The following is a 72,089-nucleotide window of genomic DNA, read 5'->3' as shown; positions in this document are numbered from 1 at the left end:
TACTGAAGGTATTTGATTCTAAAAATTTACAGATAGTTTCTAAACACATCGATCAACATTAAAGAATTTTTCCAAAATTTTTGGACACCGGTAATCCCCTAAAAACGTTGCTCAATTTGATCTAGCGTTTTCTAGGTTTCTGGTTTGGTTCTTTTTTTTCTTTGACTCTTAGTGCTTTAGGTTCTTCTATTTTCCCTTTTTATTTTTCGTTTACATTATCTAACACATTATCCTCCTTGTGTTAGTAGGACTAAAGATTTTTCATACTTCTTCCATCTTTGCATTCTCGTTCTCTTGGAGTCTAACCATTGTTTCGCCTTAGAGCTTTTTGGTTTTCTTACTGCCTTTGCTAGTAATCAAACTCCGATATGAACTGTGGAAGAATACTTGGTAAAGTGAGTTTTAAAGAATATAAGATCAGCTTACTTTCCTCTCGCTGTGTTACTTTCTTGGAGTGACTTGTGAGGTTTCTTGGTTTGTTGAATTTTCTTTCTTTTATTTTTATTTTTATTTTACTTTAAAATTTTCTTTTGATTGTTATTATTTCAGGATGGGCAACAATAACAACATGACACTTACGGCTATCTTAGCCACACTTGCACGACTCACGACTCAATTTGAAATATTTGATGAACTTAACAATTCCGTGAGAGAACGACAAGAGCCATAATTGGATCTACCAAACTAGAATCCAAGACTAAAAATTGTTAAACCTTTGGTACCCAGACAAACATAACCATATTTCCAAGCACACAAACTCTTTACAAAACCAAAGTTAATAATCCCGTCTTTCAAAAGACCGGACAAGAACATCGATTGGTAAGGAAAAATTGATCTCATTTTCGCATACCATGACTACCCCCAAGCTAAATAAGTTCCCCTCATCACCATGGAATTCAAAGGATATGCTCACACTTGGTGGATGTAAACAAGGAAAAAGATCGAGGACTTCCAAATTCAAGTAATCACTTCTTGGGCCGACCTCAAACAAAGCATGAGGAACTGATTCTTACCGACACATTATACACGAGAAGTTAAACTACAACTATACGAACTTCGACAAGGTAGAAGTTCAGTTGAAGACTACTACAAGGAGATACAGTCCTTACTCAATATGGCTAACATAATTGAAAAAGAAGAGGACATCGTGTTAAGATTCGTTATCGGCTTGAACTCAAACATCAATGATTTTCTTAACTTCCATGGGTACAAAAACCTTGAAGATACCCTAAAGAATGCAATAATAATCGAAGAAAAAATCCAAATGAGATTATGATTCAGTGAACATTACCAAGGTACTTCATCCTCTTACCAAGGTAATCCTTCAAATCCTTCCTCATCTTCTACTGCATCTTCTCAAAAAAACCGATAGATGAAAAACCGGACAAGGAGAAACAACGACCAATAAAGAATGACACACTTTCAACCTCTAAAGATCAAATGAGAATTTGTGATGAGGTAGGGAAAGTAAAAAAAAGTTGAGGAAGAGGCAACAAAAAAGAGCTCATTAGTTACAAAAGCCAAAAGAATAATGATCCATGAGAGGTGAGTGAACCTAATTGTGAAAAGAAAAGAGTGACTCAAATTCTATGTGTGACCACACAAAAATTGAGAGAGAACCTTCTTTATAAACAACCTTGCATCCTTGTTCGCTTTAGGGAACCAATTGTTTCAATTTCTAACATTAACAATGATTTGCCTAATGTGTTTTCCTCTCTTTTATAGGATTTTTGAGAAGTGTTAGGTGATCCACCTGACGGATTACCACCAAAAAGAGGAAAACAACATCAAACCAATATAATTCAAGGTTTCATTATACCTTGTCAAACATACAATCTCAAAGAAACCAAAGAGTTAGATTTATTATAAAAAAAGGTTACATCCAGGAAAGCCTTAGTCGTGACGCCATCTTAATGACGAAACATGTTTAAACAACTCCACATGCTTTATAGTTCGTGCACATGACATCCATGTAAATGATGAAAAAGTAAAAGCAACACGAGACTAGCCCATACCATCTTCCATCACCTGACGGGTTACCACCTGAAAGCCCAAATTACTATGCTATATCAATGAAGAGTCACGATTTGCGAGAGTCCAAAGGTAAGTATTTTATTACTCATTTTAATGATATTGTAACATACTTCTTCTCCTTTTTGAAATGTAAGACTCTTAAAGTTGTCATCCATACTAACACAACTCCTTTAAGTGCATAAAAGATCGAGGTAAGAAAAACTCAGTAGAAGATGCATTACCACAAAAATTCTACAGTCCACAAATCTCCTCCTTATAATTATTAATTCATGAACCACACTTAGGAGACTTAAGGGATTACTTTCACAAACCAGTTGACATGGTTTTTCAGCACTCATTCTCACCACACATGAGTCAAACCATGGAGAGAATATCTGAAGCAATCATAAAGAAAGCCAACAGTAGTTGACACCATGTTTAATTTCAACCTAAACATCAGATTACAAGACTTGTATGCAATAGAGGATTTCAAGACTATAAGAAATCAATTCCTACAAAGAAGAAACCTCGACTAAAATGCATAAAGAAACATCACATTGATCCTGGCAAATGTTTAAAAATTTTTCCTTTCAAAACATCTAATTCTCTTTCTCTTGGATTTTCAGATTCAAGGACGAATCCTTTTGAGGAGTGGGGGAATGATACAAGCACCAGCATCCATAATGATAATAAATGCTTCTTTGGACTAATTTTTATACTCGGACCTATTAGAATAACAAAGTCTCGAAGATTCAAATCATATCTATTTGGTAAGCATAATATGAATGAATCATTAAATGATTCTAATGTTGCTCCCTTTAATGTTTCAAATTTGAGGTTGAATATTTTTGTAGAAAGGGAGGATGATACATGCATCACAAGGCTCACATCAAAGGAAGAAGTAATAACTCTTCTGAACGATCCACTCGTCCTAGCCTTGGAAAAGAAGACCAGAATAACAGAAGACTTGAGACGAATTTTTGAACGGGATCCTGATCCTATTTGGTCAATATGTCTTCTGAGATACAACCTTCTATCTCTTATCTTTCCAAAGGTTCTTGAGTTACATAAATATGATGTTGGGAACTCAAGATATGGTCATTTTAGTGAAGACAGTGCATGTAGAAAATCCTATACGAGATTAATACAGGGTATTGTAAATATTACGAATTTTCAATATTTTATTTTATTATTTGTAATATAATTTAACATAGGATGATGCGTTATCTTTTAGGATTAGATTTATTATTTTATTAGGAATTAAGTTTAAGTTAAAATAATGTTTTTAGTTTATTATTATTTTATTAGGAATTAGAGTTAAGACATGTTTAGTTTGTTATTATTTTATTCATTAGTTATTTAGGACCTTTAGAACTCATCCCCTATATAAATAAGGCTTCATTCAACTTTTTAGGGCATATTTCTTTGATTAATAATACAGTGAGAGTTTGTTTTTGCAAGTGTTGATTGCCTTGTGCCTTTGAAGCTTCTTCTCATGGAGTTCTTTCAAGTTCTTGTGAGGGAGATTAATCTTCACACTTCAATTTGCCTTTTCATCATGACTAGGATGGTTAGTTAGAGCCATATTATCAGGTTTGCCATTTTATTACGGCTAAGAGGGTTCGATTGGACGCTTAGAGCCATATTATTGAGTTTGCCTTTTCATTACGACTAGGAGGGTTCGATAGGATACTTATCCATTTATCTTCCACAAATCCATCCTCATTGTCATCATATTTACTGTTCATCTTCATAAGGGAGCCACCTTCTACTATTCATCCCTATTTGTTCTTCATCGAGTCTAGAGCTTTCTAGGTTTGATTCCTCAACAAGAGCAATGTTCATTAATCTACCACTGTTTCCCTATCATACTTCATTCCACCCGGTGAGATGGATGATTGGAGTGATGGAGAGAAGAAGAAGTTTCAACTCAATACCAAAGCTATGCACATCCTCTTTTTTGCATTAGGCCTGGATGAATATGAAAGAGTCTCATCTTGTTCAAATTCCAAGGAGATATGGGACAAGCTCCAAGTCACTCATGAAGGAATCGATGAAGTGAGGGAAACCAAGATTAGTCTTCTCAACCATAGCTATGAGAATTTCAAGATGAAACCGGATGAAGACATCAAAACTATGACATATAGATTTTTCGTGATTGTCAACGGTCTCAAGTGATTTAGAGAAGTAATCCCTAATGAGAAGCTTATAAGGAGGATGATCTACTCTCTTCCAAAGACTTGTCAATCAAAGAAGAAGGACATCATTGAGGCTAAGAATCTAAAATATCTCACTCTTGATGAGCTTATTGGTTCTCTTCTCACTCATGAGTTGATGGTAAAGGAAGATGAAAAAGATGAAGAGAAGCAAAACAAGAAGAAAAAGGAGGTGGGCATTGCCTTCAAATCCTATAATGAGAGCAATCAATATTCAAATGAAGAGGTGTATGAAGACGATGATGAAGAATAAGAGATGGTCAAGCTATTCAAAAGATTCAAGAGATTCATGACTTCCAATGAAGTGAGCAAGAATCGAGCAAAAAGAAGAGTCCCCCGGTGTGCTACAATTGTCAAAGAATGGGGCATGTCAAGTATGAATGTCCTCTCCTAAAGAAAAATTCATTTGTGGCATCTTGGAGTGATGAAAATGACTCCAATGATGAATATGAAGTAACCAACTTATGCCTCATGGCCATCGGAGAAGATTCAATGGTAAATTCTAACTCAAATGAATTAGATTCTTGCTCTTTTGATGAGTTACAAGTTGCTTATAATGAGTTGTATTTGGAATTTAAGACCATGAATTCCAAATATAAGAAATTAATTTCAAAACTTAAAGTTGAAAATGATTTGGTTTTAAAAACAAAAGTTGATTTTGAAAAACAAAATGAAATTTTTAAAAATGATTTAGAGCTTTCAAAAGTCAAAATCAATGATTTAGAAAAAGAAAATATTGATTTGAAAGTTAATCTTGAGAGCTTAACAAAAGAAAAAGAATTAATTTCTAAAAACAACTCATTATGTCTAAAAATGGCAAAATCCTTACATTGCCATTTTCATGGTCATTTGGAACATACTTATCCTTTGAAGAAAGAAAAATATTTTAAAATCAAACAAGTATGGGTTCTTAAGGGAACAAGGGGATTTGAAACTAACGTCCAATGATCCAAAGCAATTTGGATTCCAAAAACTACTTAAATGTCTCTTGTAGGAGTGTGGGAGCAATGGCGATGAAAGTGACGATACTCAAATGCTCTACCACACTTGAAAAAGGAATGGGTAACCTCTAAGCTTAAAAGCTCTTTGATTTTGCATAATTGGTTGCTCATTTAGTTTATACATGAATGAGTTTTAAACTTAAATGATTTCATGTTGTTTTCTATCTCATGTATGTTAAAAAGGAACTGTGATGGACATTCTAAATCTTTAATGAATTTTTAATAATTTTTAGTTCATCATAATGAATTTTGGTCAAAATTGGTTTTAAATGCAAATTATATCTCTCTAACAATTGATATCAAATTTTCAAATGCTTTGATTTTACAAACTTTTATTTTTTACCTAAATTTAAATGTTTATGCATATGATTTAAAATCCAAATGATATCTCTCTAACAATTGATATCAAAATTTTCAAATGCATAACATTTTTGGAAAGTTTTATGCACATGTACTTAATTTCAACAATTGGTATTGCATAAAGTATTTTAGACTTGGATATATTGAATTTCATGTGCTACTAACATGTTTGTTATTCTTTGTTGAAATTTAATTTTGTTTAAGTGTCAAATTTTTAAAGTTAATTTTTTGTTTGGAATGCTATTTTTGAGGGGGAGCTTTGATTTTTCAAATGATATTTTATGTCAAATTAACCTCTTACTCTCAATTGTTATATTTGAACTTTAAAGTTGAATTATTTTTTATATAACAAAAAGGGAGAGAAGTATGGGTTTGAAAAAATCAATTTCTTAATGAAAAAAGGGGAGCTGAACATTTTCCAACAATTGATATCTTTTTCATTAAATACGTTATTAAGGGGGAATTTTGTCAAAAACAATTTTTCAAATGTTTTGTTATATCAAAATGAGGGAGATTGTTGAACTATATTTTGATATAACAAATTAAGGCAAAATGTTTTTTGGACTTGAATTGAATTTATTCAAAGTTTTCAAAAATAATTCAAAGCTCATTTAACTTGGAATTGAGCACAAAATACTTTTCTGAACAAGAAGTATCGATATTGTTCTTATAGTATCGATACCTCATGAACAGTACCGATATTGTTCATAGCGTACCGATATCAAAGGTAAGGGAAGTATCGATACTACCAGCATTGCTCAAATTACATAATGCAAAAATAGTACCAATACCCACAGGGGTAGCGATACTACTTCACATAGTAGTATCGATATCATAGGTTTAGTATCGATACCGTCAGGCCCAACAGCTAGTAACAGCTAGTTTTATTTAAAAATAACAAAAGTAGACCCTCTGTATTGGGTAATTTATTTTATAGAGAAAATATCCCCAACGGCTCTAAATCACTCCCAACGACTAGAAATAGCCACAAACTCATTCCAACATATAAATACAAGTTCAAGACACTTTAAGAAGGGTTAGAACGCCTATCCAAGCATTCAAACACAAGAGAAGAGTTTTTCATTCCTATTTTACTTTCTCTTGTAAATATTTTTGTTCTTGTGAGCTAAATTCTTGTAAACACCCTACCTTTTAGAGATTTTATTTGTTTATATCTTTTTCCTTGTAAAGGGGTTTTTGGTTTTAGCTGAGCTTGTTAAAAGCTAGGGAGTCTTGTAAAGGTTATCTCTTTGTCTTTGAAAAAGAAAGAACAAATTAGTGGATTTGTTAATTTGTTGGAAAATCCTTAGTGATGAGCTAAGGTAGTAGAGGTAGACTTAGTTGAGAAGTCGAACCACTATGAATCGTTGTGTCAATTTTTCTATCTTTTATTCTCCTTACTCCCTAAATAATTTTTGCCAACCCTTGTGCAATTTTCGGTTGTCAAATTTGAGCTTCATAAATTCCAACGAAAAACATTTTTTTAAAAACTAATTCCAATAAAAAAAAACTTTAAAACTGTCAATAAATAGTGGTTACTATCGTTTTACAAATGCATGCAACTTTAGAGGCTTAATCCAAGAAAAAAAATTGAAAACCAATGAAAAAATGGAACAAGTTTCAACATGTTTGTTCCAATTGTTCCAGAAGGCCTAAAAACTTGAAATGTTTTAGAATTTAAAAAAATGAAACTTTTTGTCTGGTTTATACATGGATGGTCACAGTACCTGAAGTCGATGAGTTTCGATTTGATCTGTTTTAATTGGATCATATTTTTTTTTTTAAAAATTGAGTTTAGGTTGAGTCCGATTTTTTAGAAAATATAGTCAGGTCAGGTCATATTTGAATTTAGGGTGAAAAATACTCGATTCAACCCGAATAATAATATAAATTTACCTTATATATTTAAAAATAATTACAATAAGAATCCTCTATATTTTAATTTTCTCAATTAGATCTCAATTTTGTTGAATATAAATAATATTTTTTTATAAATATATTTATTTCGGATTAGATCGGATTGAGTTGGATTTTATATAAAAGTTAGGTTAAATTCGGATTAGGTGAAGTCATCCCTAAACTCAAATCAAATCAAATTACGAATGAAATATATATATTTTTAGGTCGGATTGAGTTGATTGAAAATCTAATCCGACCCAAGCTCATCCTTAATTTTATACATTAGTAAGATATTTTAATTATTTAAACTATTAAAATTAATTTGATATATTGATTTTTATAGATAATTATAGAAATAAATAGAACATATACTTTAAAAATTCATTATATGTTTCATAAAATTACAAAGAAGATAATAACAAGCTTATTTAACATCAAAAAATATAAAATATAAGTCATTAAATTTTATTTTAGGTTAAACGAATTGTGGATGTATAAGTTAGAAAAAGTTTTAATTAAAATTTATAACTTATAAAAATATTTTCAAGCTTATAGTTTTAAAAAATATTTTTATAATTTTAAAATGAAAAATTCTAGATTTTCATATATTGTTAAAAATAAATTTTCTAATTTTTAAAAATATTAAAATTACTAAAAATAAAATTATAATTATAATTAGGAGATAAAATAATATATTATATATTAATTTTATGTGTCACATAACGTTCTTATAAATAACCGACAATACAATGTTCATATTATAAAAAATCATAAATTTAATGTTTATTTATTCTATAAATTTAAAAAAATAATATATATTTAAACATATATTATCTTATAATTATTAATATTAATTAAAAAATAAAAATAAAAGCTAATGACTAAAATGCCAATTTCAGTATACGTTAACGATTATCGTGTACTACACCCTAAACAATTCAACATTCCCACAGTTTTTTCTTTCCTTTTCCGTGCAATTAAAATATTCTTTCTTTTACCTTGAAAAAACCAACTATCTCCTTTATTTCACATGCGACCCATTAGTTTTCATCAATTCTAACGAGCATTTTAATCAATCATCAACCCTTTTGTTTCTTTTTGTGCGATTAAAATCACATCTTGATATTCAGGATTTTCATCTTTTTTCCCCTTTTGATTTCCAAAGATAGGCTCTCCTTTCCTTTGTTTCTTAGTTTTGGGAAGATCTATCTGGTGGGAGGTATAGATGGGGAGGTTATTTGTTGTGAATCTTGAAGGGAAAGTTTATAGCTGCAAGCACTGCAAGATACATCTTGCACTTGTTGATGATATTGTTTCCAAGGTTGTTCTTTTATCTATCACTTCATAAAATATGAATCCTTCGATCCTTCTCTGTTATTCTTGCGAAATCTTCATCTAGGTATTGTTAATTTGATTGATTTTACTGAGTTTATATATGATGTTTTTTATTATGATTTGGGTATATCTAATGTTCAATCAATTTATAATTTCATAGGGTTTATTATTAGGTGTAGTGTTTTAATTCAATAATTTCATAGGGTTGATGAGACCACATGATTGCTTAGATCGAAAAATTAGGAACTTGCATAATCAATATTTAATTCAATTTATAATCTTCTTTAGGACAATTATGATGTTAAGCATGCACACATGCATTTATATTATATGTTTTTGTGTGTGTGTATTGTATTTGATAGGACTTGTTTAGGAGATAAAACCTGGTACTGGGAATGAATTGAAATCTTTTATATTGGGATATGATTTGCAATAATAGTCTTGAAGCCAGATTAACACAAAATAAACACAAATCTCAATCTGGAAGTTGTTGGATCATCTGTTTGAGTTATTTCTCATTGTTCGTCCCTGATCGAGGGCAATATCCTACTAAAGATGCAGAGTTTCCGAGTATATTAGCAAGATGCTTAGAGTTTGGATATTCGTTTCTGTGGTAATTGGCACTTTGTACCAATAGTTGAGTCTGAAACCAATAGCCATTGCTACTTTAACGAAGCTGGTGAACCGTCTTAAGCAGTTAAGTCAATCACTTGAATGTTAAAATGTTTATACTTGATTTAAGACTTAAGAGCAGTTTAGTGGATGAAAATTACAGTAATGGAGACTGCTTTAACTGCTAAACTTCTGATTGATTTACCTTTGGTTTTAAAATGACAATCAGACAATTGTTTTTTTCATTTGTATATTGGTGTAGTTCGCTGTTATCTAGTTTTTCCATTTTTTCTTTCACCTTGTTTTTAACAATTTTCATAGTGTCCAAAAGAAAAAAAAAACGGTTCTGGGTTCTCTTAGAAGCTTAGATTCTAACTATGTGTTTTGCCTGTGTTCTTCTATCCAGTCCTTCCAGAGCAGGCATGGGAAAGCATATCTCTTCAGTAAGGTGTAAGTTTTCTCGATTTTAGGCACCCAATCGTAATGTATTAATACCAAATCTGTCAACAGTGACACTGAACAGGACCGACGACTCTTTAACATAAGCGCTCATAATGTCTTGTGTAATGCTTAAGAAAAATTCTTCTTCTCAAATTCATTTTCGATTCTAACAGTTTGTTTAGTTCACTTAGAGCAATATAATAGCCTTCAATTGCCCAATAGCCTCTTATGTTTGTAATTTAGCCTCTTGAATACAAGACAGGGATTGCAGGTATCTGCTTAAGAGTAGACTATGGTACTCAAGGATGGATTTCAGATTTCTCTGAAATCCAACTTACATCTTCTTTTGATAAATGAGATTTGATGTTATTCGCAATTTTCATTTTGATAGATAAAATTTTCATTATTTCATAGGGTGAATGTTTCTGCTGGGGAGAAGGAAGATAGAATGATGATGACAGGGTTGCACACAGTAGTGGACATCTTCTGCATTGGGTGTGGATCAATTGTGGGGTGGAAATATGTAAGCCTTACTTTGCTTTACTGTTACGTATTTGAGGTTCAACGGTTTAATGCATCTTTGCCCGTTCCCATTAGTTACATGGTTAGTTTCTTTCAGGAGTTTGCCCATGAGAAGGGCCAGAAGTACAAGGAAGGAAAATCCGTGCTTGAACGGTGAGTAAAGTAATCGAAAACATAGGGAGAACTTTAGATTATGGTTTATGTGGGACGCATTTTCGGGCTTGGTTATTGGATAGTAACTTCCAAATACATGAAAACTTATATGATAAATTAATAAACAGTAATTACACCTGATCCCAGTAATTTAGTTCTTAACAAAGATTTTCGGCATCATGGTATTGAGCAGGTTTAAGGTGTCTGGTCCTGATGGAAGCCACTATTGGGTTAGCCATGAAACACATGGTGGAAGTGATGCAGATGATGTTTGATTAAACCGTCGAATTCCAATTGTACATTCTTTAAACCCCATAAATCTCTCATTCAACTCTTCTGAATTCTTATAAAAAAAACCGGAGCTTTTCTTATTTAAACACATTCCGCGCTGTTAAATAACATATTATTGGAAAGATTGAATCTTGATTCTGATTTAGTTAATGTCACAACATGACTTTATATTATGTTTCGATTTTCAATATTGAAGATTCAGATGTTGATTTTGATGACTTGTATCCGTTGTTACCCAGAATGCTATAACTTGCTTTTTTTGGGGCTTAAAATAACTTGCATTTTTATAGGGTAAACTACACGTTTAGTATTTAAGATGTTACTTTTTTTCTGTTTTTGTACCTGAACTTTATTTATTTTTAAAATCATACCTAACATATAATTTAGGTTTCAATTTGGTATCTTGTTGTTAAAAACTTAACAGCACCAATGACGTATAATTTACATTACAAGACACATGGAATATCGAAAAAGGGAAAATAATTTCATATCATTGCCGCTAAATTTTCAATGGCGGGTACTAAATTGAAATCTAAACTAAATGTTAGATATGATCTTGAAAAAAATAAAGTTAAGGTACTAAAATAGAATAAATGTGACAGTTTAGGTATTATGTGTGTAATTTACCCTTTTTATATAGACATTATTACTTGACCAATCAACTGACTAAACCGGTTCGAGTATTATAGAAGTTTATTACGGGTATTATAGAAGTTTATTATGAGAGTAATTCCTCTAATCTTGTTTGTTGCATTCAAATATTATCAACATATAGTTAGTAACTTGCATTGTTTGTAGTGCTAATAATATTTACACAAGTGATTCAAGCTCTCATTTAGGCAAATTAGGATTATTATTTTGGGATAAATGGTCGAGACATTTTGGGGGTTGGAGTCATTTTCACGTTTGAGTTGCAGGGGTTTTAACTTTTTGGTTGTTCACATTTTGTGGTCTATTTGGGAAATCGTAGATCCAAGTCAAAATTGAATAATGTTTTGATATAATCGATGGTTGCATTTGAGTTTGGGTCAAAATTATCATCCGCCCATGAAATTGTTATAAAAATGGCGGTGGCGGTTTGCTTTAAACAATCAGAGTTGTGTTGGTTTATTAAAAGTCGAATCTAATGCTATATTTTAATTCATTCCATCATTATATATTTAGTATCTAAATTATTATTTTAATGTTATTTTGGTATATATTTTTTAAAGGGAAAATTATGCATTTAGTACTTACATTATTAGTTTTGGTCCATTTTAGAACCTAAAGTTTAGTTTTTGTTTATTTTAGTATTTGTTTTATTTTAGTACACATGTTTAAAATTTAATGTTAAGTTTTGATTTTTTTTAAAGTTTAGGTACTAAAAAGGATTAGGATTGATACTTTAGGTACTATATGCGTTAAGTTTTTAACGGTTGTGTATTAAAATGAAACAAAAATTAAATGTTAAGTATGGTTTTGAAAATATTAAGACATAAAATGAATTAAAACTGATAGTTTATTTACTTTTTTAAAATCATATCAACATTTTGTTTAAGTTTTATATTAATATCCATCATTAAAAAACTTAATGGTGGTGTGGACGAATCACTATAAGATAATATCAAATTATCATTAAAAAACAAAAATGTAATGTTAATAGTTTTATTAATTTTTTAACGAGATTCTAAACTAAATGTTAAATATGAGTTTGATATATATATATATATATATATATATATATATATGATTTTGAAGAAAAAAAAACTAAAACGGACCAAATGAAATAGTTTAAATGTTAATGTATAGTTTTCCCCTTTTTATGTTATAGCTTAAAAATCGAATCTCCAAAATTAAATAAAATATATTTAATTATTATATAAATTTAAGGTTTGAATTGATTAAATCGAATCAAATTTGATATATATATATATATATATATATATATATATATATATAAATGATTGATTCAAATTAAATTTAAATATTTAAATAGAGATATATTTACTTAAATCCTAAGCATTCGTATCCAAAATGAAGGTACCGATGCACCACAAACTTGAATAAGAAGGAAGGCCTAAGAATGGAGATGGTGAAGAAAGCAAAAAAAATAATGGACCGGGGGGGGGGGGCATGAATGCAGAAAAAGCTGAAATAAAGAGGAAAATATATTTTAAAAGAGATGGTGATTGTTTCATGGATAAATTACATATTTAGTATCTAAACAATTAGTTTTCTTTTGTTTTAGTATCTAAACTTTATTTTTTTAAAATCATACCTAACATTTAATTTAGTTTTCATTTTGGTATCCTACCTTTAAAAACTTAATGGTGATGTTAACGTGTCACCATAAAATAATGCTATATCATCATTGATAAAATAAAGAAATGTCACGTAGATAGTTATATTAAAATTTTAATGATGAGATACCAAATTGAAACCTAAATTGAATAGTAGATGTTTTAAAAAGATAAAATTTGGACAAAACAAAACCGAGTTTAGATACGTTTACTTTTAGGGTAAACTATGCATTTAGTACATAAATTTTTAGTTTTGATCCATTTTGGTATCTAAATTTTCAATTTTTTTTAAAACCACGCCTAACATTTAGTTTTTATTTTAGTACCCACCATTAAAAACTTAACGTGTTTTGTAACGCCCCAATTTATGGGTTAGTAGTTTCGGGTAAACCCAAGTGAGTTTTATGTGGGCCAAGAAACCATTCAAAATGTTGTGTTAAGATTTGGTTTATTTTAGTTGGGTTTGAGCCCATTAAGGCATAAAATGGGGGGTTCTTGAATTGGGCTTGAAATGTAGAGGACTAGAAGAGCAAATAACTCCTACATTTATCCAAAGGTTGATTTCCAATTAAGATTGGTGATGTCAACGAGCAGGGAACTCTAATTCCCCTTTTTCTTCATATTTGTCTTCTTCCTCTCCACATTCAAACTCTATCTCTCCTTATATTGAGAGAAGAAAATGTGAGAGCTTTGTGAGTTTCATCTATTGTCCAAAAAGTCCAAGGTAAGAATTGAAATCCTCACCTTCTAAGCTTTCGTCCGAGTTTTTCTTTTCCAGCTATAGCTATGGAAAACCATAAATGGGGTTTAAGATGGGTTTTGGGTTTTATGGTTCTTTAGTGTTCCCAATATATTTCTAGAGATTAAGAATCATGTTTCTAATCTTCTTAAGACCTTATATGAGCTAGTAACTCATTTAATTTCTTATGATTAGTGAAAGAAGTGGGGAAAAGCTCCAAAGGCAAAGGCAAAGGGAAGTCTGTTATTGGGTGAGTCCAAGGTGTCAAGTTACAACTTAGGATTAAGGTAACACACTTATGACTCTTTTATACCATGTGTAAGTCATTTCTTGTTTTCTCTTTCTTGTATGAGTCCATTGGCCATGTTGCGCAAAATTTGTATTATCATGGGTTTAGATGTTTTTAAGGTATATGAAGCATGTTATATGACATGTTATGATCCCCTACAACTCTATAAGCTTTACATAATGTTTAATAACCTTAAAGGGGTAAATAGTTGGGTTAGGGTTTTGTTTTCATGGGAAACTAAGGTTTTTTGGGATCGAGTATCGGTACTAGATGAATAAAACCGATATTGTTCTTCATCTAGTTTAAAATAAAGGTGTTTTGAGCTAAAAGTATCGATACCCATACATATGGTATCGCTACTACCCCATAAGTATCGATACTTTGGGCTTAGTATCGATACTAATATAGTCATTCATAATCTAGTAGTCATTTTTAGTATCGATAATAGGAGATATTTTCCAAAGCATCAAACCTATTTTTGGTATCAATACTCAAGGTAGTATCGATACTGAATGGCTTGTATCAATATCATTATCATCGGTTGGTTAAGAAACCTAGCTAAATGTCAAATGGTTTGGGAATGGGTTAAGTGTCATCGGGGCCTCTCTAATAAGAGTAAAAGTGGAAAAAACTAATGAACTCTGATAATTATATTGAGGACGACATAAACTAAGATGACATAACACTTTTCTTTGTGTGACGTTCGGGAAACGATAAGGGAAATCATACTACTTTAGATGTACGACGATCGTCTTGTGTGGTTAGTCATTCAGATTTGTTAAGTCAGTGTTTATGCACTTTAAATGCTAGTTGGAAGTAGGCTCCGATGCTAAGTGACCATGGAGGCATCCCAAATACTTTGAGGAGTAGACTAATAAAGCGTATACTCCGATGTTATGTGCCACCAAAGGCGTTTGGGCCTTTCTAGATGAAGATTTCGATACTGTGTAATCTAGTTCTTATCTAGGGTACCTTAAGTAGGATAGAAAGGTGTGAGTCCTAAGACGTTATGCGACCCTCTGACTACACCATGATTCCTACTTTTTTATGTGTTAGATTGATTACATGTTCATGCTTATACTTGTTTGCATGCCCATGTGATGAATGCATATAGTTTATTAGAGTTATTTGTGTGGCACTGAGCTTGTGAGCTCAGTGTTCAGAATGTGTTTTCGTTCGCAGGTTCTTAGGAGGACAGATCCAGGAGCCAGTGCCAAACTTGATTTTCAGCTTGGATTGTTCTTATTAGCATATGTCTCAAATACTTAGTAGTTGGAATGTACTTCACATAGACCTTATTTATATTTGAGTCAAAAACTCTATTTGTTATGATTTTGTATTTGATTGTTTTAGTGATGGAGCTCATATTTTGTAAACATTATATTTAAATGTCCAAACACATGTTTATTTTATAGATTTGAATTAAATCATGTTAAATGTCATTTTAAAAAAGAATTTTTTGGGTTAGCCACTTCGGTGATCCCGTGTAACGTTCGAAACCATCGATCCTCAGGTCGAACCAAATTAAGATGTTATATTTAGTGGTATTAAAATGTCAGGTTTCGTCTTTCATAGGACCCGCGAGTTAAAGTAAATAAATATCAGTGAGTACAAGCCTCTAAAGTGTCAAGAGTACTTGAAAATCTGGAATAGCGATGCTAACCTTCATTCTTTCGAATTTCAAAATAATGGTCAATGATACTATTTTTCTTAACGAAAAGAGGGACAAGAGTTGAGCATCATTAGTAGACGATCTAGGCGATAAGTTTATGCTGAACTCAGTGGAGTTCAAAGTTTCAGCCGATGCGGGGGTCAATGGGGCGACATTCTTCCGCGATTTGACCTAGGCCCTAAGGAACATAGTGTGTGCCATTCTGAGAGCCTCCCAACCAATCGTACCTCCACAAGAGGCAACAATCGAGAGGCTCCATCGATACAAGATGACATACTTTTATGGTTACAGGGAGGATGACCCAACAACTACAGACTAGTGGTTGAGAGTGCTAGACCTAACACACCCTTTTATAGTCAAGTTACCCTAATCATATTAGGGTTTTATTATTTCAAATTAATTAAATCTATATTTAATTAATTAGAATTTAATAATCCTCTTATATCCAAGTTACCCTAATCATATTAGGGATTTTATTATTTCACATTAATTAAATCTATATTTAATTAATTGAAATTAAATATTCAGGATTATTAAAACATATATTTAATTAACTCTAGATATATATTTTAGTAACGTACAACAATTGTACATCTTTGCTCGTTTCAATCCTAGGGTGTGACCTTGTAGGTTCTTGTAACGTTAGCAGTAATTATTAGAACAATTATAATATTACATACAATGAGTGACATCGAGCAATATATCATTGTCACCTAAGTTACAAGAAAATATGATTCGACATATCATCCTGGTGATTACTCTTTTATGTATTACATCCTTATGTCTTTTATATCTAGAATAGACACAAGTCTTGGAATAGTCACACTTGTATAGCCCATCTATTGTTTCTGGATATCTAGAGTAGACTTTAATTAACGAATAGTTTATGATATCTCATATCAACTTATTCGAGCATGGCCATGCGTTTCTAGTCTTACTCAATCAAGTGTCCTATGATATATTTCTTATTATGTAGGAAGGACAAATCATATCTTAATCATACACACCCACTATATATATTGAGATATATTCAATAACAGTCTTTATAGAGCAACCAGTTACAAAGCTTGTTTAGCTGCATCAAAACATACAACAAGATATGTTGAGATAATATTGATCTCAAGTCTGAGGATCATACATATAGTCATCACCATGAGTAATGTTATGATTATCACATAATAATCCAAAACATATGCTCATGGTCGGTCAATCCAATACATTGTTCTCTAACAATATAATCATGTATCAATTATGACATCTCTATGTCAATAACAACTCATTGTCATCAATCAATAACATGTTAGTCTTAAGCGTATTATTATTGTCCATGCCCATAATAATACTTGACTAGGGATCTTTTAATAATAACAATTATGTCATTATATGGACTTTATTATCTTTCAGTTTATATTAAACACATATATATAAATGAAGATAATAGCGGTAATGCCTTTATTCAATAAAATCGGTAAATAAAAGTATTATTACAATCATCATATGATTGGTCTTTGGGCATACTCTAACAGAGAGAGACCTTGTGTACCCTTTGATAGCTTCATCTCAATCTTGAGGTAAACATAAAGTACATCACTGTTCTGCTAAAGGGTGATGCAATCAATTGGTGAGAGACCATGGAGTTAACCTTGAAGCCTAAACATCCCACCTGGGAGTACTTTCTATCTGAGTTTTGGCAGAAGTATATTGGTGAGGCCCATGTGTTAGAGTATGCCCAAAGACAAGACCAATCATATGATGACTGTATTGACACATTTTATTTATTGGTTTGATTGAATAAAGGCATTGCCACTATTATTTTCAGTTATATATCTGTGTCTAACATAAACTAAAAGATAACAAAGTCCATATAATAATATGATTATTATTAAATATCCTTAGTCAAATATTATTATGGGTATCGACAATAATAATATGTTTAAGGCTAACGTGTTATTGATTGATGATAATGAATTGTCATAACATAGAGATATCAGAATCGATGCATGAATATGTTGTTAAAAAACGACATATTGGATTAACCCACTATGAGCATATGTCTTGGATTATTATGTGATGGTCACAACATTTCTCATGGTGATGACTATATTTATGATCCTCAAACTTGAGATCATTACTATCTCAACATATATTGTTATATATTTTGTTACAGTTAAACATACTCCGTAATTGGTTGTACAATGAAGACTGATATTGAACATATCTCTATATATGTAGTAGGATGTGAATGATCAAGAAAATATTTTTCCTTCCTACATAATAGGAAATATATCACAAGACACTTGATTGAGTGAGACTAGAAATGCATGGCCATGCTCGAATAAGTTGATATGAGATATCATAAATTATTTGCTAATTATAGTCTACTCTAGATATCAAGAAATAATATATAGGTCATATAAGTGTGACTATTCCAAGACTTGTGCCTATTCTAGATATAAAGGACAAAATGATGTAATACATAAAAGAGTCAGTCACGAAGATGATATGTCGAATCGTGATTTCTTGTAACTTAGGTGACAATGATATACTGCTAGATGTCACTCATTATTTGTAATATTAGAATGATTCTAATAATGACTACTAATGTCACAAGAACCTAAAGGGTCACACCCTAAGGTTGAAATGAGCAAATATTAAATTGTACAATACAATTAGAGTTAATATATGTATATTTCATATGCATATAATTTAATTGTCCCGAATAAAATAAGTGGACATTGAAAGAATGTAATTCTGATTATAATTTTTTAATGAACATTTAATTCAGAATAATTAAAGAAAATTTGATTTCAAAATAATTAAATAAAATTTTATTTAATTCAGAATTTTGAAACCCTAAAGGTTAGGGTAACTCATATATAAAAGATAAGCAAGAGTCTAGTAGTCGTTCTTCTTGATCTTTTTAGCTTATTTTCTCAAAACCATTTTTTAGAAAAAGTGAAAAATATTTGCTCTCAATTAGGTGAACCAAGTAGAGGTCAAGATGTTTTCGTGGAGGCTTGCAATTCAAATCGTTCGTGATCACTATTACCGTTACTACAATCTTGTTATTTTTCAAGGAACCCAATGTAAGTAATTGTATCCATTTCCTCCTGTTTTTAGCTTTATTGTACATGGATCATTGGTGAGACCGTCGGGTTTATTTTCACTGCACCATGGGGTGTACCGACGGTGATGATGATGCAATTCGCTCAGCTGACCCAAAGAGGCAGATTGATGATCGAGTATGATATGGACTTTATTCACTTTAGTCAATATATGCCGAAGGTAGTAGCTACTGAGAATTTGAGGTATCGAATGTTCAGGGAGGCCCTCTATCTGGATATCCACACTCAGTTGGTAGTTAATCCCCTGAGAGTTTTCACTAAGCTCACCCGCCAAGCTAAAGTATTTGAGAGGGTTCAAACGATGAGAGCCAGGGTGATGAACAGTTTTGTAGAGTAGAGTTGGAAGGTATCCGAGCCAACTAAGTCTTATCAAGCTTTGACCAAGAGAGCCAGAGGTTCTAAGGGGTCTTGGATATCCCCTATTACAGACACCAGAGGTTAGGCCATACCTTTGACTGTAAGGGCAGGTTAGAGTTTAGGAGGAGACCGTTGGCTTTAGGTTTTAGTGGTGAGCACCAGTGGAACAATGAGGAGCGTGAGCCACCCTAGATGCGAGCACTATGGTAATAGGTATCCAAGAGAGTGCCACTAGATGAAGAATGCTTGTTATGGATGTAACTCAGTCGGCCACTTCATCCAAGATTATCCTACGGTTTAGAGTGAGGTTCCGACATCGACTCAAAGGTTGACATCATTTGTTCAAAGAGTTTGGGGACCTTCGAGAGGTGGTGGTTCAATTTTTGGCCTACATAGTGAGGGTAATAGTAGGTCTGTTGTCAGGTCTGCATCAAGAGTGGCTTCAAGGTAGTATGTTGTGAGAGTGCATGAGGAGTGTGACCACTAGATCTTGGTATACTCATTTATATATCTATAGTGATATTTATCATGAGAGATGTATACTTACTGAGAACCTAGAGATATGAGTTCGAGTCTCCAGCCTATTAGGATTAGATGTCTTCGTAGACAAGATCCACCGTCGTTGTACTCTAGAGGTTTAAGGTGAAAAGTTCTTAGTTGATTTGATGGAGCTACCCTTTAGAGAGTTTGATGTAATTTTGGGCATGGATTGGCTTATTAAGCACGATGCGAGGCTGAGGTATATAACGAGACAATTCAAGCTAAGAAAGGTTGATGAGAGCAAAGTGGTAATGTCTGATAAAAATATTGAGTGTACGTCCCATATCATTTCCTCATTGACTGTTTGAAGGTTGTTGGATCAAGGTTGTAAGGTATTCTTAGCACACGTAGTTGACTCAAATGTTCAAGGCCCAATGTTGGGATATATCTGATCCGTATGTGATTTTCTGGATGTGTTTCTAGAAGAATTACCAAGGTTGCCACTGGACTGGGAATTGAAATTCAAAATAGAAGTTTTTCCAAGATTAGTGCCAGTGCCCATTGCTCATTACCGCATGGCACTAACAGAATTGAGAGAGCTTAAAGTTCAACTTTAAGAACTCCTAGAAAAAGGTTTCATCTGATCGAGCATCTCTTCTTGGGGTGAGTCATTCTTATTTGTGAAGAAAAATGATGGATCGATCAAGTTGTGCATTAATTATCGAGAGTTAAACAAGCTAACTATGAAGAACTGATATCCCCTTCCAATGATCGACGACCTTTTTGACCATCTCAGAAGAGCCTGTGTGTTTTGAAAATTTGATTTAAGGTCTGAGTATTATTAACTGAAGGTCAAGGATGTCGATGTAGCAAATACAACCTTCAGGACCCATTATGGGCACTATGAATTCCTAGTAATGTCATTTGGGCCCACCAATACCCTGAAAAAATTCATGGACCTAATGAATCATATTTTTCCATTCGTAAATTAACTAGTTTGTAGTAGTGTTTATTGAATACATTCTTGTGTATTTCCGGAATGAGTCGTTAGTTATTTATTTCTTTCAGTTTTCATCCATAGATATGAAAGAGAAACAAAATCGTTTTTCTGCTGAAGATTTCGTGGTTGTTTTCTCATTCGAGTCTCTGATCCCTTTGTGCTTGAGTCTTTTTTTAGACTTTTGCTTCAAACTCTAGTTCTGCTTTTAGATTTCTTCTTCTTCTTCACTCAGATCCTTCATTTCTTCCATAAAAAACAAATACCCAAAACTTATTTTTCTTGTAAAAATGAGTCGCCGCTTAGCAGATCAGCTTTTATTCTCCTGTTTCTCATTCTCAGAAATTTCAGATGTTTTTGTTCTTTCTCTGTTCCAATACGGAAGCAGAGTTTGATTCATCCAAAAACAGGTTCTTCACGGATCTCTTCCTGGGTTTGAGTCTCACCTAAATCGTGTTCTTCACCTGTTGAAAACATTTTTGATATTTCGATATAACAAATTAAGTTAAATGAATTTTAAGATTTCACAAATGATTTTACAAATTTATATTCGATTCAATTAACCGAATATCAAATTATTACTCCAAGTTTCTCAAGATCAATTTTAATCCTTACTAAATGTGTAAAATTGTGATTTGTACTTAAACTATTTTTAAAACAATTTTCACAAAGTATTTTGAACCAAAATCAAAGCCTAAATTCAATTATTTGAGGTGATGCACCGATGCATCAACCATGCATCGATGCATTAGTGAATTAATTGAAACATCGAATGCATTCCATGCACCGATGCATTCTCCATGCATCGATGCACTCTGAATATTTTCAAAACATCGAATGCATTTGATGTATCGATGCACAAGCCATGCATCGATGCACTCAGGCTATTTTCAAACATCGAATGCATTTCATGAATCGATGCACACTTGGTGCACCGATGCATCAAGTGTTCCAGCGGTCAAAATATTTGAATTTTACACGAATGCACCGATGCATCCTTGATCATGCATCGATGCATGAGACGCTCCACCTAGAAAAATTAATTATTTTCACACTTAAACGTCTCTATTGACTCCACTAATTATCACCAATTTTCAGAATTGATTCAAGGAGTATTTAAACAAGTTCTGGAGCCATTGATCAACAATAAGAAACATCAAGCAACTAGAATCAAGAGAGAATCAAAGAGAAAGCATCAAACCTCAAGTTTGAGCATTTCAAGCCTATTTTTCATCCAATATTCATTATCTTTCAAGAACACTTTTGTACTCAATTGTATTTATCTTTAAGTGTTCTTTTCTTTGTTCTAGAATTGTGCAAACATCTTACCTTGTGAGGTTTTCATGTAAGTTTACAAATTTGTAATCTTCTCTTTGGGAAAAATAGTGTTCTCAAGAGTTGGGGTATACTCTTGAGGGATTTTGTAAGGTTATCTCTTTGGCCTCAAAAGAAAGAACAAATTAGTGAATTTGTTGGAAAATCCTTAGTGTGGATAGCTAAGGTAGTGGACGTAGACTTTGTTTGAGAAAGTCAAACCACTGTAAATCACTGTGCAATTACTTTCAATTTTCTGCAAAAGCTTCCACGAAATTTTTAATTGCCAATTCACCCCCTCTTGGCCGATTCCGTCGATCGATTAACTCAACAATTGGTATCAGAGCCTCACTCATTTGAAGGTTTAATCGCCTCTTGAGTCGATTCGGGAAGAGTTACATCGATTACAAAGTCATCAATGGCCTCCACTTCAAATTACGACTCCGGTCTCGATTCGATGCCCGTCAACAAGCCTCCTTTCTTCAATGGGGCTAATTATGCCTATTGGAAGAATAGAATGATGTACTTCATTCAAGCAAGTGACATGGGAGCATGGAATGCCGTAGAAGAAGGATACATCAAGCCTCTCACTCATCCAAGGTTGTGGAGTGAAGGAGATACAAGAATGTTCCAGCTCAATTCCAAAGCCATCCATATTATTTTTTGTGCTCTTGGACCAGATGAATACGGAAGAGTTTCATCATGTACAACCGCCAAAGAAATATGGGACAAGCTTCAAGTCACACATGAAGGTACCGATGAGGTAAAGAAATAAAAAATTAGTATTCTAACGCATAGCTATGAAAATTTCAGGATGAAACCAAATGAAGACATCAAAGCTATGACGGATAGATTTTCAACGATTGTCAATGGTCTCAAATCATATGGAGAGATCATCTCAAATGAAAAGCTTGTGAGGAAGTTAGTCTACTCCCTCCCAAAATCATGGCAATCAAAGAAGACGGTAATCATTGAGTCTAAGGACCTATCATCCTTAACTCTTAAAGAACTTATCGGTTCACTCCTCACTCATGAGATGATGCTTGAAGATGAGGTGGACCTTGATAAAGTTGAAGAGACACCAAAGGAGAAGGAGAAGAAGAAAAACATTGGAGTTGCTCTCAAATCCACAAAAGATGAGAGTGATTCTAATAATGATGATGATGACGAGGAAATGGCATTGTTTGCCAAACGGTTCAGAAAAATGATGAGACCTTACCGAGGAACAAAAATTCAAACGAAACGAAGGCCTCAAAAATGAACCAAAAGAGAAGGACCCAATCATTTGCTATGAATGCAAAAAGCCGGGGCATGTCAAATATGATTGCCCACAATTAAAGAAAAATGGTCAATCAAAGAATAAGCACAAGGCTCATGTGGCTACATGGAGCGATGAAGAAAGTTTCGATGAAGAGGAACAAGAAGTAGCAAACTTGTGCTTGATGGCATTCGGGGAAGATTCTAAGGTAACCTCTAACTCATCCGATTTTGATGATTTATCTTATGATGAGTTATTAGAGGACTCTAATGGGTTGGCTTCGGATTATGAGAAATTATTTTTAAAATATAAAAATGATGTTTCAAAATTGAAAAATAAAAACAAACTCATATCCAAAACCAACAACGATCTTGAAAGTAAAATCAAAGACTTGCAAATCAAACTAGAAGAGTTTGAAAAGAAAAATTTAGATTTGCAAAATTTACTTTCAAAGATTAATGATGATCATCAAAAGAAAATTGATGATCTTAAAACTTCTTTTGATAAAGTTGGAACAAAACATTTTGACAAAGGTGGAAATTCAAAATCCAACTTTGTTAGAAAAAGTTTTAGAAACTACAATCATAGAGGTCCCCAAAGAACCTCTAATGGAAAAATCGTTAGAAGTATGTGGGTTCCTAAAGAACTCATTACTACTAAAGATAAAAATATCCTACACAAATGGATACCTAAGGGGACTAGGATTTTGGAAACTAATGAATATGGACCCAAAAGAATTTGGGTACCAAAAATCAAAAGTTAATCTATGTTTGTAGGGAAAGGAGCATTGCTACAAGGCACGGGAAACAAATTTAAATTCATGGTGCCTTGATAGTGGATGCTCAAGACATATGACCGGAGACAAAAGCCGGTTCATTGAGCTTAACGCCAAAAATGGAGGAGAAGTGACTTTTGGAGACAATTCAAAAGGTCACATTGAAGGTATTGGTACAATAGGTAATACCTCTTCCATACAAATTAAGAATGTTTTATATGTGAATGGATTAAAGCATAATCTATTGAGTATTAGTCAATTATGCGATAAAGGATTCAATGTCTTATTTGAAATTAATGGTTGTAAAGTCATTGACATTGCATCTAATCGGATTATGCTTATTGGTCATAGAATAGGAAACATTTACATGGTGCATTTAGATTCTATTGATATGACTAATTTATGCCTAGTTGCTAAGGATGAGCATAATAGTTGGTTATGGCATAGGAGACTAGGTCATGCTAGTATGAGTGTTTTGCAACGGTTAATTCAAAGAGACTTAGTAAGAGGGTTGCCTAAGCTTAAATTTGATAATGATAAAATCTGTGATGCATGTGCTAAAGGAAAACAAAAGCGAGTTTCTTTTAAATCTATTAATGATGTATCAACTAGTAGAGTATTACAATTGATCCATTTAGATCTTTTTGGGCCAACTAGAACTACTAGCTTGGGAGGAAAACAATATGCATTTGTCTTGGTAGATGACTTTTCTAGATATACTTGGGTTCTATTCTTAAGTACAAAAGATGAAGCATTAGAAAATTTCATCACATTTTCAAAAATAATCCAAAATGAAAAAGGTTACTCTATCACTAGTGTTAGAAGTGATCATGGAACTGAATTTGAAAATCTTGGATTTATTGAGTTTTGTAATTCTAATGGTATTAGCCATAATTTTTCAACACCTAGAACCCCTCAACAAAATGGAGTTGTTGAGAGGAAAAATCGAACTTTAGAAGAAATGGCTAGAACCATGCTTTGTGAAAATAATTTGCCAAAATATTTTTTGGCGGAAGCCACAAATACCGCTTGTTATGTTGTAAATCGAGTAATGATTAGGCCAATTTTAAAGAAAACTCCATATGAAATTCTCAAAAATAAAAAGCCTAACATTAGTTATTTTCATCCTTTTGGATGTAAATGTTTTGTTTTAAACAACGGTAAAGAAAACCTTGGCAAATTTGATGCTAAAAGTGATGAACGAATTTTTCTGGGTTATTCCTTAAATTCTAAAGCCTATCGTGTATTTAATAAAAGAACTTTAGTTGTAGAAGAGTCTATACATGTTGTTTTCGATGAAAATCCCCTTCCGAGGAAGGATTCTTGTGTGAATGATGATGTAGGTGTTATAAATACAAATGACGTTAGACATGAAGTTGGAGAACCATCATCAAAAGAAGAAACGAAAAATGAGGAAACTCATGATCCTCTTGAGAATCCAACCATTGAAGAAAGGGAAGTATCTTATCCAAGAGAGTACAACTATGTCAAGGATGGTGAAATTATAGGTGATCCATCAAAAGGGGTAACAACTCGATCTTCTTTTAGAAATATTTGTAATTATGTTGCATTTATCTCATGCATAGAGCCTAAGAATATTAAAGAAGCATTAAATGATGAACATTGGATTATGGCTATGCAAGAAGAGTTAAATCAATTTGAGAGAAGTAAAGTATGGACATTAGTTGAAAGGCCTAGTAATAAATCTACTGTAGGTACTAGATGGGTATTTAGGAATAAGCTTGATGAGAGTGGTAATATAGTGAGAAACAAGGCTAGACTTGTTGCTCAAGGGTATACTCAAGAAGATGGCATAGACTATGATGAAACATACGCTCCCGTAGCTAGGATGGAAGCAATTAGAATACTATTAGCATTTGCATGTTTTCATGAATTTAAATTATATCAAATGGATGTTAAAAGTGCATTTTTAAATGGTTTTATAAAAGAAGAAGTGTATGTGGAACAACCTCCAGGTTTTGAAGATTCAAAATTTCCAGATCATGTTCTTAAATTGACAAAAGCTCTTTATGGTTTAAAACAAGCTCCTAGAGCTTGGTATGAAAGATTGTCAAATTTTTTAATTGAAAAAGGTTTTTCAAAAGGAAAGGTCGACACTACATTGTTTTTAAAGCATAAAGGTAAAGATTTATTAGTAGTTCAAATTTATGTTGATGATATAATATTTGGTTCTACTAATGATGTTCTTTGCCAAGAATTTTCTAAGCTAATGCAAAGTGAGTTTGAGATGAGCATGATGGGGGAGCTCTCATTTTTCTTGGGATTCCAAATCAAGCAAAGAAAAGATGGCATCTTCATTAATCAAGCTAAGTACGTCAAAGATATGCTCAAGAAGTTTGGACTGGAAAATGGAAAACCTCAAGACACTCCAATGAGCTCTTCAACAAATCTTGACTTAGATGAAGGAGGTAAATGTGTAGATATTAAATTATATAGATCCATGATTGGCTCATTGCTCTATCTAACCGTAAGTAGACCGGATATTATGTTTAGTGTTTGCTTATGTGCTAGATTTCAATCATGTCCTAAGGAATCACATTTACTAGCTGTTAAGAGAATCTTTAGATACCTTAAGGACACTCTTAGTTTAGGACTTTGGTATCCTAGAGACTCTAGCTTTAGCTTGCATGCCTTTTCTGATGCGGATTATGGAGGATGCAAATTAGATAGGAAAAGCACCTCCGGTACTTGTCAATTCCTTGGAAATATGCTGATTTCTTGGTTTTCAAAGAAGCAAAATTGTGTTGCATTATCTACCACTGAAGCGGAATACATTTCAGCCGGTAGTTGTTGTGCACAAGTTTTATGGATGAAACAACAACTTTTTGATTATGGAATTGAAGTAGGTACCATTCCTATCAAGTGTGACAATACTAGTGCTATTTGTCTCACTAAAAATCCCATCCAACACTCTAGAACTAAGCACATTGAAATAAGACATCACTTCATTAGAGACCATGTCACTAAGGAAGATGTAGTTCTAGAATATGTTGATACTTTGCATCAATTAGCGGATATCTTTACAAAACCCTTAGACAAGGAAAGGTTTTGGACACTTAGAAGAGAATTAGGTTTAACTGACCTATCTTCACTTAGTGTTTAAAATAATTTAGCACTTTTAATAAATACTGAAAAATGCTTATAATAATAATTTTTGATTGCATTCTTGCTATTAGTTAGGGGGAGTTTATGATTCTTAATGAAAATTAATTTTATGTTCAAATAAAGTTTGAAGATTAATTTGATTGATTGAACATAATTAATTTTTTGATATATGAGTTGCCATTACCATTAGAGCCAAATTATTTAGCATTTTAAGTGTTTAAAACGGATTTTTGACATTTTTGTGCTTCATGCACCGATGCATTTAACAATGCATCGATGCATCCTTGAATATGCATCGATACATAAGACCATGCACCGATGCATCCGTCGGGTTTTAGGTTTTAAAGGCTTCATCTTCTTTATTTTTCAAAACCTAAACTCTAAACTTCTCACGGCCGTTCGTCCCCCTCTCACCCTAAATCTCCATTTTTATCAAAACCTTCGGGAAATCATCAGATTCTTTAAGATTTTTTATCCTACAAACCTGCTACAATCATTAAATTGCTCAAAACATCTCCACATTCCCCTCAATCCGAATTTTTCAAGGTAATTTTTCAAAAACTCTATTTTATTAATTTTTGAACTTAGGACTCGTTTAGATTAGTTCTAGTTTGAAATAATTATCGGGCATTGGTTATATGATGATTCTAAACTAGTTTCTACAACGAATTTCATCAAAAACACATAATTTTTCAAAATTAAAATTTCGAATTAAAAAAAATTAAAATTAAGTGATAGTTTTAATTTAATTGTGTTGTTTTCATGAAAACTATACATATTATGATATTATTTTAAAATAGTTTTCAAAACTTTGCCCATTAGGATTATGTTAGAGAACCTTGAATTATTGAGGACTCATTTGAGTTTTGGGATTGATTTTTGTGCATACATGTGTTTTTAAATTGCAGGTGATATTTCTTTTCCGATTTCCCTAACCATGTCTAATCCCAAATGCCCTAGGTCATCCTCGAGTCGATCTCACCAAAACCGTCCTCCCGCTCCTAGACCTCAAAATCCATCCAATATTCCTTCATCCCTCATTAGTACTTGTTTTAACATGCCTGAAAACTGTAGGGATGAATTGTACTCTAGGTACATGAACTCCTTCCAATCCTATCGTATTAGAGAAGAGCGTATTCCTTCTCTACAAGCTATGATAAAACTTGAATTTGAATACCTCTCAATTCTTCGCCGATGGAAGTTTGATAAACTCTTTTCTCTTCAACCCATCGTCTTTCACCAACTTGTCCGCATCTTTTATTCCAATGCGGTTTGTATTCAGAACACAACTCAGTGCGGTACTATAGCGATTAGATCCTATCTTTTAGGATAATATATCACTATTACTTCTGAATCTATCGCATCTCATTTTGGTTTAGATGACGAGGGTTTATTTAATGAGAAGGAAGATGTGGAATATCCATATCTCCCTAATGCTAGTGTCAGTACCTTTAGGTCTCACCACGATCGATTTCTTCACTTAATGATCTCTTGGCGGTTTAGACCATCCGCAGGTCGGTACTCCACACTACGTACTACAGACTTATGGTGGATGCACTGTATAAAGAACAAAAAGAAAATCAATTTTCCACATATTGTCTTTAGCGCGCTTGTCGATATCATAAACATCATTCCCTCAAAGCATGTAGAAACCCTACCTTATGGTTGTCTACTAAGAAATTTGTTTATCAAACTCGACCTAGATGTCTCCCTTGACAATCCTATCCTGCTCCAAAACCCAATCAATATCACATCCTTAAAGAAATTGGATTGGAAATTGGATGAGAACACCAGACTATGGTCTTTTCGACCCGGTAAGCAAACCCCGGGAGCTAGTTCTTCACGAGCTGCTCCTAGTTCTTCTCGTACTTTAACTCGAAAGTCGATGACTGAGTTATGGGATTTGCTAGCACGTTTAAGTTTGACTAGGTATAGACGTTTACTAGCGGAGTTGAGAGTAGAGTCTGAATTGGTGAGCATAGTAAAAAGAATGTATACTTTAGACGACAAGTTGAAAGATCAGATAGAGTGAGTTTACCAAGGTTTGGTACCCGGTTATGAGTTGAAAGATGGGGATGTGTTGTACTTTTGAGGTAATTTGTACATCCTACCAGGTCAACATTTGCATAGAAAGATTTTGCATAAAGCATATTCTAGTCCGCTTACCATTCACCCTAGAAGTAATAAGATGTACCAAGAAATTCGATAATTATTTTGGTGGCTAGGTATGAAAAGTGTTTGAGTTCGTCTCCAAATGTTTGGCTTACCACAAGTTAGGTAGAACATCATGTTCCCTCAAGCTTACTTCAACATATCTAGATTCCGTACTGGAAGTGGGATAGGATGACCATGGATTTCGTGATGGTTTTACCGTTAGTGCGATAGAAGAATGATGATATTAGGGTTATAGTGGATAGACTATCCAAGACTGCTTACTTCCTTCCAATTATAATGGACTTCACTTTAGAAATGGTGGCTTATCTTTATATACGAGAGATAATGAGGTTGCATGAGGTACCAATGTTAATCATTTCCGATCAAGGCCCACATTTTATCTCAATATGTTGTAAAACACTTCATGAAGCCTTAGGAACCCAATTGTATTTTAGTACCGCTTTCCACCCGCATACCGATGGTCAGTTCGAAAGAGTAATTCAGATCCTTGAGGACATTTTAAGGTGTTGCATCTTGGATTTCGAGGGTAGTTGGGAAGATCACCTTCCATTGGTAGAGTTCACCTATAATAATAGTTATCAATCTACCATCCAAATGGCTTCATAAGAAGCCTGGTATGTGTAGACTCCTTTATGTTAGACAGAGCTTAGTGAGAATAAGTTGGTTGACCCAACCTTGATCAGGGAGGTGGAAGAAAAATTTAAGTAGATTCAAATGAGACTTAAGGAGACCTTTGACAAACAAAGATCATGCGCATACTTAAAGTGTAGAGATATAGAGTTTTAAGTGGGCGACAAGGTATTCCTCAAGGTATCACCTAGGAAAAAATACTCCGGTTTGGACAAAAAGGGAAGTTAACTCATGTTTCATTGAACCTTATGAGATTCTGGAGAGGGTTAAAACCATGGCCTATTGGCTAGCCTAAAACACATCCATAATGTGTTTCACGTGTCGATGCTTAGGAGGTATTGTTCTGACCCATCCCACATTATTTCGTTAGAGCATATAGAGGTGAGCCAAGATTTGACCTATGAAAAAGAACCGATAATGAGCTTAGATCAAAAGGTAAATGAGATGAGAAGCAAATGAATCTCGTTTGTGAAGGTTTGGTGGAGGAACTATGGTGTGGTAGAGGCAACTTAGGAAACCGAGAAAAATATGTAACTTCAATGTTTGCATCTTTTCTATTCAGGTAAATTTTAAGGACAAAATTTCTTTTAAGAGGGGATAGTTGTAACGTCCTAATTTTTGGGTTAGTAGTTTTTGGAAAACACATGTGAGTTTTATGTGGGCCAAGAAACCATATAAAGTGTTGAGTTAAGATTTAGTTTATTTTAGTTGGGCTTGAGCTTATTAAGGCATAAAAGGGGGTCTTCTTAAATTGGGCTTGAAAGATGGAGGACGAGAAGAGAAAATAACCCATAAACTTTTCCAAAGGTTGATTTCCAATTAATATTGGTGATATCAACGGGTAGGGAACTCTCATCCTCTATTTTTTCCTCTTTGTTTTCTTCTTCTCCTCATTCAAACTCTATCTGTCCTTCTTGGAATCTTGAGAGAAGAAAATGCGAGAACTGTGTGAGTTTCATTCATTGTCCAAGAAGTTCAAGGTAAGAATTGAAATCCTCACATTCTAAGCTTTAATGTAAGTGTTTCTTTTCAAGCTTTAGCCATAGAAAACCATATGTGGGGTTTAAGATGAGTTTTGGGTTTTAGGGTTATTTAGTATTCCCATTCCATTTCTAGATATTAAGAGTCATGTTTCTAATCTTTTTAAGCCATTATATGTGTTAGTAACTCATTTCATTGCTTATTACTGGTGAAATAAGTGGGGGGAAACTCCAAAGACTAAGGCATGAGGAAACTTGTTATTGGGTGAGTCCAAGGTGACAAGTTACAACTTAGTATTAAGGTTACGCACATATGACTCTTTTATACCATGTGTAAGTCATTTCTTATGTTTGATTTTTTGTATGAGTCAATTGATCATGTTGTACAAAATTTGTATGATCATGGTTTTAGATTTTTTAAGGTATATAAAGCATGTTAAATGACATGTTATAATCCCCTACAACTCCTATAAGCTTTACATAATGTTTAATAACCTTAGAAGGGTAAATAGTTGGGTTGAGGGTTGTGTTTTCATGGAAAATAGAGGTTTTCTAGGATCGAGTATCTATAATGAATGAACATTACCGATTCTATTCTTTGTGTAGCTTTAAACAAAGGTGTTTTGAGATGAGGGCATCAATACATGTGCATGTGATATCGATACTGCCCCACGAGTATTGATACTCTGGGCTTAGTATCGATACTGATATAATTATTCAGATTCCTATAGCCATTTTTTGTATTGGTACTCATGGGAGTATTGATACTATAGGTAAGGTATTTACACCCTAGTAGGAGTATCGATACTTCTAGTAGGAGTATCGATTCTAGGGGATTTTTTTAAAAACTTCGAACTCATTTTTGGTATCTATACTCAGGGTTGTATCGATACTGAATGGTCAGTATTGGTACAATCGTCATTGGTTGGATAACAAAAACCTTGTTGAATGTTAAATGGTTCATGAAGGGGCTTAAGTGTTGTTGAGACCTCTCTAATACGACTAAAAATGTAAAAAAAACTAATAAACTCTAATAATTATATTGAGGACGACATAAACTAAGATGACATAACACTTGCCTTTGTGTGACTTTCGGGAAATGATAAGGACACCCATACTACTTTAGATGTACGACGATCGTCTTGTGTGGTTAGTAATCCTAATGTGTTGAGTCAATGCTTATGCACTTTAAATGCTAGTTGGACATAGGATCCGATGCTAAGTGACCCTGGAGGTGTCCCAAGTACTTTGAGAAGTAGACTAGTGTGGCGTAGGCTCCGATGTTATATTACCCCAAAGTCATCCTATGTACTATACAATGTGGGTCTTTCTAGATGAAAATTCTAATGTTGTGTGACCCAGTTCTTATCTAGGATACCTTAAGTAGGATACAGGTATGTGAGTCTCGAGATGCTATGCGACCCTATGACTACACCATGATTCCTACTTTTTTCGTGTATTGGATTGATTGCATGTTCATGCTTATACTTATCCGAATGCCCATGCGATGAATGCATATAGTATGTTAGAGTTATTTGTGTGACACTGAGCTTGTGAGCTCAATGTTCATAGTGTGTTTTCGTTCGTAAGTTCTTAGAATGACTTTTTGCTTGGATCGAGGAGCCATCACCAAACTTGGCTTTTTGCTTGGATTATTCTGATTAGAGTACATCTAAGATACTTAGTAGTTAGCTTGTACTTCATAGAGACCTTATTTGTATTTGAGTCACAGACTATTTGCTATGATTTTGTATTTGAATTTTTAATGATAGAGCTCTTATTTTGTAAATGTTATATTTAAATATCCAAACACATGTTTATTTTATGGATTTGATTTAAATCATGTTAAATGTTATTTTAAAAAAATTGGGTAAACCACATCGGTGGTCCCGTGTATCGTACGAATCCACCGATCCTTAGGTCGGACCAAATTAGGGTGTTATATGTTTAGTACCTAAACTATCAGTTTGGCCTATTTAGTACCTAAACTTTTAATTTTTTTCCAAATTTAACATTAAATTTTGAATGAGGTACTAAAGTGAAACAAAAACTAAGAGTATGTTTGATTGGGGGAAAACCAATTACGTAATTCGTTTTCCAGAAAATGTTTTCCAGTGTTTGGTTGGAGGAAAACTGGTTGATCAACGTAAAACATTTTCCTGATCAACAGAATTTCCTTTGTGTTTTCTGGAAAATGACTTACGGTCTGATTTTCCGTAAGTCATTTTCCGAATTTTTCACTTCAAAGAATAAATACTCAAAATAATTTTATTTTATGAATTTAATATTAATAAAATATTTTAATATCATTTTAATCAAAATATTATTTATTAAAATATTTAAAATATATATTTATTAATATTTCTAATAATATAATATTATATTTTTAATATTATAGTAAAATAATCAATTATATTATAATAATATAAAATATTATATTTTATTTTAATAATATATAATAAATTATTAATAAAATTTATATTATTTATTAATTTCATAGAAATAATATTATTAAATTATTAATAATGAATAATATTATTTATATATTTAATATTAATATAATAATCTAATAATATTTTAATAAAGATATTTAAAATATACTAATTAATAATTTTAAAGTAGAATATAACACTACTACTTTAATAAATAAATAATATAATTTATAATATTTTTATTTCAATAAAATATACCAATATTAACATTTTTATTAATAAAATTATAAAAATAATATTTAATAATAAATAAATTATTTTAATATTTTAAAAATGATTATATTAAGTTTTATGATAAAAAATATTATTTATTGTATTTAATATTTGTAATAAATATTTTTTTAAAAACTCATCATCTAGTGGAAAAAAAGTTTAAACAACATCTTCCAAATATTATAAAACGTTTTTCAGAAAATGAAATTCATTTTCTAGAATTTAATTTCCAGAAAATCAATTACAACCAAACAAACAAACCCTAAATTTTTAACGACGAGTATTAAAATGAAATAAAAATTAAACTTTAAATATGATTTTAAAAAAATTAAAAGTTTAGATACTAAAACGAAATAAAACTGATAATTTAAATATTAAAAAGTGTAATTTACTGTTACTTTTATTCTATCCACCTAAAATAAAAAAAATAGAAAAAAATGATAATAATCTGAAAAAAAAACGTAGCCTTCAAGTGAGAGAAAGAGAACAACGAGAGCTGAAGTTTACGGTTGTTCCGTCATCGAAAGATTTCTTCTGCTCTTCCCATTTCACCCTTCTCTACTCCCTCTTATTTACACCCTCCACCAATCTCATCCATCGTCGGTTCACGCCGTTTCACCATTTCACCCTCCCCTAACACTTTCTCACGCGCCGCGTTTACAAAGAGAGACTTGTTCTGTTTGATCTACAAGGAGTGAATTTGAGTAGGTGAAAGATGAATCGGAGCTTTAGGGCTCAGCAAGAAACGACAACGCAAGCGGCTGTTTTGAAACAGCGGAAACAGTTAAGAGCTTCGACGATGAAAGAGAAAGAGGAAGAACTCGCATTGTTTTTCGAGATGCGAAAACTTGAGAAAAAACAAAGTCATCTTCTTCTTAATCACTCCTCTGAAGACTTCGATGCTCCTTTAGGTAATTTTAGAATTTCTTCTACATTTCTAGGGTTTTTTTTCAATTTTTTTTTGGTAATTTGGTTATTTCTGGGAACTGTAGGATCTAGACCCGGAACTTTGCCGATATTTAATCTTTCAGCATCAACAGCGACTCCGGTGAGAAAGACGGCCGCCGCTGTCGATGATTTTCTTAATTCTGATAGTGATAAAAATGATTATGACTGGTAATTTGACGGTTAACTCTTTTAAGTTAATTTTGATTTTAATTCAACGACTTGTTTGGCTGAAATTTTTGATGAATTATTTTCTTCATTTTTTAGATAATGAACCAATTATGCTAGAATTAGCTTTCAGTCTATTTATTTCTTTATTTACTTTTTAATTTTAATGTTGATTTGTTGTAGATTTTTAAGAAATAAGTGGTATAAAGATTAATTATCAAAAAGGCAGAAGGATTGGTAACAACCAAACAAACAAACACTTGATTTTTTATGAATCATTTTCATGCTTAGCTTAGTTTTCTATCAGTTATGGGTAGGTTTCGCTTATTTTATTTGAACTTATCCAATGGATCAGTGGATTAATAATGCAATAGGAAGAGAAAAGGAGGGGGGGGGAAGCAAGTACGGAAGGGTTATGATTATTGGTTACATGTTTTATTGATTGAAGTTGGTAATTTGATGGTTGTGATGGGCATTAAATAAAGTATTGATGATGATTTGTAGTGGTTTCATTTGATGAATTACTTGCAGTCTTCTACCAGTGATTCAAACTTCACTTTCTTAGTTCTTCTGGATTGAGTCGAATTAATTTTCCTTGTTAAAAACTTGATTCCATTATTTTCTCATGGTTCTATGTCCTTTTCTTTTCCAATTTGATCAGATCCAAACGCAATGTTTCATGAATCTATTATAAGTTTGTAGATTTGTAGCCGCTAGTTTGTGGACAAATCTAGGCAAGTTGCTTTAAAATGTCAAGTTCCAGATTTTCAAACAATTCAAATGATCAAAAATGAGACGAAATGTTTAGATAACAAATTGATAGATTACTTTTGTAATTATATTTCAATGCATAAATAGAAAGGTCCGTAGACAAGGACTGAACTGGGAAGTTCTTGTAGTGTTGGGTCTGAAAGATGTGTTAAGGTCCACTTCTGTCGGCTTTGTACTAGTCCTTTTCTTCCCTACATGAATGTAACCAAGTTAAATTATTTCCTTGTAATATGACAGTATTAACAGGAATTGTCTTACTTGCCAGGCTTTTAACACCTCCAGGTACTCCACTTTTTCCTTCCTTGGAGATGGACTCACAAAAGACTGTAATGAGTCAGATTGGCACTCCTAAGGCTTGTTCGACTGCCTTGAAGTCTAGAGTAAGGAATTTTTTTCGTAATGCTTTAATATGGATTGCACACATTTTGAGAAGTTTGGATTATTCTAGTACATGATACAGCAATTTATATGGAAATTTGAAGTTACTTGATTTCTTTTTTTACCTTGTTCTAAATAAAACTTAGCCCTTTCTTAACTCTTAACCATTTTGCTGTGAAATTTGATTATTAACAACCATGATTTTAGATCAGGGTGTGGTCAGGAATCAGCATAACTGAAAGGCGCATTTTTGCATCAACATCAATAGTTAACAAGGAACCAACAAGGATAAATGCCTGATATATTGGAACTAAATAATATTTAAAATGAATTACTACATTTTTGCTGGAGTAACTATCATTAATGCCCAAATTTAAAAAGTATTTTCAAGTCTTAAAATATGATGGATGTCCTGTATTTTTTTTATATTTTTAAATAAAATCGAAGAAAATGTTATTCCAAGGTTTTGTTATAATTTTTAGACCTTTTGGTGTTATGATGGCTGGATTCATGAACTTATTGGATTTGTTTATTGTTCATTGTGTTTATAGTTAGCAAATCCCCAGCCTGAATCTTCTGCTGCCAGGGGAAACTTAGCACTGAATCAACCGGCTTTGTCACCTGGATTGAGTTCCATCGGGACTCGGAGGCCTTCATCATCTGGGGGTCCAGGTTCAAGACCTGCAACACCCACCAGACGCCCTACATTGACTGCATCTAAACCTACGAGATCATTAACACCAACGTCCCGGGCCACAATACAGTCAACTAAACCATCAATTTCTGCATCTGAGCCTGTGACATCTGCAGCAAAGCCTGTAACAAAACCTTTAACTTTGTCAACTAAGCCCACAGTTTCTGCAGCCAAGAGTCCGTCTCCTGCTGTTAAGCTCACAGTTTCTGCAAGATCCTCCACACCAACAAGGTCCACAGTGAGGTCTTCGACGCCAACTGCAAAACCTTCTTTACCTTCATCCAAACCTGCATCAAGAGCTGCTACACCAACTCGTCGGCCATCAACTCCATCAATTACTCCTAACATATCTGCTTCTCCAACTAAAGCATCCTCTTCGGTTACAAAACCAACTCCTGCAGCATCTAGAAATTCTGTACCATCATGTGGTGCTGCTCCGACTGTAGCATCTAGACCATGGAAGACTTCTGAGATGCCTGGTTTCTCTCTTGATGCTCCACCAAATTTAAGAACCACTTTACCTGATAGACCACTTTCGGCCACCAGAGGTAGACCTGGGGCACCAAGTGCTCGATCTTCTTCTGTTGAGCCAGGTGCCATTGGTAGACCAAGACGGCAATCATGCTCTCCTTCAAGAGGACGTCTCCCCAGTGGTAATAAGCATTTAAGTGGCAGCTCTGTACCTGCAGTAAGTCGCGGATATTCCAAAGTTAGTGACAACGTGAGTCCTGTTGTTATTGGAACTAAAATGGTTGAGAGGGTGATAAACATGAGGAAATTGGCACCACCCAAGCCAGATGATAAACATTCTCCTCACGGTAACTCTTCCACGAAATCTGAATCACCAAATAGTTCAGGCTTTGGAAGAAATCTTTCAAAGAAATCATTGGATATGGCAATAAGGCATATGGTAAGTGTATCTCCTAAAATTTTCCTCGGCATTATCTTTTATATTTTTCAAACTAGGATCCATTAAATGAGAGTAAAAGAAATCTGAATATGTTGTTGTCAAAGCCCCAAAAAGTTATTTTGGAGGTGGATGCCATGGTTACTCTGTTTACGTTTGTCAAAAGTGTCGGGTTCTTATAGGACAATACGTTCGGAATTTGAAGGCTTAGGGAAAGGATGAAGCTAATTCTTTCTCTGATCTGAATATTGTCTTGAACAGGATATAAGGCGAAGCATTCCTGGTAATTTGCGGCCACTGATGACAAATATTCCTGCATCGTCTATGTACAGTGTGAGTTCTGGTCATCCACGAGGCAGAACTATTAATGTCTCGAACTCCCCCCTCGCTACAAGCAGTAATGGTAGTTCAGAGCTTAGCATCAATAATGGCAATTGTTTAGACGGGAGTGAAGTAGAAGACGATGTCGGTTGTGAGAGAGTTGGTCGATCCCCTACCAGTGTTCGTGCAAGATGATAGTGCGTTCAACCTTGAGATATGGCCATACATTATTGTTTTAATTTCTCCAAGATTTAACATTTGGTGGAGAGAACTTATTTCCAGGAAGAACCGAGTATCAAAATCATTATTCTACTATGAATGTGAAGCTAATTAGATTTGTTTACTGTTGTGTAATGCACTACCTTTTGTAATATTAGGTAAGCCCAGGTGGATGCTAAACATATTTCTTCAATTTCTACACGGTGAGTCGTTGTGAACTATAGCTAGCTGCTCTGGAATGTGAAAAAGCTGTCAATTGAAAACTAGAGTTCAGTTTATCTACCTTCATTTTCCCAATTGAAATGAATTTGGTTTTTTATGACATAAAATTGAACCTCATGTAAGTTGCAAATGCCCACCAATTTTGCCTACTTTTATGTTCTTTAATTTTGCTTACTTTTATGTTATTTCTTTTAAAAATACGAGATTTGTCAACCATCTCCTGAGTACATTGTTAAAAGTTGTCAACTCACATCTCATCTTTTCCCTTGGTTAGTACTTATTAGAAGCAATTTTTTCTACTACTCCCCTGGTTAGTAAAAACTTTCACCAACTGGTAATGAGTTTCGAACAATCCCTATGTTTTATTAAAAACAACCCCATTATGGAAAATGCATTTTTTTATCTATTAGCTATGTAAGATATAAAACCAAAGAAGTCATCAAATCAATGGATCCAACTAATAATTTAGATACTGCCTTTTCTAGCAGTGGTTGAAGTATTAGAATCACAATCAAATGACCAAATCCTTAATGATAAAGTTGAATGCAATGCTGTTGTTAGGTCATAAAAAGCTTGAAAGGCGATTGATTACTTGTACCATGTGAGGAGGGTCTTTCAGATTCCCCAATTTGCAAGATATTTCAAAGGCTTTTAGAACTGTTGTATTATTGCATTGCAAGACTGTTGAGAATTCAGAAAGAAGCATCCCAACTTGGGGGTGGGAAGTGACTTGTAGACAAAACTATCACGTTATAGAATATTTCCAAGTTTGGCAGAGCATAAAAGCTGGACCACATCTAAACCCACCCACCTATTATTCTATTGTTTATTTTGTTACAGTTTTTCCGGGTAAACTACACCATATATTACTGAACTTTAGATGTTGTATCGTTTATATCATTGAACTTTTAATTTTACCAATTATAACATTGAACTTTGATTTTTGTTTCAATTATATCACTGAACCGTTAAATCGTTAATAGTCAGATCAAAACGACATCGTTTTGATGAGGTGTCTATGTCAACAATCGTCAACTATATCATCGTGACGTTAATAATTTAACGATTTAGTGGTATATTGAAACAAAAATCAAAGTGTAATGCTATAATTGATAAAATTAAAAGTTCAGTGGTATAAACAATACAACGCCAAAAGTTTGGTGGTATTAGATGTAGTTCACCTTTTTCTTTTTATAAATTATAAATCTATCTTATTCATATCTATCCTATCTAGAGGGAAGGGAAATGAAGACTCAAAGAAAATGGAGATGAGTATTCCTAGTGGGTCTAGAATCCATGATCAAAAGAAATATGAAAAAAAAATGAACAACTTGATCATCCGATAAAATGTACTTAATTTTTTTCCTTACACTTTTGTATTAGATATAATCACAAAAGGAATATTATTGAAGTATTGAAATCATGGACATTCATGAGAACTTGTGGGGGACACAATTAAGGCCCTGTTTGATGTGACTTTTTAAATATAATTTTAGTTAAAAAAAAATTTTGACCACAAAATCAATTTCAAACGGGTAAAAAAAAATTACGGTGAAAATGGTGACCGCAAAAGCTAGAATTTGTAGTTTTTTCATTTTTAACTTTGCGTTAGGGAACAAATTATAATTTTATCCTTATTAATGCATGAGCTCCACTCAATTATGTATTTATATTTTATTTTGAAAATTTAATATTAACATCCTTAAAAAAATTTATTATTTAATAATTTATTTTAATTATTTAAAAGTAAATAAAATTCCTCGTTTATATATTAAAATATTAATAAAATATTTTATATCCACATGTTATATTTTTTCTTAATAAAATATTTTAGTTATAAAAATATTATTAATGAGTTATCTTAAAATATTTTTATATTTTTATTATAGTTTAAATGATATATTTTATATATCAGAGTATTAAAAAGTGTAAATATAATTTAAATTTTATATTTTTAATTTACAACATAATGTCTATAATAGACATTTTAACTTTTTAAACTCAATTTTTAATAATAATTTCAAACATTTAAATTTTAAACTACACTTTTAAACCGCACTACTAAAAGTTATTTTCTACTGTACTTTTAAAAATTACTTTTCAAAAGTCTTGCCAAACTGACCGAAGTTTTCTTCAGCTGAAATCTACAATCAAGTATTTGGTGGAGTTCATTCCAATGGAGAGAAACATAAGTTGTGGATGATAAAACTCAAATGAGTATGATGTGAAGTATCTCAAGATTTATTATGTTAAATCATAAAAGAATAATAAAGTGTATGTGGTAATGTACATAAATTTATTGATAATTTTCCTTTAAGATCTCGATTTTTACTACTATCTAGTTTACTATAATTGTAGACACTCATTTTTTTCAAGGATTATTATTATTATTATTTATTATTGTTTTATTATTATTTTCAGATCCAACAAGTTAAGCCCAAAATATAGAACAACTCATGTGACCATCAGCCCACTGATTCATGCCCAGCAACCCAAAGCCCAACCAAGACTCACTTTGAAAAATAAAAGAAAGAAAATAACTTTTTCACGAAGAAATGAGGTCTTTGAAATTGATGTGACCCACTATACTTCAAAAGCTTCTAATAAATAAGTGGCGTAAAAAGTAAGAGACCGAACAAGGAAGAAACAATGAATACATCTACTTTTAGAAGCTTGAGAGATCAAAAAGACTCTTTACAAATCTTTATGACATCATGATAGATCCTAAAGCAAATGGCTGTCTCTACGAAAAAAATGCACGACTTAAGAATGGGTAATGATATTCGAACTAACATTGTAAGAACTCAAGGCCAATTCCCACACAAGTATAGTGATTCTCATGGAGAGAAACTACTTACCATCGAACTAAGGAATGAGAAAAAATACCAATAATGGTACTCTAGATGACTCGAGATAAGTTTGGTACCCTTAAAAATGGTTGGAGGAAAATATCATTCAAATTGATAACAAAGACTTGAAACAAGTATTCTGATAAGGCGTATGGGCTTGAAAATAAAAGTGACATAAAAAACATATACCCAATTACAGTGAGAATTTAAGGCCGATGTTCATTCAAAAGGAAAACACTTGTTATGAATCAAAGATACAATATTAGAAAATAAAGAAACATGATCAATACAAGATAACAATTTTCCTTGACATGCTACAATGCTAACCCTACGGCGTGTTCTTGAATGAATAGGTCTCCTCTTTAAAGATTGAAGAAGATTGATGACCGACACTTCTGCACCATTTGCATAAAATAAGTGCATTTCATTGACAACAATAAAATTACATCCATAATTTTATATGTAGATGCACATTTTTCCAGATCTTTAAAGTAAAGAAGAAGATTTGTGATCACGAGATCTCGAGAAGAGAGCCAAAACTTAAAACTTGAAGATAGAGGAAACCATATTTAACAAGGAAAAATAATAAAATGGAGGATTCATAATTGGTGTTCATCAGGAAGCATTTTTAGATTTGATGTCCCATTAAACAATTCAAATTGATTGAATAGAATTCAAAAAATGATTCTTTAAGAGACAATTACAACCCAACTTTGTCTTCTCTATAAAAGAAAATGGCTTGAATCACGCAGAATGTCTCTAGTGAAGTTTCTTAGGAGATTTTTGAAGATTCGTCTCACTATTGAAGTTAGTGAATAAATCAATTAATGATTGTGATTTGGCGTCCTTCAGAGGGAGGAGAAAATCAATTGATGATTACGACTTAGCAACCTTTAGAGGAAAGAGTAAGATCATCCCCCAATCTGACATCCTTTAGAGAGAAGAGCAAATCAACCAATGATTGTGACTTAGCGTCCTTTGGAGGAAGGAGTATGATCATCCCCTCATTTTGCATCCTTTAAAGGGAAGAGCAAATCAACCCATCAATTACAACTTAGTGTTCTTTAGAGGAAGTAGTAAGATCATTCCCTAATTTGACATCCTTTTAGAGGAAGGAATAAATCACCTTTGATTATGACTTGGCATACTCCAAGATGAAGGAGCAAAACCATTCTATAACTTGACATCCTTTAGAGGAAAGAAAAATATCATTCTCGATTTGTCGTTTTCGAAGGAAAAAACAAATCATGCATCCTTTAGAGTGAAGGTCTTCATATTTGTAGAAACATATTCAACTAGACAGGATCAGTTCAATCTCAAATAATTTTACATTTATTAGACAATGTAGTTGATTAATATTTGAAATACAAATTGACAAAAAAATAAAGTTTTATAGAAGAGCACAACTTGACATCCTTTAGAGTGAAGGTGCAAAATTGTTTCAAATTAAATCATGCATCCGATTATGACTTAGTGTCTTTGAGTTTGAAGGATCAAGATCATATTCAGTTTTGACATATGCGAATGAGTAATCCACTAACCAATTTTGACTTGGCGTCCTCAAGCACGATGAGAGAAAATCATTCTTGAATTAGATATGTTCATACAAGAGAGTTAATTACGACTTGACATCTTTCAAAGGAATGAGTAAGATCATCCCCTAATTTGGTGTCCTTTATAGGCGGAGTAAATCAACCTATGATTATGACTTGGTTTCCTTCAGAGAGTGTAAGATCGTTTCTCGATTTAGAATCCTTCAAAGGGAGGAACAAATCATACACCAATTACGACTTAGTCACCTTCAGAAGATCGTCCATCGATCTAATAATCTTCCGAATAAGGAGTAGATCATTCCTTGATTTTGTGTCCTTAGAGGAAGGAGCAAATCATCCATCGATTATGATTTGACGTCTTATAAAGCAAGCGAGTAAGATCGTTTCTCGATTTGACGTCTTTCAAGTGAAAAAAATCAATTACTGATCACAACTTGACATTCTTGATTTCAAATGAGCAATATCATTTTTCGATTCAATGATTATGGACGAAGATATGAACATGTCTTGGCACCAATTAAACAAGACTGTATTTAGAGTCCACCTTTAAAGGATAAGTTTATTTTAATCTTAAATGTTTGAATTTAATACTGGGCAAATATTTATGTCCTTTTGTTTTTGCTCTATTTTCGTTACAATGTAATAGGCAAACATAGACACTTGTAGACATTCATTTTCATCTGACAAACAATGACACTTGTAGAGATCCATTTTCATATGAGATTTATTTTTATTTTGATTTTATTATTATATAGTATTATTATAATTATTAGTATTAATTATTATTTAGTAGTATTTATTATTACTATTATTATTAATATTATTATATTTATCATATTTGTTACTTATTAATAACATTATCATTAATATTATTTATTTTTATATTATTATTAAGTATATATATATATATATATTATAACATGCTTAAAAATAATGAATGAGTGTTTTTATTGATATTTAATTATTTTACATTCCTAATTCATTAACTCATTACAACAAGGCCCACAACATTAACAATGACAGAAACTCGAAGGTTCCCCATTCGAGAATACCGCACACGACTTTCAATACCCCCCTCACATAAGAGCGATCGAGATTCCTCTCCACGCATCGACATTCCAACCTTTCACACGTGTCCACACACTGACAGCAGCTCCCTCGTCAGATTCTATTTGAAGCATTTATGGCTAGAAGATCCTTCAAAAGAAGAAATTCAATACACAAGGATAAAAAAAAAAAGAAGATCCCAAAATATCCATGATTTATTATAGAAGATATTGAAAATTTCCGAGTTTTAATATAAAAAGGGTTGAAGCATGTATAACTGGGGGAGCTCGAATACAAGAAAGGGAGAGTGAAACCGAAAAACATAGTGAGAATCGAGAGAGACAACCAACTTGTATTCTTGAAAGCAAAATCAATAAAAAGAGGATATTTGTTTTACTTCTATTTATTTTCATATTTTTTTACTTGCATGTTTCTTTGTTTAAGGAGGTCGATAAGTGACCTACAAAAAGAAAAAGAAATGAGTTTGTGAGGGAAATAATTCATAAAAAGGGAAATAAAAATGAGGTGTCTAACATTTATAATGTTATACTTTTAGGTGTCTGGACCGTTATTACTATTAAATTTTGTCATCAAATGATAAATGTCGCCTTTATAAAATTTTAAAAATGCATAATTAAAAAAATAAAATTTTCAAAATTACTTGAGCATGACACTTTTCATTTACGACGAAATTTAACGTTTATTACGATTGAGACACCTAAAAGTATAATGTTGAAAATTTTAAACACCTTGGTTGATCATAAAAAAATTTAGGCACCTAAATGAAAAATGATATAACTTAGACACTTATTTTTATATTAAACCTTTTATATAATACTAACATATTTTTTTATTAGGCATAATTAACAATCTTATTCTCCTTTTAAGGTTCAAACTTATTCTTATCATTCGAACATGCTTGCAATCAATAGATATTCATCATACAACATACACCAAAAAAAAAAAAACGGACGGTCACACCAAATATAGCATATTGACTGCAAGTACATACGTACACTTTTTTGTTGTTGTAAAAGTTGAATTATAAACATAGAGGTAAAATTATATTTTCACATATGTCGCAATCGTCTTTCGGGTGGCCCAGAATTAGATTTCGAGTTGAATGAAATGTGTTAGAATTGTCACCGATCATTTTAAAAATATTTAGGTGGATCGAACACCATCTTACCTGATCTTTGTTTTACTAGAAATGTATCGGGTTCGGGAGTCGGTTACAGTCAAGGAAGGATTATCACCCTTGTACTGTTATTTCGGTACCAATTAATTTGTCGGTTGTCTCAATCGCGAAAAATTAAAAATTTAAATTGAAATTTAAAAATCTGATTCAAATTACTTACCTTTGATTGATTATAATTCTTCTAAAAAAGTAAAAAATGTTAGATAAAAACAATAAATAAATATTAAATAAATCAAAGAAAAACATAAAAGTAAAAATAAATAATAATAATAATAAATAAAAAGGATTTTAAAACCATATATTATATATAATTTTAAAAAAAATTTCAAAACTATATATTATATAGTTTTCAAAATGTTTTTAAAAATTATATAATATATATTTTTAAAAACTATATATTATATAAGTTTTCAATAATATTTTAAAAACTATATATTATATAAGTTTTTAAAAATGTTTTAAAAACTATATATTATATAAGTTTTTGAAATTATTTCAAAACTATATATTATATAAGTTTTTCAAATTGATTTCAAAACTATATATTATATAAGTTTTTAAAATGTTTTCAAAAACTATATATTATATATATTTTCAAAATGTTTTCAAAAACTATATAATATATACATTTTCAAAAATCGTTTTCTAACAAAAAATATTTTCAAAAATTATAAAATAAAATAAAAAATTCGGACGAAAATAAGTGTCTACAGTTGTCTCTCTTTGTCCTTTTTCGTATAACGAAAAATATGACAGATAAAATGACACAAATTTTCGTTCGGTATGAAGGGGTCCCTGAGTCTAATATTATCCTTTGTGGAGTTGAAATTGACTCTGATATTGCAATTAGGAATAACTCCCTGTCAAATTGAGTTGCGGATGACTCCTCCGTCGTGAAGTCGAGTCTGTCTTGAAACAATATGGAATTGAAGTCGTTGATCAGAATTTGAATCGGAATGTGGCTTTCGTTGCCAAATTGTAGTCAACTTCGATCTTCATCTCGGTTTAAAGACATTGGTTTAAAATTTCGACTGGAAAATAGTTCCTTGACTCCACAATGTGGTTGATAGACCCTCAAGCTGAACAAAATCAAACTCAAAAGTTTTCGTTGATAGATAGCTTTTCTCTACTTAAGCTATGTTACTGGAAAATGGTTTATTGTCACTAAGGCACAACTAACTCAAGTCTTCTTCTTGACTTAAAGACCTCAGTTTAAACTTTAACCGGAAAGTAGTTGACACGTCATCGAGATGAATAGAATCGAACTTGTTGAAAACATTTTGATGTTTCGATATAAAAAATTAAGTATAAATGAATTTTAAGATTTTACAAATGATTTTCTAAGTATATTCGATTTAATTACTCGAATATCAAATTATTACTCCAAGTCTTCAAGATCAATTTCAAACCTTACTAAATGTGTAAAATTGTGTTTTATACTTAATATATTTTTGAAACAATTTTCACAAAGTATTTTGAACCAAAATCAAACCTAAAATCAATTTTTCAAAGTGATGCACCGATGCATCAATCCATGCATCGATGCACCATGGAATAAATTGAACATCGAATGCATTTCATGCATCGATGCAGATACTATGCATCGATGCACTAAGAGTTTTATGAAAAACATCGAATGCATTTGATGCATCGATGCACCAGCCATGCATCGATGCACTCTGCTATTTTGAAACATCGAATGCATTTCATGCATCGATGCACTCTTAGTGCACCGATGCACTAAGGGTCCAACGATCAAAATATTTGAATTTTACACTTGATGCACCGATGCACCTTGGGTATGCATCGATGCACTGACGCTCCCAACATATTTTATTAATTGTTTTCATACTTAAACGGCTCTATTGATTCCATTGATCATCCCCAATGTTCAGAATCATTTGAAGGTGTATTTAAACAAGCTTAGAAGCCATTGATCAACAACAAGAAAACACAAGAAACAAGAATCAAGAGAGAATAAAAGAGAAAGCATCAAACCTCAAGTTTGAGATTTTCAAGCCTATTTTTCATTCAATATTCATTTTGCTTTCAAGAACACTACTTGTACTCAATTGTATTCATTTTTGAGTGTTCTTTTCTTTGTTCTAGAATTGTGCAAGCAATCTAGCTTGTGAGGATTTCCTTGTAAGTTTGCAAATTTGTAATCTTCTTTTTGAGAAAGAGTGTTCTAAAGAATTGGGGTATATTCTTGAGGGTGTTGTAAGGTTATCTCTTTGGCCTCAAAAGAAAGAACAAATTAGTGAATTTGTTGGAAAATCCTTAGTGTGGATAGCTAAGGTAGTGGATGTAGACTTTGGTTGAGAAAGGCGAACCACTCTAAATCGCTGTGCAAATCTTTTCAATTTTCTGCAAAAGCTTCCACCAAAATTTTAATTGCCAATTCACCCTCCTCTTGGCCAATTCCATCGATCGATTAACTCAACAATTGGTATCAAAGCCTCACTCATTTGAAGGTTTAATCACCTCTTGAGTCGATTCGGGAAGAGTTACATCGATTATCAAGTCATCAATGGCCTCTACTTCAAATATAGAGTCCGGTCTCGATTCGATGCCCGTCAACAAGCCTCCTTTCTTCAATGGAGCTAACTATGCCTATTAGAAGAATAGGATGATGTATTTCATTCAAGAATGTGACATGGGAGCATGGAATGTCATAGAAGACGGATATATCAAGCCTTTCACCCATCCAAAATTGTGGAGTGAAGGAGAGACAAGAATGTTCCAGCTCAACTCCAAAGCCATCCATATCATATTTTGTGCTCTTGGACCAGATGAATATGGAAGAGTTTCATCTTGTATAGCCGCCAAAGAAATATGGGATAAACTACAAGTCACTCATGAAGGCACCGACGAGGTAAAAGAATCTAAAATTAGTCTTCTAACACATAGCTATGAAAATATCAGGATGAAACCAAATGAAGATATCAAAGCTATGACAGATAGATTCTTAATGATTGTCAATGGTCTCAAATCATATGGAGAAATCATTCCAAACGAAAAGCTTATGAGGAAGTTAGTTTACTCACTTTCAAAATCGTGGCAATCCAAGAAGATGACAATCATCGAGGTTAAGAACCTAAAATCCTTAACTCTTGAAGAACTAATTGGTTTCCTCCTCACTCATAAAATGATGCTTGAAGATGAGGTGGACCTCGATAAGATTGATGAGACACCAAAGGAGAAGGAGAAGAAGAAAAACATTAGAGTTTCTCTCAAATCCACAAAAGATGAGAGTTATTCGGATGAACATGACGAGAAAATGGAATTGTTTGCCAAATGGTTCAGAAAAATGATGAGACCTTACCGAGGAAGAAAATTCAAACGAAATGAAGGCCTAAAAAATAAACCAAAAGAGAAGGACCCTATCATTTGCTATGAATGCAAAAACCAGGGGCATGTCAAATATGATTGCCTACAATTGAAGATAAATGGTCAATCAAATAATAAACACAAGGCTCATGTGGCTACATGGAGCGATGAAGAAGGTTCCGATGAAGAGGAATAAGAAGTAACAAACTTGTGCTTGATGGCATTCAGAGAAGATTCTAAGGTAACCTCTAACTCATCTGAATTAGATGATTTATCTTATGATGAGTTATTAGAGGAATATAATGGGTTGGCTTAGGATTATGAGAAATTGTTTTTAAAATATAAAAATGATGTCTCAAAATTGAAAAATGAAAATAAGCTCATATCCAAGACCAACAATGATTTTGAAAGTAAAATCAAAGATTTGCAAATCAAACTAGAAGAGTTTGAAAAGAAAAATTCGGATTTGCAAAATTTACTTTCAAAGGTCAATAATGACCATCAAAAGAAAATTGATGATCTTAAAGCTTCTTTTGATAAAGTTGGAACAAAACGTTTTGAAAAAGGAGAAAATTAAAAATCTAACTTTGTTAGAAAAAGTTTTAAAATCTACAATCATAGAGGTCCCCAAAGAACCTCTAATGGAAAAATCGTCAGAAGTATATGGGTTCCTAAAGGACTCATTACTACTAAAGATAAAGATATCCTACACAAATGGATACCTAAAGGGACTAGGATTTTGGAAACTAATGAATATGGACCCAAAAGAATTTGGGTACCAAAAATTAGAAATTAATCTATGTTTATAGGAAAAGGAGCATTGCTACAAGGCACGAGAAATAAATTCAAACTCATGTTACCTTGATAGTGGATGCTCAAGACACATGACCGGGGATAAAAGCCGGTTCATAGATCTTAACGCCAAAAATGGAGGAGAAGTGACTTTTGGTGATAATTCAAAAGGTTACATTGAAGGTATAGGTACAATAGGTAATACCTCTTCCATACAAATTAAAAATATTTTATATGTGAATGGGTTAAAGCATAATCTTTTGAGTATTAGTCAATTATGTGATAAGGGATTCAATGTCATGTTTGAAACTAATGGTTGTAAAGTCATTGCCATTGCATCTAATCGGATTATGCTTGTTGGTCATCGAATAGGAAACATTTATATGATGCATTTAGAATCTATTGATATGACTAATTTATGCCTAGTTGCTAAGGATGAGCATGATAGTTGGTTATGGCATAAGAGACTAGGACATGCTAGTATGAGCGTTTTGCAACTGCTAATTCAAGGTGATTTAGTTTGAGGGTTGTCTAAACTAAAATTTGATAATGATAAAATCTGTGATGCTTGTGCTAAAGGAAAACAGAAGCGAGTTTCTTTTAAATCCATTAACGATGTATCAACTAGTAGAGTATTACAATTTATCCACTTAGATCTTTTTGGGCCATCTAGAACTACTAGCTTGAGTGGAAAACAATATGCATTTGTCTTGGTAGATGACTATTCTAGATATACTTGGGTTCTATTTTTAAGTACTAAAGATGAAGCATTAGAAAAATTCATCACGTTTTCAAAAGTAATCCAAAACGAAAAAGGTTACTCTATAACTAGTGTTAGGAGTGATCATGGATCTGAATTTGAAAATCTTGGATTTACTGAATTTTTTAATTCAAATGGCATTAGCCATAATTTTTCAGCACCTAGAACCCCTCAAAAAAAAATGGAGTTGTTGAGAGGAAAAATTGAACTTTAGAAGAAATGGCTAGAACCATACTTTGTGAAAACAATTTGCCAAAATATTTTTGGGCAGAGGCCACAAATACCGCTTGTTTTGTTATTAATCGAGTAATGATTAGGCCTATTTTAAATAAAACTCCATATGAACTTTTTAAAAATAAAAAGCCTAACATTAGCTATTTTCATCCTTTTGGATGTAAATATTTTGTTTTAAACAACGGTAAAGGCAATCTTGACAAATTTGATGCTAAAAGTGATAAAGGAATTTTTGTGGGATATTCCTTAAATTCTAAAGCTTATCGAGTATTTAATAAAAGAACTTTGGTTGTAGAAGAGTCTATACATGTTGTTTTCGATGATAATCTCCTTTCGAGGAATGATTCTTGTTTGAATGATGATGTAGGCGTTATAAATACAAATGACATTGGAGAACCATCATCAAAGGAAGAAACGAAAGATGAGGAAACTCAAGATCCTCTCGAGAATCCAACCATTAAAGAAAGGGAAGTATCTTTCCCAATGGAATACAACTATGTCAAGGATGGTGAGATTATAGGTGATCCATCCAAAGGGGTAACAACTCGATCTTCTCTTAGAAATATTTGTAATTATGTTGCATTTATCTCATGCATAGAGCCTAATAATATTAAAGAGGCATTAAATGATGAACATTGGATTATGGCTATGCAAGAAGAGTTAAATCAATTTGAGAGAAGTAAAGTATAGACATTAGTTGAAAGGCCTAATAATAAATCTACTGTAGGTACTAGATGAGTATTTAGGAATAAACTTGATGAAAGTGGTAATATAGTGAGAAACAAGGCTAGACTTGTTGCTCAAGGGTATACTCAAGAAGAGGGCATAGACTATGATGAAACATGCGCTCCCGTAGCGAGGATGGAAGCAATTAGAATGTTATTAGCATTTTCATGTTTTCATGAATTTAAATTATACCAAATGGATGTTAAAACTGCATTTTTAAATGGTTTTATAAAGGAAGAAGTGTATGTGGAACAACCTCTAGGTTTTGAAGATTTAAAATTTCCAAATCATGTTCTTAAATTGACAAAAGCGCTTTATTGTTTAAAACAAGGTCCTAGAGCTTGGTATGAAAGATTGTCAAACTTTTTAATTGAAAAAGGTTTTTCAAAAGGGAAGGTTGACACTACATTGTTTTTAAAGCATAAAGGTAAAGATTTATTAGTAGTTCAAATTTATGTTGATGATATAATATTTGGTTCTACTAATGATGTTCTTTGCCAAGAATTTTCAATGCTAATGCAAAGTGAATTCGAGATGAGCATGATGGGGGAGCTCTCATTTTTCTTGGGACTCCAAATCAAGCAAAGAAAGGATGGCATCTTTATCAATCAAGCTAAGTACGTCAAAGACATGCTTAAGAAGTTTGGACTGGAAAATGGGAAACCTCATGACACTCCAATGAGCTCATCAACAAAGCTTGACATAGATGAAGGAGGTAAATGTGTGGATGTTAGATTACATAGGTCAATGATTGGTTCTTTGCTTTATCTAACTGCAAGTAGACCAGACTTTATGTTTAGTATTTGCTTATGTGCTAGATTTCAATCATGCCCTAAGGAATCACAATTACTAGCTGTTAAGAGGATCTTTAGATACCTTAAGGACACTCCTAGTTTAGGACTTTGGTATCCTAGAGACTCTAGCTTTAGCTTGCATGCCTTCTCTGATGCGGATTATGGAGGATGCAAATTAGATAGGAAAAGCACCTCCAGTACTTGCCAATTCCTTGGAAATATGATGATTTCTTGGTTTAAAAAAAAATAAAATTGTGTTGCATTATCTACCACTGAAGCGGAATACATTTCAGCCGGTAGTTGTTGTGCACAAGTTTTATGGATGAAACAACAACTTTTTGATTATGGAATTGAAGTAGGTACCATTCCTTTCAAGTGTGACAATACTAGTTCTATTTGTCTCAATAAAAATCCCATCCAACACTCTAGAACTAAGCATATTGAAATTAGACATCACTTCATTAAAGACCATGTCGCTAAAGAAGATGTAGTTCTAGAATTTGTTGATACTTTGCACCAATTAGCGGATATCTTTACAAAACCTTTAGACAAAGAAAGATTTTGGACACTTAGGATAGAATTAGGTTTAACTGACCTATCATCACTTAGTGTTTAAAATAATTTTAACATTTTTAAGAATAAATGAAAAATGCTTATAATAGTAATTTTTGATTGCATTTATTGCTATTAGTTAGGGGGAGTTTATTTTCTTTGGTGAAAATTAATTTTATGTTCAAATGTTGTTTAAGGATTAATTTGATTGATCGAACATGATTAATTTTCAATATATGAGTTGCCAATACCACTAGAGCTAATTAATTTAGCATTTTTGAGTGTTTAAAATGGATTTTTGTCATTTTTGTGCTTCATGCATCGATCCACTTAACAGTGCATCGATGCATCCCTTTGAATGTGCATCGATACACCATGAAGGTGCACTGATGCACGCCTTGAATGTGCATCGATGCACAAGGCCATGCATCGATGCATCCATTGGGTTTTTGGTTAAAAACCCCATTTCTTCCTCATTTTCTCAAAACACTCTTAAAACTCTCTCTTGGCCGCCGCTCCTCACTCTCTCCTTACTATCAAAATTGCTCCACATCCTTGGTTTTTTTTTATTGGAATCTTCGAGCTTTTCAACTCCTTATCCTTCTCTTATCATCAAACCGTGCAACACAACTTCTCATTCTCACAAAATTTGAAATTTTCAAGGTATTTTTCTAAAAACCCTATTTTATTTTATCTTAATCTTAGGACTAGTTTTAATTAATTCTAGGATGAACATTATATCGGGCAATGATTGTTTGATGATTACAAACTAGATTTTACAACTAATTTCATCAAAAACTCACAAATTTTCAATAGATTTTTGAATTTTCGAAATAAAAAAAATATTCGAAAATCTGACTTTAATTTTTAAATTTTATGTTTTTGATTTAATTATGTTGTTTTCATATACATATTATGATTTTTCAAAAATTATTTTCAAATAGTTTTCAAAACCTTTCCATTAGGATTTGATTTAGAGAACCTTGAATTATTGAGGACTCAATTGAGTTTTGGGATTGATTAAATTGCATACATGTGTTTCAATTTGCAGGTTATATTATTTTTTATGATTCCTAAACCATGTCTATTCCCAAACGCTCTAGAACGTCATCGAGTCGTTCTCGTTCAAACCAACCTCCAAATCTTGTTCCTCCTCTACCTAATAGTCTAATAGGATCCTGTTTTGATATGCCTGAACGTCGTAGAGATGAATTGTACTCTAGGTACAAAAATTCTTTCCAATCCTATAGAATCCGAGAAGAGCATATTCCTTCTCTTCAAGCCATGACTGATATTGACTTCGAATACCTTCTAATTCTTAAAAATTGGAAGTTTGATAAATTGTTTCACCTCAAACCTATCGTCTATCAACAGTTAGTCCACATTTTCTACTCCAATGCGGTATGCATTCAAAACCAAACTCAATGTGGGACTATAGCCATTAGATCTTATTTTTTAGGCCAATATATTAATATAGACCCCGAGACTATAGCTTTCCATTTTGGGTTAGATGATGATGGGTTATATAATGAGAATGAAAATGTGGAATATCCCTATGTTCCAAACTTTAGTGTTAGTACTCTACGATCTCATCACGATCGTTTTCTTCATTTGATGATCTCTTGGTGGTTTAGACCATCTGGAGGTAGGTACTCCACTCTTCGTACTAGGGATTTATGGTGGATGCACTGTATTAAGAATAAGATCAAAATAAATCTGCCCCACATTATATTTAGTCAACTAGTGGACATCATAAACATTGTTCCTTCAAAACATGTCGAAACATTGATTTATGGATGTCTTCTTAGTAACCTTTTTATCAAACTCGGTCTAAACGTGTCTCTCGACAATCCTATCCCTCTCCAAAATCAAATCAATCTCACCTCATTAAAGAAAGCGGATTGGAAACAAGACGAGGAAATCGGTCTTTGGGTTTTTCGACCCGGTAAGTAAACCCCGGGAGCTAGTTCTTCACGAGCTGCTCCTAGCTCTTCTCGTGCTCCTCCTCCTCCGGCACCGGCTACTGATGATGATCCCGAGTTTCAACAACTTATGCAAGATATCGATGATCATGTACCAGACGATGAGCCTGCACCGGAACCAGCATGACAAGAAGATCAAACGCCACCCTATTTTCGATCTTTCTTGGAGTCGTTTGATCTGAGGTTTGCCTCCATAGAGTCTCATATTACTGAGTTTCAGCGGGAGATGCGTGAACGTATGGACGCTCTCACTCTTGAAGTTCGAGCTCATTATCCTCCTCCTCCTGATCCTCCGATGGAGTGGATTTGTTTCCTTGTTATGTTTTTTTGGATTTTCAAACTTGGATTGATTTTGATGTTTCTGGATGTTTAAATTTGATGGTTGTTGGATGTTTTGAACTTATTTATTGTTTTATGGATTTTTGAACTTAATATTTATATATATTTGGTTTGATTTTAACTTTATTATTTTGAGCTTAATGTTTCTTAATTTTTGCATCATATTAGTTCATTATGACCAATTATGCCATTTCACATTTGATTATAAATATTGATTATGAAACTAATGGCTAATATCTCTTTTGATATTTGATCTTAGCAGCTTAAGATATATATATATATATATATATATATCAATTGGCTATGTTTTTCAAGACCTTGTATAAATCGATTTTTAAGTCTTTTTGATTTAACAAAAAGGGGAGAAATGTAAAAGTGTTAAAATGTTTTAAAGGGGAGAAGTGTTAAAGTAAGGGGGAGTAATTTCAAACTTAATTTTTCAAAATTTATTTTCAAAGAAAGTCTTAAAAATACACACATGTTTTGTTATATCAAAAAGGGGGAGATTGTTGAAAACATTTTGATTTTTTGATATAACAAATTAAGTATAAATAAATTTTTAGATTTTACAAATGATTTTCTAAGTATATTCGATTTAATTACTCGAATATCAAATTATTACTCCAAGTCTTCAAGATCAATTTCAAACCTTACTAAATGTGTAAAATTGTGTTTTATACTTAATATATTTTTGAAACAATTTTCACAAAGTATTTTGAACCAAAATAAATCCTAAAATCAATTTTTCAAAGTGATGCACAGATGCACCAATCCATGCATCGATGCACGATGGAATAAATTGAACATCGAATGCATTTCATGCATCGATGCACATACTATGCATCGATGCACTCAGATTTTTATGAAAAACATCGAATGCATTTGTTGCATTCGATGCACCAGCCATGCATCGATGCACTCAAAGTTTTATGAAAAACATCGAATGCATTTGATGCATCGGTGCACCAGCCATGCATCGATGTACTTTGGCTATTTTGAAACATTGAATGCATTTCATGCATCGATGCACTCATAGTGCACCGATGAACTAAGGGTCCAACGATCAAAATATTTGAATTTTACACTTGATGCACCGATGCACCTTGGGTATGCATCGATGCACTAACGCTCCCAACTGATTTTATTAATTGTTTTCACACTTAAACGGCTCTATTGACTCCACTAATCATCCTCAACGTTCAGAATCATTTGAAGGTGTATTTAAACAAGCTTAGAAGCCATTGATCAACAACAAGAAAACATAAGAAACAAGAATCAAGAGAGAATCAAAGAGAAAGCATCAAACCTCAAGTTTGAGCATTTCAAGCCTATTTTTCATTCAATATTCATTTTTCTTTCAAGAACACTACTTGTACTCAATTGTATTCATTTTTAAGTGTTCTTTTCTTTGTTCTAGAATTGTTCAAGCAATCTAACTTGTGAGGATTTCCTTGTAAGTTTGCAAATTTGTAATCTTCTTTTTAAGAAAGAGTGTTCTCAAGAATTGAGGTATATTCTTGAAGGTGTTGTAAGGTTATCTCTTTGGCCTCAAAAGAAAGAACAAATTAGTGAATTTGTTGGAAAATCCTTAGTGTGGATAGCTAAGGTAGTGGACGTAGACTTTGGTTGACAAAGTCGAACCACTCTAAATCGCTGTGCAAATCTTTTTAATTTTATGCAAAAGCTTCCACCAAAATTTTAATTGCCAATTCACCCCCCTCTTGGCCAATTCCATCGATCGATTAACTCAATAGAACTCAAAAGTTTTTATTGACAGATAACCCTTATCACGTTGAGTTATGTTGTACTAAGCTGAGAGATTGCCCCAGATCTTCTTCTTGACTGGAAGACATCAGCTTCAACCAGAAAGTAGTTTCTGGATGCTATCACATGGTTGATGTGTCATCGAGCTGAATGGAATCGAATTTGATAGTTTTTGTTGACAGATAGCTTTTCTCGACTTAAGCTATGCTGTAAATTTGACATGCCCTTGAGCTGAATGGAATCAAATTTGAAGGTATTTGTTGGCAGATAAATCTTCTTGCCTTGAGTTATGCTGTAAATTTGACATGTCCTTGAGCTTAATGTAATCAAACTCGAAGGTCTTTGTTGACAGATAACCCTTATCACCTTGAACTATGCTGTAAATTTGATATGCCCTTGAGATGAATATAATCGAACTCGAAGGTCTTTGTTGACATATAGCACTTCTCGCCTTGAGCTATGCTGTAAATTGATATGCCCTTGAGCTGAATGTAATCGAACTCGATAGTCTTTGTTGACAGATAACCCTTCTCCCCTTGAGTTATGCTGTAAATTTGATATGCCCTTGAGCTGAATGTAATCGAACTCGAAGGTATTTGTTGACATATAGCCCTTCTCGCCTTGAGTTATGCTGTAAATTTGATATGCCCTTGAGCTGAATGTAATCAAACTCGAAGGTATTGGTGACAGATAGCCATTCTAGCCTTGAGTTATGCTGCAAATAGTTTCTTTAAGTGAAAAAATGGCTCTCCTTGACGGGTCTAAGCCAATCATAATTCTTTAAAGGACTCCTCTCCACGAGAAAGCCAAGTGGTATATTCTTCAGGTGGTTCCCCTTTGCGGGTCTGAATCAGGTAAGACGATCTTTGGATGACTCCCCTTCACAGGAATACCATGTGGGATGTTCTTCGAGTGACTCCTCTTTGTGAGAAAGACAAGTGAGGTAGTCTATCAGTTGGATATCATCTGTCTTGGAGTTGAAATCTAACTTGAAAATTTTAACTGGAAAATAGCCACTCATTTTTGAGTTAAGCTGAACCGGATCCGTTCTAAATTTGCTCTCGAACCCGTCTGAAGTTTATTATGAGATCTGTTGATCTTTCAATATTGTCAAGTTGGCTGAGGTGTTGCTTCTCGCTGCTGAGTTAAGCAACCACCATCGATCTTTGAAGGTGCTTGAGTATCTTTCGTCTTGTAGTCGAAACTTGACTCTAAAAGCGGCAAAAATTATGTATGCGAAAAATGTGTTGCTCTTAGTATGCCTAAGATACATACAACATGAATTAGTTCTGTTTTATCTCCTGGATAGACCCTTTTGTCTGTTGATTTGGTCTTTGTCCTTGGGATCGACCATGCCCCATTTTCTTCTCGGGTTGCAACCTTTCACATTTGAGACTGTCCTGTTTGAAATTTTTTTCTCATTTCTCTTATTTTAGGAGGCAAAAAATATTAGAATATAAAAACATTGCTCTTTAATTCAGGCTCGCATTCGAATCAAATCATAAACATGAGTTCAAAGAATATCAAAAGAATCAATAGCTCTTTACCGCTTTAAGAGTTATAGCTCTTTGACAAATATCCAAATTGGTGAGTTAGTTTCAGGTTTGCCTCCTATTTTCTAAGGTTTTGGTCACTAAAATGTCATTTCTTTTTTTGAACATCACAACATGCCTCTATTTCTCGGCTTGGAATTTTAATCGGATCCGGACAAAATGACGCAACTAGCATAATCAATTACTAGACCTTCTATTTCAGTTCTCTAAAATCTTCCATTTGTTCAAGCTTCTTAGACTCCTCTAACAAAGACAGTGTAGAAATATCGATCTAAAAATGAAATTCTTGAGTGTTCGTGTGAAATTGACTATAACAAGTGTTTCTTAACTCCCTTAGTCTATCATTACCGAAAACTCCTTGTTTAGATAAATTTGATTTAATTTTCCATTGTCTGGCTAGCTGAATCTTATCCATAAAGCTGGGGAGTTTAACCAATTTCTTTAGAGGGATAACTTAATATTATAATCACTTTTATAAGGTTAACTGAAGGGTTCATCTCATCACAAAGTCTTCGGCCTGACAATTGTAGTGGAGCAAACATAAAATTGCCAAGCGCCCGAGCAATGTCATGGTTTGAATGCAATCTATTCATAAAGTTAGGGCTGTCGAGTTTCCTCTATAACCAATTTCCTTAGTGGAATAGCTCATCTTTACGGATTCAATTTCTTAAGATTGTCAAGAAGAACCTGTTATAGTCTAGGTGTTTTATTGAAAGTCAAAAATTTCATCTTTAGAGTTAAATTTCCAAGCAACTGACTTAAATTAGATTCACCTACTCGACTATCCATCCGTGAAGATCATCATCATCATTGAATGGCTTAAACAAAAGTATAGCAACGTCATGTGCAAAAGATGCCCCATGTTGTCCGCTCCTATGCATACATAAATACCAAGCCTCTTGTTCATTCCCTTATGAGAGGAGAAGGCTATATTGGTTCTTGTAAGAGAATGGTATGGTGTTCGAGCGTACCTTCTAAGGTAAGGTCAAAGTCCTTTGTTTTATTGATATTCACTTTGTCAAAGATATGTAACTCTGAATCATTTACAGAGTTTTTTAATTTAGTTGATATTCAAAGAATTTCAAGTCTACAAATTTAATTATTTGCTTGCCATTGATAAAGTAGCATAAATTCATTTAAATCTCTTTACAAAAAAAAATTGAGAAAAGTTGAAAAAAAATTTAAACAAAATGCTGCAAATGATGAAATGATCTTCCTCCTCACTTGGATGCCCCTGAGTTGTTGAAGTATATCCAATTCTTGTTATACATCTTCTGCACGATTCTATTGAATACCTAACAGTTCTCAATAGTGTGCCCTAAGACACCGCCATGATATTCGCAATGAGCATTCTCATCATACCACATGGGGTATGGGGGCTTCATGGGTTCCACCGGATATGGTGACACTACATGGGTGTCAAAAATTTTTTGGTAAAGCTCTTTGTAGGTCATGAGAATAGGATCGAAATGTTCCCTTTCCTTCCTAGGTTCTCTGGAATCTTGTCTAAAAGTACCTTACGGTACAGCTGTAGTTGATTTTGGGTTGGTTATTATAACACCTTTATTGGCATGGTAGGTGTTGATGTTGTTAATCTCTCTATTCCTCTCCTTCATAGGAGGTTTCTTACTGGCATCCCCATCCTTAATTTTGCCTTGTTTTATGGTCGTTTCCACCATCTATCCGGCCATGACTAAGTCTGAAAAATTACCAAATGTGATTGCAACCAGGTGCCTAAAGTAACGAGCCTTTAGTGTTTGCATGAAAAGCTTTCGGGTTTCTTTCTCTTCCAAGGGTGGATAAACTTGCACAACTAAATCCCTCAATTTCTTTTCATATTGTCTGAAACTCTCGTTATGCTTCTTTTCCATGCTTTGTAGCATAACTCGATCGGGGCTCATGTCATTGACGTTCTTTTATTATTCCAGAAATAACTTAGTTAAATCCTTCCAAGTCTTGATATGGGATATGCTTAGCTGATTATACCACCGGATGGCTGAACCCGACAGACTCTCCTGGAAGTAATAGATCAGGAGTTGGTTGTTTCCTACATATCCTGTCATCTTTCGGCAGAACATGGTGATGTGAGTGGATGGGCAACTGCTCCTTTCAAACTTCTCGAATTATAGGGATTTAAATTTCGGAGGAAGAACCAAATCTGGGACTAGACTGAGTTCCGCAGCATCGACTCCATAGTAGTCATGGTCTCCTTTAACTACCTTCATTTGGTCTTCTAATTGTTTGATTTTCTCCTCCATCTTGTTTTCCTTACCGTCCTCTTCGTCTAAATCTGGTATATGGTAATAACCTAGATTATTCTTAGGGTTAGATACAACAGTATGTATCTTTGCAGCATATGGGGTTTTCTTCTTTGTAACGGATGAGTCCCCTTGAAGTTCAGGTAAGATTCCAGGGGAGATAACCACCTGCAGGATAGGTGGCATAACTACTTTGTTGAGTTAATCGATCGGATAAATCGACCAAGAGGGGGTGAATTGGCAATTAAAACTTTGGTGGAAGCTTTAATAGAAAATTGAAAATATTTGCATAGCGATTTAGAGTGGTTTGAATTTCTCAACTAAAGTCTATATCCACTACCTTTGCTATCCACACTAAGGATTTTCCACAAATTCACTAATTTGTTTTTCTTTTGAGAACAAAGAGTAACCTTACAACTCCCTCAAGAATTATACCCCAAATTCTTGAGAACACTATCTCTCAAAGAGAAACATACAAATTTTGCAAACTTACAGAAAAACCTCACAAGGTAGATTGTTTGCACAATTATAGAAAAAGAAAAGAATACTCAAAGATAAATACAATTAAGGACAAAGTGTGTTCTTGAAAGCAAAATGAATATTGAAAGGATTTTGGCTTGAATTGCTCAAACTTGAGGTTTGATGCTTTCTCTCTTGATTCTATCTCAATTCTTATGTAATACTTGATGATCAAAGGCTTCAGAACTTGTTTAAATACACCTTGGATGAATTTAGACCGTTGAGAATCAAATTAGTGATAATAGAGCCATTGTAGTGTGAAAATCCTCTTAAAAAACTGTTAGGAGCGCATCAGTATTGGTACCCCTTCAATGGGTATTAGTACTACCTGTATAAAATTCAAATATTTTTACTTTTATAAAACCAATTATATTGGTACCTCTCAAGGGGGTATCGATACTAGTATGCTAAGAGGTATCGATACCTGTCATGGTATCGGTACCCATTTTGCATTCTATTATTTCTCGGAGTCAAAACCAAATGAGGGGTATCGGTACCCTGTAGGGGTATCCGTACCTCTTTTGCATTCGATGTTTGAGGTGTATTGATACTCGTTCAGAAGGTATCGGTACCTCCCTATTTAAAACTCAATTTTGACTTGATTATGGTTCGAAATACTTTGTAAAAATTATTTCAAAATTATTTTAAGAGTGAAACACAAATTTTCACTTAATTAAGGAGTAAAATTTATAATTGAAAACTTGGAGTAATATTTGTGATATTCGATTAATTGAATCGAATATTAACATTGAAATTGAATATAAAATCTTAAAACTCATCAACACTTTATTTGTTATATCGAAACATCAAAATGTTTTCAACAATCTCCCCCTTTTTGATATAACAAAACATTTTTGAAATTTTAAGATTTTCTTTTAAAAACACTAAACATTTTTTAAAAATTACTCTCACTCCTCCTTACTATATTCTCCCCCTTTTTGTTAAATCAAAAAGACTCTATAAGTTTTAAAACAAGTTTGCCAAATTTATGTATATATTTATATAGTTGCTAAGATCAAAATCATGAGAAATATTAGCCATTAGTCCATAATCAATATTCATAAACAATGTGTAATGGTAATTGGTAATAATTTAACTAAGATGTAAATGATGTATAAACGAATGAAAATTCAATTCAAGTTCAAATTACTAAATATCATTCATAACAAAAAAAAATCCATCACACAAAATAATCCAAACAGACAAATATCCAAATATCCAAAGCATCAAAATGTTTAATCAATAGAGGGTTCAAAGTTCAAACAAAGAAAACTAGCAAGAGTGGTTCAATCATCCACCGGAGGATCTGGATCGAATCGAAGTCCACTAAGAAAAGCAACATCGCTGGCTAGTGCATCAAGTCTCTCATCAACAACATTGAATCTATTATCCATTGCTTTGCAGTGAGCAGTCTAATGAGACTCTATGGATGCGAACCTCATATCCAATATCTCCATAAAAGACTGAAAGTATAGAGGCATTGAACTGTCTTGCCGTGCTGGCTCATCCTCGGCCTGATTTACGGGATCATTAACATCCCATAGAAGATCTTCTAGCTCTTGAGCATCAGCCGGAGCTGGAGCAACTCGTGAAGAGCTAGCACCTGAAGTCTTCTGAGTTAGCACCCGAAGTCTTCTGAGTTGACTGAACCCATTGATCTTTGTATCCACTCCATCCCGATTTACATAAACATGTGAGGTTAATTTGGGTGGTAAGAGAGATGGTTGCATTAAGATCTACCTTAAGCTTGTCTTTGATAAACATATTACTATGTAGACATCCGTAAACTAATGTTTCAACACGTTTAGAGGGAATATTGTTTACGGTTTCTACTAGTTCTCCAAAGATAATCTGAGGGAGATTTATTTTCTTATTTTTCTGAATTCAATGTATCCACCATAAGTAAAATGATTTAAGAGTGGAGTATTTTCCTCCGGATGGTCGGAACCACTAAGAGATGATAAGATGAAGGAAACATTCATGATAATCTAAAACACTCGCACTAGACTTGGCTTTATAGGAAGTAGACAGTATAACTCGCTCATTATCTAACCCTCTATTACCTAATCCAAATGCATTAGCGATGTAGTCGGAGTCTATATTAATGTATTGGCCTAGAAGATAAGAAAAAATACTCTCAGTTACGGTTCGAGACTCGTTTTGAACACAAAATGCATTGGAGTAGAAAATACGAATGAGTTGGTGATAAACAATTGGTTTAAGATTAAAGAGTTTATCAAATTTCCATGATTGGAGAGTAGGAAAGTATTTGAATTTCATGTCTATCATAGCTTGGAGTGAGGGGATATGCTCTTCCCTAAGGTTATAAGACTCGAAATGGTTTACAAACCTAGAGTAGAGACCTCTACGGTTAGGTTCACTAAAACATGAGTTTAGAATGGTTACAAACCTAGCTCGTTTAGACATGGTTTTAAAATCGAAATGAGATACATGCAAAATATATGTATACAACACAATCAATCCCAAAACTCAATATGAGTCCTCAATATTCAAGGTTCTCTAACTTAGTGTATAACGGGAAATTTTGAAAACTATTTTGAAAACTAAGTTTGAAAAATCATAATGTATATAGTTTTCATTAGAAAAATGTAATTGAATCTAAAACAACAAATAAGTCAAATACATTTTTTTGAAAATTAATTTTTTTTTTAAATCTTATGTTTTTGAAAAAATTAGTTGTAGATTCTAGTCCTAAACCAGAATCTACTAAATGCCCGATCATTAATTTAAACTAGAACTAACTAAAACTAGTTATATGTTCAAAAATCGATAAAATAGTATTTAGAAAAGTTTACCTTGAAAAAATTAGATTGAGTGAGATTTGTTGTTGTTTGCATGATTTTGATGATACTAGCAGGATTATATGTTGAAGAACGAATAAAATCTGACTTTAAATCATTGAATATGAGTAAGATAGAGATTTAGGGCTTTTAGAGGGCAAAACGGCGGGGTGTTTTGATAAAAGTGTTTGGGAAAAAATATGAAATTTTAGGGATTTTAAAACCTAAATCTGACAGGGGGTATCGATACCCATCGAGGGGGTATCGATACACATTCAATGAAGGTATTTGTACTGTTTGAATCAGTATTGATACCTAGCAAGGGGGTATCGGTACCTGGGGGACATGTATCGATACCTAGTGCACATAAATGTCAAAAATATGTATTTAAACACTTAGCATGCAAAATTAATCAGCTATAGTGGTATTGATAACTTATATCACGAAAATTAACAATGTTCAATCAATCAAATCTACACTTAAATTTTATTTGAACTTATTATTAATTTTCACTAAAGATCATAAACTCCCTCTAACTATTAGCATAGAATGCATTCAAAAATGTTATTTTTATAAGCATTTTTCATTTGCTAATTAAAAGTACTAAAAACATTTTAAACACTAAGTCAAGGTAGGTTAGTTAAACCTAATTCTCTCATAAGTGTCCAAACTCTTTCTTTATCTAAAGGTTTTGTAAAAATATCCTCTAATTGATGCAAAGTATCTACAAATTCTAGAACTACATCTCCTTTTGTGACATGATCTCTAATGAAATGATGTCTAATTTCAATGTGCTTAGTTCTAGAGTGTTGGATGAGATTTTTTTTTAGACAAATAGCACTAGTATTGTCACACTTGATAGGTATGGTACCAACTTCAATTCCATAGTCTAAAAGTTGTTGTTTCATCCATAAAACTTGTGCGCATCAACTACCGGCTGAAATGTATTCTGCTTCAGTGGTAGATAATGCAAAACTATTTTATTTCTTTGAAAACCAAGAAATCAACATATTTCCTAGGAATTGACAAGTACCGGAGGTGCTCTTCCTATCTATTTTGCATCCTCCATAATCTGCATCTGAGAAGACATACAAGCTAAAGCTAGAGTCTCTAGGATACCAAAGTCTTATACTAGGCGTGTCTTTAAGGTATCTAAAGATTCTCTTAATGGCTTGTAGATGTGATTCCTTAGGGCATGATTGAAATTTAGCACATAAGCAAATACTAAACATAATGTCTGGTCTACTTGCGGTTAGATAAAGTAAAGAACCAATCATTGACCTATATAATTTAATATCGACACATTTACCTCCTTCATCTTTGTCAAGCTTTGTTGAAAAACTCATAGGAGTGGCTTGGGGTTTCACATTCTCCAATCCAAACTTTGTGAGCATATCTTGAACGTACTTTGCTTGATTGAATAAGATGCCATCTTTCCTTTGCTTGATTTGGAGCCTCAAGAAAAATGAAAGCTCCCCCATCATGCTCATCTCAAATTCACCTTGCATTATCTTTGAAAATTCTTGGCAAAGAGAAACATTAGTAGAACCAAATATTATATCATCAACCTAAATTTGAAATACCAATAAATCTTTACCTTTTCTTTTTATAAACAATGTAGTGTCAACCTTCCCCTTTGAAAAACTTTTTTTCAATTAAAAAATTTGACAATCTTTCATACCAAGCTCTAGGAGCTTGTTTTGAATCATATAATGCCTTTGTCAATTTAAAAACATGGTTTGGAAATTTTGAATCTTCAAAACCAGGAGGTTGTTCCACATACACTTCTTCTTTTATAAAAACCATTTAAAAATGAACTTTTAACATCCATTTGATATAATTTAAATTCATTGAAACATGCAAATGCTAATAATATTCTAATTGCTTCTATCCTAGCCACGGGAGCATATGTTTCATCATAATCAATTCCTTCTTCTTGAGTGTACCCTTTAGCAACAAGTCTAGCCTTGTTCCTCACTATATTACCACTCTCATCTAGTTTGTTCCTAAACACCCATTTAGTACCTATAGTAGATTTATCACTAGGCTTTTCAACTAATGTTCATACTTTACTTCTCTCAAATTGATTTAACTCTTCTTGCATAGCCATAATCCAATTTTCATCGGTTAATGTTTCTTTAACATTTTTAGGCTCTATGTATGAGATAAATGTAACAAAATTACAAATGTCCCTAAGAGTAGATCGAGTAGTTACCCCTTTTGATAGATCAACTAAAATATCACCATCCTTGACATAGTTGTACTCTCTTGGGTATATGATTTCCCTTTCTTCAATGGATAGATTCTTGAAGGCATCTTGAGTTTCCTCATCCTTCACTTATTCCTTTGATGATGGTTCTCCAACATCATTTGCATTTACAATACCTACGTCATCATCAACACAAGAATCCTTCATCGGAAGGGGATTATCATCGAAAAAAACATGGATAGACTCTTCTACCACTAAAGTTCTTTTATTAAATACTCGATAAGCTTTAGAATTTAAGGAATAACCCAAAAAAATTCCTTCATCACTTTTAGCATCAAATTTGCCAATGTTATCTTTATCGTTGTTTAAAACAAAACATTTACATCCAAAATGATGAAAATAACTAATGTTAGACTTTTTATTTTTGAAAATTTCATATGGAGTTTTCTTTAAAATAGGCCTAATCATTACTCGGTTAATAACATAACAAGCGGTATTTGTAGCTTTTGCCCAAAAATATTTTGGCAAATTGTTTTCACAAAGCATGGTTCTAGCCATTTCTTCTAAAGTTTTATTTTTCCTCTCAACATCTCCATTTTGTTGAAGGGTTCTAAGTGTTGAAAAATTATGGCTAATTCCATTTAAATAAAAAAATCAATAAATCCAAGATTTTTAAATTCAGTACCATGATCACTCCTAACACTCGAAATGATGTAACCTTTTTCATTTTGGATTACTTTTGAAAAAGTGATAAAATTTTCTAATGCTTCATCTTTAGTACTTAAAAATAGAACCTAAGTAAATCTAGAGTAGTCATCTACCAATACAAATGCATGTTTTTTTCCACCCAAGCTAGTTGTTCTAATTGGCCCAAAAAGATCTATGTGGATCAATTGTAATACTCTACTAGTGGATACATCATTAATGAATTTAAATGAAACTTTCTTTTGTTTTCCTTTTTAGCATGCATCATATATTTTATCAATATCAAATTTAAGATTTGGCAAACCTCTTACTAAATTACCTTGATTTAGTCTTTGTAAAACACTCATGCTAGTGTGTCTTGGTCTCATATGCCATAACCAACTATCATGTTCATCCTTGGCAACTAGGCATAAATTAGTCATATTAATAGAATCTAAATGCACCATATAAATGTTTGTTATTCTATGAGCATAATCTTATTAGATGCAATGTCAATAACTTTACAACCATTAGATTCAAACAAGACAGTGTATCCCTTATCACACAATTGACTAATACTTAAAAGATTATGCTTCAACCCATTCACATATAATACTTTTTCTATTTGTATGGAAGAGGTATTACCTATAGTACCTATACCTTCAATGTAACTTTTTGAGTTGTCACCAAAGGTTACCACTCCACTATTTTTGTCGTTAAGCTTAGTAAATCGGCTCTTGTCTCCAGTCATGTGTCTCGAGCATCCACTGTCAAAGTACTATGAGTTTAAACTTGTATTTTGAGCCTTGAAGCAATGCTCATCTTCCTACAAACATAGATTAATTTTTATTTCTAGTACCCAAATTCTTTTGCGTCCATATTCATTAGTCCCTAAAATCCTAGTCCCCTTGGGTATTCATTTGTTTAGGATATCCTTATCTTTAGAAGTATTGAGTCCTTTAGGAACCCATATAATCCTAACGATTTTACCATTTGAGGTTCTTTGGGGACCTCTATGATTGTAAGATTTAAAATTCTTTCTAATATAGTTGAATTTTGAACTTTCTCATTTTTCAAAACCTTTTGATCGAACTTTATTGAAAGAAGCCTTAAGATCATCAATTTTCTTTTGATAGCCATCATTGACTCTTGAAAGTAAATTATACAAATCAAAAATTTTCTTTTCAAAATCTTCTATTTTGATTTGCAATTCTTTTATTTTACTTTCCAGATCATTGTTGGTATTGGATATGAGTTCTTTTTCATTTTTCAACTTTGAAATATCTTTCTTGTATTTTGAAAATAATTTCTCAAAATCCAACGCCAACCCATTACATTCCTCTAATAACTCATCAAATGAATAATCTTCTAAATTAGATGAGTTAGAGGTTACCTGAGAATCCTCCCCGGTGGCCATCAAGCATAATTTTACTACTTATTGTTCCTCTTCATTAGATGATTCATCATTGCTCCATGTAGCCACATGTTCCTTGTGCTTTTTCTTTGAATGACCCTTCTTCTTTAATTGTGGCCAATCGTATTTGACATGCCCGGGCTTTTTTCATTCATAGCAAATGATAGGGTCATTCTCCTTTGATTCATTTTTGAAGCCTTCATTTTGTTTGAATTTTCTTCCTCTATTGGGCTTCATTAATTTTCCGAATCGTTTAACAAATAATACCATTTCTTAATCGTCGCCATCATCATCAGAATCACTCTCATCTTTTGTAGATTTAAGAGAAATACAACATTCTTCTTTTACTTCATCTTCTTCTTTGTGTCGTCCTTATTCTCGAGGTCTACCTCATCTTGAATCATCATTTCATGAGTGAGGAGAGAACCAATGAGTTCATCGAGAGTTAAAGACTTTAGATCTTTAGCTTCGATAATCACAGTCTTCTTCAATTTTCCAAGCTTTTGGAAGAGAATAGATTATATTCCTCATAAGTTTCTCGTTGGGGGTTATTTCCCCAAATGCTTTGAGACCATTGATAATCACCAAGAATCTATCTGTCATAGCTTTGATATCTTCACCTGATTTCATCCTGAAACTTTTATAGCTATGAGGAAGAAAACTGATTTTGGATTTTTTTTACCTCGTTAGTTTCTTCATGTGTGACTTGTAGTTTGTCCCATATCTCCTTGGTGGTTGTACAAGATGATATTGTCCCGTATTCATCTGGTCCAAGTGCACAGAAAACAATATGGATAGCTTTTGAGTTGAGCTGGAATAATCTCATATCTTCTTCACTCCACATATTCAGATTTGTGGATGGTTTAGAGTATCTGTTTATCATGATTTTCCATGCTCCTATGTCACTAGCTTGAATGAAGAACTTCATCCTATTCTTCAAATAATCATAGTTAGCTCTATTGAAGAAAGGAGGCTTGTTGATGGGATGAGAATCAAGAACGAAGTCGAAGTTTAATGTAGAGGTCATTGATGACTTGAATATCGATTGAACTCTTCCCGAATCTACTCAAGAGGTGGTAAAACCTTCAAATGAGCATAGCTCTGATACCAATTGTTGAGTTAATCTATCGGATAAATCGGCCAAGTGAGGGTGAATTGACAATTAAAACTTTGGTGGAAACTTTAACAGAAAATTGAAAATATTTGCACAGCGATTTAGAGTAGTTCGACTTTCTCAACCGAAGTCTACGTCCACTACCTTAGCTATCCACACTAAGGATTTTTCACAAATTCACTAATTTGTCTTTCTTTTGAGGACAAAGAGTAACCTTACAACTCCCTCAAGAATTATACCCCAAATTCTTAAGAACTCTCTCTCTCAAAGAGAATATATTAGTGAGTGAGTATCGTATCCACAGGGATTAGAGGGCTTTTAAAAGATTGCTACAACTAGGAATAGGTGTCACTAACTAATCCTAAGTATATAAGTCTAATGATATAAACAAGGAAAATATGCAATGGCATATGGTATGAACAGATCGAAAAGTATGGTCGAGCAAGAAAATTTGTAAAGGTAAACAAATAAGAGTTGTCAAGGCTAAAGTTATCAAAACTCTGTAAATAAACTGGAAACCTCACACAATTAGACTTCTAACGGAGCACTTGGGTTGGTTTTGCTATGGCGAGAAGTTATTTCATGCTAAGAATGATTTGGTATGCTATGCTTAGGCTGCCCGACAGGATTACTGAGTATTCTTAGACAGATGCTACAGCAATACTACTCGGCGTAAACTACAACCCTTGGTTTGTCAAACTGTTGTTGCGGCAATAGCTCTCAGCATGAACTATAGTCGTTGTCTATTCTACTCTAGCGTTTATCCTTTTTAGTCGATTGAAACTCTCTCCTTATCTCTAAGGTAGACAAGTTAGAACATCACCATCCTGGATCCATTCCAATATTTACGTAGATCTATCTTAATTCTCTCGAATCTAAGAATCAATATCTAGACAAACGACAATCTCTCGAAGCTCTTACATGTCTAGAAATATCTCGCCTAGGCACCACGCAATCTCTCAAAGCTCTTACAGTGTCAAGGCAAAAGGTTAAAACAGTGAACAAAACATACTTAATCATTCATTAACGATAAAATAAAATATCATCCAAGCATTCCCAACACCAAATAAAATAGTTTATGGTGTGGTTAACATCATCCCAAAAATATTCCTAAAGTACAAGCCCCTAGAAAAATAAAACATGAAGAACAATAGGAGAAAAACTCCCAGAACAGAGTTCTTTCGTGACATCAGACCACCACCATGACTGCTCCAGCGCACCAGCCTCTCTCAAGGGTCTGGACGCAGCCCTGGCGAAGCCTGTCTATAGAGGACACCAAGGACGAATGAGTGGGGGCGGTGGAAAAAAGAACGTCGCGGCCACCTTTTTCCAAACCTGGGGAATTGTCTCTGTATGATTCTCTCCCTCTCTCCCTTCTTTTTGGCGGCTGTGACTGGGTATTTATAATGGGAATTTTCCTAGGGTTTCACATCATTAAATGCCCCCTAAATAACCATTTTTCTTGTCCAGCTATAAATGGAAAGGCGGTTGGCTGTTGTCAGACTTTTGGGGATTTCTTGCACGTCAGGTCAATCAGGCAGCTGGCAGGTAGCGTTAGTAGTTCGTCAGATTCGCGTCAGACTTGCAATATTTTCCTTGCCTTGGCAAGGAAAATATGTTTCTCACTGTCTTCGTCTTCTATGTTCCATTGGCCCTATCAATTAATTTGTCTCGGCAACTAAATTTTTCCTCACACATTTCCTGCGTCATCACAATCAACAAACAACCTTTCTCATCAGCAGCATCAGTTTAATCAAATAAACTTTACCTCAACAAAACTTATCCACCATATGAAAATATGTTCTAAATGCAACTATATGAAGCTAAAATGCTTTGTCAATGGCTTTTGGACAATCAATAACTTAAGTAAAAAGACCTAAAATATAATATTTTTACGAAGTTATCACTAAACAAAAGGTACATCCTTCCGTAACAAATTAGTTAGCGGTGAAACTAACATTGAGAAGTTCTTCACGAACCGTCTATAATAACTAGCAAACCCTAAGAAACTCTAAATTTCAAGAACATTCTTTGGGGGTTGCCAATTCACTATAGCTTGAATCTTTTTAGGATATACTCTTATGCTTTCTGTGAAGACTATATGACCAAGGAAAGCAATCTCAGCTAACCAAAATTCACACTTCGATAATTTGGTATACAACTTCTTTTCTCGAAGTATCTGAAGAACCACCCGAAGATGAGCATCATGTTCCTTTCTTGACTTGGAATACACCAAAATATCATCTATAAATACCACCAAAAATTAATCCAAGTAAGGTTGGAATACTTGATTCATCAAGTCCATAAATGTTGCAGGAGCATTAGTCAATCAATGGCTTCACCACAAATTTGTAGTGTCCATACCGAGTTCGAAAAGTTGTTTTTGAAATATCCTCATCTTTAATCTTTAATTGGTGGTATCCTGACCTCAGGTCTATCTTAGAGAACATTGTTGTGCCTTTCTGTTGATCGAATAGATCATCAATCCTCAGAATATTTCTTCTTTATGGTTACTTTATTTAACTGATGATAGTCGATGTATAATCGCATAGAATCGTCCTTCTTTTTCACAAAGAATACAAGTGCTACCCAAGGAGAAACATTGGGTATGATAAATCCCTTATCAAGTAGCTCTTGCAATTGGGCTTTTAATTCTCTTAACTCTGTTGGAGCCATTCGATACGGAGCCACATAAATATGTTCAAAACACAGGTAAACCTCAATCTGGAATTCTATCTCGTGGTTTGGAGGTAATCCTGATAACTCCTCGGGAAAAACATCTAAAAACTCCCTAACCATGGGAATATCATCTACTCTCACTTCTGATACTCGAGTGTCTATCACGTTAGCTAGGAAATTTTTATACCCTTTTGACATCATTTTCTTTACAATCATGGCTGATATCACATTGGATGGTGATTTCACTTTTTTGCCGATCACTACTATTTTAGAGCCTTCTCCTTTAAAAATAATTGCTTCTTGTGAAAATCTACCCATCCATGATTTGGAGACAACCAATCCATGCCCAAAATGATTTCAAACTCATCGAAGGGCAACTCCATCAAGTTTGCTAAAAACACCATCCATTGAATCTTTATCCAACATTTTCTACATACCCACGCTAGTCTCACACTATGGCCCATAGGGTTTACCGCTATCATCTCACTATATATTGGTTCTAAAGGAATTCCTTTATCTCTAACCAACTTTGTACTAATATAAGAGTGTGTAGAACCAGGGTTAATCAA

General features: G+C 33.1%; 2 protein-coding genes across 3 annotated transcripts; both read left to right on the top strand.

Annotated features, from left to right (window-relative positions):
• The first annotated feature begins 8,501 nt into the window (after positions 1-8,501).
• LOC120187480 (protein yippee-like) lies at positions 8,502-10,978 on the top strand. The gene is made up of 5 exons (XM_039191184.1): positions 8,502-8,810; positions 9,843-9,886; positions 10,292-10,400; positions 10,497-10,552; positions 10,746-10,978. The coding sequence occupies exons 1-5, from the start codon at positions 8,715-8,717 to the stop codon at positions 10,825-10,827; spliced, it is 387 nt and encodes a 128-aa protein (XP_039047115.1). The 5' UTR covers positions 8,502-8,714; the 3' UTR covers positions 10,828-10,978.
• Positions 10,979-34,195: 23,217 nt separating this feature from the next.
• Positions 34,196-38,340, top strand: LOC120187366 (mucin-17-like). 2 transcript variants are annotated; one of them, XM_039191102.1, is made up of 6 exons: positions 34,196-34,655; positions 34,737-34,860; positions 35,894-36,008; positions 36,558-36,861; positions 36,904-37,610; positions 37,869-38,340. In XM_039191102.1, exons 1-6 carry the CDS (start codon positions 34,460-34,462, stop codon positions 38,121-38,123), a joined length of 1,701 nt encoding a protein of 566 aa, XP_039047033.1. In that variant the 5' UTR covers positions 34,196-34,459; the 3' UTR covers positions 38,124-38,340. The 2 variants fall into 2 exon arrangements, with proteins under 2 accessions (XP_039047033.1, XP_039047032.1); XM_039191101.1 differs by having other exon boundaries at positions 36,558-37,610.
• Positions 38,341-72,089: the final 33,749 nt, after the last annotated feature.

Source organism: Hibiscus syriacus, unplaced genomic scaffold (genome assembly GCF_006381635.1).
Source record: "Hibiscus syriacus cultivar Baekdansim isolate YM2019G1 unplaced genomic scaffold, ASM638163v2 tig00113725_pilon, whole genome shotgun sequence".
NCBI classification, from domain to species: Eukaryota; Viridiplantae; Streptophyta; class Magnoliopsida; order Malvales; family Malvaceae; genus Hibiscus; species Hibiscus syriacus.
This window is presented reverse-complemented; position numbering and strand designations above follow the sequence as displayed.

Excerpts from the sequence above, each read along its gene's own strand:
- LOC120187480 (XM_039191184.1), top strand. The coding sequence starts at position 8,715 with ATGGGGAGGTTATTTGTTGTGAATCTTGAAGGGAAAGTTTATAGCTGC. Across the intron at positions 9,887-10,291 it reads GCATATCTCTTCAGTAAGGT|GGTGAATGTTTCTGCTGGGG; the intron begins GTAAGTTTTCTC and ends ATTATTTCATAG. Across the intron at positions 10,401-10,496 it reads CAATTGTGGGGTGGAAATAT|GAGTTTGCCCATGAGAAGGG; the intron begins GTAAGCCTTACT and ends AGTTTCTTTCAG.
- LOC120187366 (XM_039191101.1), top strand. The coding sequence starts at position 34,460 with ATGAATCGGAGCTTTAGGGCTCAGCAAGAAACGACAACGCAAGCGGCT. Across the intron at positions 34,656-34,736 it reads AGACTTCGATGCTCCTTTAG|GATCTAGACCCGGAACTTTG; the intron begins GTAATTTTAGAA and ends TGGGAACTGTAG. Across the intron at positions 36,009-36,557 it reads CGACTGCCTTGAAGTCTAGA|TTAGCAAATCCCCAGCCTGA; the intron begins GTAAGGAATTTT and ends TTGTGTTTATAG.